At 46.0% G+C, this 72,089-nt stretch overlaps 1 protein-coding gene across 1 annotated transcript; it reads left to right on the top strand.

Annotated features, from left to right (window-relative positions):
• Positions 1–28,553: 28,553 nt before the first annotated feature.
• Positions 28,554–71,638, top strand: LOC119178662 (longicornsin). The gene is made up of 3 exons (XM_037429890.2): positions 28,554–28,717; positions 68,765–68,809; positions 71,432–71,638. Exons 1-3 carry the CDS (start codon positions 28,672–28,674, stop codon positions 71,578–71,580), a joined length of 240 nt encoding a protein of 79 aa, XP_037285787.1. The 5' UTR covers positions 28,554–28,671; the 3' UTR covers positions 71,581–71,638.
• The last annotated feature ends 451 nt before the right edge of the window (positions 71,639–72,089 follow it).

Here is a 72,089-nt window from a genome sequence, read left to right as displayed (position 1 = left end):
TTGCAGATACGCTGATCCCTTCCAAGTAATAAAAGTAGACGACAGGTAAAAACTAAGAGGCTCAATGAAGCTCTCTGCTGAAACACCTACTTCGTTCTGAAATTTGACAGTTCCAAATTTTTCAATGGATTCGTGAATGCACGTCATTACTTGGGTGTGGGGCAGTGAATAATAAAGGTCCTTTATATCTGCTGAGAAAGCTTGTATTCCTTTATCAGCATGCTGACCAACAAATTCTAATATCTGTTCAGAGTTTACAATAAGAAAACAGTCATTGATGGGAAGAATGTTAAGCTTACCCATTAAAAACGATGCCATGCACTTTTGCCAAGTACCCCTTTCTGATATGATAACCCTTAACGGGACGTCGACTTTATGTGTGTTCGCGCTAAAAAACACCGTCAAGGCTGAACTTCTTTGTCTCTTTAACGCTTTTTTGCAAGCCTGTTAGGTTCATCTGCTTGCATAACTTAATAGGCTTTGCTCGAACCTTATTGAGCGAAACACGAAAATGTTCACTGAAAACTGATTTGATGGCGTCACTTGCTTTTTGTCAAATGATTGGTGTGAAAGGATGGTAAGACCTCCATCCTTGTCGGCGGGAACGACACATAACGAATTATCACGTAAAAAACTGACAGTGCGATTCACAGGAAGTTTAGAACCAGAAGGTTTACAACGCGTTAAAATATCCATGCCCGCTGAATTCATTCTAGAAGCTTCGTCCTCAGGTGTTCGTTGAGAAACCTGACGTACAATAGATAACAGCTCACATTTGTTTTTCCTGGCATCCACGGCGAACTTTGGTCCTAATCCAAAGAGATGCATGCTATATAGGCCAAACCGGTAGATGCATCATTGATAGGCTGAACGAACACAAGAATAACGTGGCCAAGGCACAGCCTGAGGGTTTTCTTGCAATTCACTGCAAAAAAATGTGGATGCCAACCCCTCTTTAATCGCACCAGCATAATCGGAATAAGCACTAACCAAATGACAAGGCTCATTATAGAAGCGAAATTCATTGCTAAGTTTGGGGACGCCTGTATAAGCAAGCCATCTGTATCATTATCATTGAAAGAATTGCAATATTTGGATGTCGGATGAGTTGCAATAGATCACATTTTTTTCGTTCTAGCACGTGGTTGTTACGCGCCATGTTTGGGTATAAGTATTGCTGTTTCTCAGATTAAACCGCATTGTTGAAAGTTAACGCCGTGTATGTGTTCTGTGTCTTCTTCTCTGTCCCGTCCTGCATGCACTAAACCTCGAACATCACTGCTTACATTGTATTTACAAAAGAATTTCTTTAGTCTAACGTTCAAGGCACTCTCAAAGACTTTTGATAAGACAGGTAGAACAGAAATGGACCGGTATTTTGTCATAAGATGTTTATGCCCTCCTTTGTAGATTGGGCACACTCGTGCTATATTTAGTGGATCGGAAAATATGCCACTTGCGAACATCGTGTTTATGATATGAACTAAAACGGGTGCGATATTATCCGCAATATATTTAATTGGTGCTTGTTGAATGTCATCATGACCAGCAGATACATTGTTTTTCACTTTAAGGAGTAGTAGAGTAACTTCAGTATCTGTAACAGGCGTAAGTGTAATTGAGTTGGAAAGACCGGTACTGTTCACGATAGGTGGGGTCATATGTTCTTCCTTATCAGGATACTGCGCGCTAGAAACATAATATTCATTTAAAGTAGCTGATGCCTCCGTACCTGTCAAAACTTTAGTGGGTGCTGTTATGTCGAAGACAGTGCTCTTTGTCTTCATAGCATTGAGCTCTGTAACTTCATTCTAATTTAAAACATAAATAAAACGCTTCTACTAGCCCTGATGATCAATTGTGCAAAACAGTATACAACAAATAAAAGTGAGGAAAGAAGAGACGGCCGGGTATGGCACAATATAAAGGAAGGGTCACGAACTAACGAAAAGACAATTTCTAACTATTTTTCGGAGGTGGTATGTCGAATGATTAAACTGAATCATATCGGCAATTTCTCGCGATTGTAATTCAGAAAATGTAGTAGGCGAGAGCTCGAGTACCATATTAAGTGCGAAAAACACGCATTATGAGTCGATTGTGCCGAAGGTGACATTGAGAATAGACAGAGGGCAATGATGGGGACAGGATTTGGGGTCATTGCGAAATTTGCTTTTGTGAATCGGTAGCGAGCTTTAGTTTGAATAAACAATATATACTTTATTATATTAAGCTTGGAAAACGATGGCACTGTGTGGTCATTTCGTTTAAAATGTTCAATATCAGGCACAGATATTTTTTGAATATAATGATTTATCAAAATTTGAGTAGTGGTACCCCAGATTAGGAGACAGTATTACAGACGATAAAAAGGAAGGGCATAATAAAACTGCAGTTTCAACCATCTTGGTACCAAGGCACTAACATTATATAGTATTGAGATTGACCTGCCCATATTTGCATGATTCTTTTTTACATACTGTGTCCAGCTCATATTTTCTTCAACAAAGAAAACCTGCAAATTTAACACTACGAACGCGTTCAATAGCGCTGTTTCGAAATTTTATATAGGCTTCATGGTCGTCCGGCCTGAAGACCCCGCCTCCGCTCAAGGGGGTCAGTCAGCCAAAATTCCCAGGACACCAGCCAGCAACGCAAAGAAAAAGAACCGCCTTTAATTTACGACTCAAATAATCACAACCGGCCTTCCGGACTGGTACAACACAGCACTAGCGCGCACAGGAAAACTGAAAACCCGGGACTAACAATCCCCACAGACTGGTGGTATATGGAACGTAAGCAGCGAAACAACGGTAGGAAAGTCAGCGTGAAACGCAGGAAATCAAACTCACAGGCAACTCGCGGTAGGATACGAGCTGTAGACTCGCGTTAGCCGAAGCCCGCAACTAGCGTGGCCTCCCCTCTATAGCACGCTCGGAGAAAAGCCGCATCGCGCCTAGCCCGACCAACACGGCATCCCATCGCTGGCCTTTCACCGAAAAGCCCCCGGGCTCGTCCCACACCCCTTTTTATCTTCCAGCCGCTTTTTCGCCCTGCGACATTTTTGGATGCTGACGCTTGCCCCGCGCATGTGCTCTGCTCGCCCGGCTTCCACCGTGCGTGCTGTAGATAAGGGCCCATCGGTCCGACGCTCCCCCCCCCCTCACACACACACACAAGATTGTCGGACACTCCACTGAGTTTCATAGTCCGCAGACTACTAAAGGCCTAAGGTGAAATTTAGCCTAAGGTGATATGAACGATATATAAATACAAAAGAGTAAAAAGAAGTAGTCCCTGATTAGTGTTCACAGCTCCTCGGGCACCACAACACTTCATAATTATTCGCGTTTTTCTGGTGACGCAGATTTTCAGGCACCACAACACATCATCACTCGTCGCATGTCTTTGTCATGAGTTGCACCAAATGGAGCCTGCACACACATCCCACACCACATACATTCACGCATCACATACATTCATGACCTGCCTTAGTCAATCTGGTTGCACAGAGTGGAACGTGCTCGTAGCGTGTGTCGATGTTCTCCAGCTGCCTGGCGTTCCATGACGGGTGTCAGCCTTGTACTTTGTCACAAGCTTGTAGGAACTGAAGCAGCTGCGGGTGTTCTGCGAAAGCCATGATTTCTACAGCAGGACAAAAAAAGCACCGCATCCTGATCGACAACACCTCATATCCACGGCAGCAATGTTGACTATAGTGAGGGAATGAGTTTACGTGTCTAGTGGGCACTCTTAGTAGGATTTGAGGTTACACATGCTTACAGGGCCTATTACTCGACCACTGTGTTTGTTTTTAGAAGGTATTTGAACCAAGAAATTCGCTTTGAAGTCACGTAGGGACCATTCCATTGTGGTGCGAGGGAGGCAGCAAACTCTTTTGCTGCATCTCTGAGTGGATGCGTGCGATGGAGCACCTCATCACCGAGCGCGAACTCGAGAGGTCGCCCGCCCTTGTTATATTCTTTGTAATGTTTCAGGCGGGCTAGTTCTATATTTTCCCTGGCTTCCCACAAAGTTTCACTCTAGCGACTCAAAAGATTGTGCGCGAACGCCATGTAGCTGCAGCGCGGTGATTTGGAGTCATGGGTGAGCGCTCGTTCGATGCAAAGTTTTAACCCGCGACCTAAGAGAATGGCTGCCAGAGTAAAGCCAGTTAGACGATACACCGTTGTTCGTGTGGCGAATGTCATTGCCAGTACGCGGGTATTCCAGCCTCTGTGCCGATCAGTGAAAGCCACCAACAACGTAATAATGTTTCTGTTGGCGCGCTCCGTATTGTTAGCCTGAGAGTGGTAAGGTGTCGTTCTTTCGTGGTGTACACCAATGACTTCGCAAGTGTCCGCAAATATTCTGCCTGTGAAATAAGTGACATCGTCTGTTATTAGCCGCTTTTGAAAACCAAAGTGAGTGAACGTCTGCAGCAGACCATCCCAAATGACTTTTGAATCAAGGTGGCGTAGCGGGAACAGCTCTACCGATTGCGAAAAATGATCAGTGACTACTAACAAATACCTACACCCCTTAGCTGATCTCCGGTACGGGCCTATTGCGTCACAGGCAACGATTTCCCATGAGCACCTCCTTTCTACAGATTCATTAGGCCCAGTGGTATGCCTACCCTCAGTTTTGCGGTCTGGCTGATAGGGATGACGTCCTTTTTCATGTGCGGCCATGTGGCGACAAGAGACAAATTTTCAATAGTTTTCTTGCCATCAATGTGACCAGCGAGGCATGTGTCATGAAAGTACGCCAAGAAGTTTTGCATGGAGTCCGAGAAATGAAAATGCAAAACGGGGTTTTTAGGCCATCATCAGCTTGCAAGTAGCTGCCATGGGTGTTTGCGGACCGCGTGTTCCCTGTAGGGCTGAAAGCACCCAGGCCACTGCATATCTGCTTGCACTGGTTGTCGCTTCTCTGAGCTGCTGTCGTGAGAATAGTGTTTCCCAGGCATCTTCAGGCACTGTCACGACCGGGACCTCGGTGGCTGGTTTACCATCCCTGGACAGTGACGCTCGGAAAAGCACGTCAGCCACTTTGTGGCCGGTGCCTTTTTTGTGTTCTACTCTGTAATTATACTTCTGAAAAGAAAGAGGGCGCCGCGCTGGACGACTGGATTAATTTTGGAGTTTTAAAAGCCATGACAGCGCCTGGTGATCGGTTCGAATCGTAAATGCAGCTCCATCCAGATACATGTCGAATTTCTTCAGTGCGAATACGATTGCGAGACACTCTTTCTCTGTTACGCTTTAGTTCCTTTCTGCGCCCGAGCCCCGCCGCGGTGGTCTAGTGGCTAAGGTACTCGGCTGCTGATCCGCAGGGCGCGGGTTCAAATCCCGGCTGCGGCGGCTGCATTTCCGATGGAGGCGGAAATGTTGTAGGCCCGTGTGCTCAGATTTGGGTGCACGTTAAAGAACCCCAGGTGGTCTAAATTTCCGGAGCCCTCCACTACGGCGTCTCTCATAATCATATGGTGGTTTTGGGACGTTAAACCCCACATATCAATCAATTTCTGCGCCCGAGAGCGCGTGGCTCACAAATGCTAGGAGGTGAAGCATCATTTGGTATTCTTAGAGCAAAACTGCTCCGAGACCATAATTACTCGCGTTGGTCTGCACAGTCAATGGTAAGTTTAGGTCAGGGAAGCGTAGCTGCGCTGTATCAGCAATAGCCTCCGACAGAGCTTGAAATGCTGCCTGCTCCTTGTAAGTCATAGACTAATGTGTACCCTTGCGCAAGAGCTGGCGAAGTTGTCTTGCCAGATCGGCGCGGTGAGAAATTAAGTGGTGGTAGAAGCCCACCATACCCAAAAAGTGTTGCAGGCTCTTAACGCTCGTTGGTGCTGAAAACTGCATGATGGCCTGATGTTTTTGTTCATCTGGCCGTATTGTGCCTCCCTCGACAATAAAACCTTAGAGGTTGATTTTGTTCGAGATCACCTAAACTTTCCGCGGGTTGATGGTGATGCCTGCATCTTGCATTCATTGTATTACAGTGGTCGAGTGAGCCAGGTGTTCGTCGAAACTTTGTGAAAACACTACAGCGTCGTCCATGTAAACAATTGCATAACTGAACTTCGCATCTCGAAGCACAATGTCCATGACACGCTGAAATGTAGCCGGTGAATTGCAACACCCAAAAGGTAACCTCGAAAAGTCCAACGATCCCCTGTGGCAAGTAAATACCATTTTCTCGGCATGGCACTGTGCTAAAAGAGTTTGCAGAAAGCCTCTGCTACAGTAAAGGTTACTGAAAAATTTGGCAGCCCTAATGAATTACATAACGAAATCGATTGGTGGAAATGGGTACGAGTTTAACTGTGACAGAATTCTAGCGCCAGTAGTCAACGCACAGCCGCAAAGAGCTGTCCTTCTTTGGAGCTAAACAACTGGAAACGCCCAAGGACTGTTGGACGCTCTTACAGCACTGGTGGCGAGCTTTTAGTTGAATGCGATGTCGAGAAGTTCACGCTTGTGGACGCTCAGGGGACGCGGATTGAAATGGATAGGGCGGACGTCACCCGTGTCCATCCTGTGTTCATTAACCTTGCCAGGAGCCTCAGTGAACATGGCCGCAAAAGGCTTTAGGGCTGTTTCGATTCTGGCTTTCAGCTCTGATGGTGCTTTGAAGGATTTGATAACGGTCTAGAAGTCCTCTGTTGTTTCCAAAGTCGGATTCGCATTTCTTGCAAGCAGATCAGACGAGGGTTCTGGCGAAGTAGGCAAAAACGTGAGTAATTTTGCGTTGATGCCATGGCTGTTAGTGCGCGTGCGGATATCAAGCAGGATTGTTGACTTTGCTATAAAATAACGTCCCAAAAGTAGGTGTAGGAAACGTTGTCGAAGTTTTCGCCCTTCGATTGTAACCGCTAAACGACCTGCAAGTGTGGCAGAGACAACTTGAGCAAAGACCACGCGCACATTAGTGTTTATCCTTCGTAAAACCAAGCCTTTCTTCGCACAGGCGTTCTTGATTGGATCCCAGAAAACAGAAACCACTGAACCAGTATCTAAAAAGGCCGAGACTTTTACTCCACCCATAGAAACTATCACCAATGGTGTGCTTTATCCGCATGGTCAATGAGAAGAGTGAAAGAGGACGAAAGATCGTTCCCGTGTTGTCAAGTACACCGTGGCTGTTATGGGGCGGAGTGAACACTGCTGGGGCGTTGCTTGGTTGTTCCTCTGGTAGTTGTCTGAGTGGAAACAAATGTGGTTTTATCCGTTTAGGCGTGCGTGGCTTTGTCGACAGTTTGCCACGGCTGTTCTTCCTGTCGGCTGCATGATGTGAACACCAAAACACCCAGCATCAAGGCCTCCGCGACGCGCCTGGGTGCTCTTGAATACAATCCGTAGCCCTCAGGGGAGCCGCAGTAGGTTTTCCAGGACTTGCATAAAATAAGAGTACCCCGGAGGGCGGTAAAATGTTGGCCGGTGATTGGCGTGCGCTCACCATCGCCGGCCCTGCCCATTTCCCCGGCGGCCAGGACATGGTCTGCTTGGGCACTGGCTCCTGTAGTGGCCCCGACCTCCACATTGGAAGCATACCGAAGGGTTCCTGCCTGTGCCTCCTGTATCAGAATGGGTGGGGGCTGCTACGGGCTCATCTTGGGGAAGGCGCCGAGAGAGGGTGTCCCACGTTCGTGGGTCGTTAACACAAAGGCGGACGGAGCAGACAGGCGTTGGTTGCGGCCTGAATTCCCCCCCTGCTTCTAATAGGACGTCGAGCGATGGAAATGAATGACCCCTCAAGTACGCCTGGAAGCGTGGGTGCGACTGCTTCACTGCTCGAATCACTCTTTTCGCTTCAGATGCTGAAGGATCTTGTGGCTATAAAGCCCTTGTAAGGACCTTATGTATTTATGGAGGCTTTCATCCTCAGCCTGTGTATGCCTGCAAAGTTCGTTTTTCATGCGAATGACGTAGTCGGGGGGAAGAAATTCGGCACGAAATAGCTGCTCAAAGCTAGACCAGCTATGGAAAGACTGGCTACGACGCCAACGTGCAGCAGAGCCAGACAGGTGGACGGGCTGAACGCGTAGCAGAAGAGTTTCATTTGTGAGGGCTTGCGCGTCATAATATTATTGTGAATCTTGCAAAAAGTCTGCAACCGACTTCTTGTTCATGTGTCCCTCGTAAGAAAACACGGCCAGCGGTAAGCGAAAACTGTCGTCTGGTGTAGATTGGCAAGCTAGCAGAGCAGTCAGCTGCTCGATGATATGACACTGATCTGGTGCGAACGCGTTCTGTTGCACCTTGTTGGCTATAATATTAGCTTTCGTACTTAGGGTTATCACCTTCCCGAACTGTAATTGTACCGAAACGCAAGAGCATTGGAATATGCGCAAAGCATATAGCGTTTCAGACGGGCAACCTGGATGGGTGCCTTAGGCAAGCTCGCAAGAAAATAATAACAACTTTATGAGAAAACCACGTTGGAAGGAACGAAAGGAGGGTCAACTACATATATCTGGCACCCAACGTGTAGTTGGGTGCCAGATGAAGGCCACACCTTCGTTCAGGGCGGTCAGACAGCCAGAATTCGCAAGTCACGATCTAGCAACGCAGAGCAAAAGAACCGCCTTTAATTTACAACTTAGAAGAATCGCAACCACCTTTCCGGACTTGTATAACACAGCACTAGCGCACACAGGAAAACCAAAAACCCTGAACAAACTATCTCCGCAGACTGATGGTCGATGGAACATACGCAGCGAAACTATAGAGAGACTACTTACATAAAGAGCGAACACTCTCCGTAGGAACCTGCGGCCCAGCAATTGCGCTGCTTTCAGCGCCACGAGTGGTTGGTCAGACCCGATAATTTCTTCAGCATAAATAAAATAACATTTTTCTTTCTAACGCGAGTATTTGAACCCGTACCCTCAACTTCCGAAAGCGAGTGCCTTTACCACTAGGCTACACACCCACGCTTCTACGAAGGGTATACATATAAAGTGCATCAAAAACACATGAATGGGCCTCTTTGTGCAAAAAGGCAAAAAGACAACCATTTGAAGTCATACTTTAATGTTTTCTGTTGTAAGGCAATAAATGTCCTGAGCGAGACATGATGTAGAGCAGATATGAAAAATTGCACAAATCAATGAAATTTCTTCTTTGCGAAAAACTGATGTCAAACTTGGGCACTCATTGTCCTCTGAGGAGGCCATTACATGTCTTAACAAAGGAGTAAAAGTGACGTTGGGTACGGCATCTAGCGGTCAGTCGGACCATTTCTTGCTGAACCGGGAAAAGGCTCCAGTGGCCCCTCTTTACATAGTATATTTCTCTACGGTGAAACAAAGGCAAGAAAGCCAGTGCGAAACATAAAAGCAGGAAATCAAGCGCACACGCAACTCGCCGTTGAATACCAGTCATCGACTCACGTTAGTCGACGCCCCCAAGCCGGTGTGGCCTCCCCTCTGTGGCAAACGTGGAGGAATGCCTTATTGCACCTACCCCGACCGACACCGCATCCCATCGCTGGATTGCTACCGAAAAACCCCCGGGCTCGTCCCGCACCCCTTCTAATCTACCAGCCACTTTTCCGCCCCGTGTGGCTTTTTTTATGCTGACGCTCTGATAAATTACTGCGCATCAAATTTTACACGCTACCTCTAAGTAAGGAAGTTTGTAAAATAAAATGAAATGTTTAATGAAATCAAACGTCTTTTCAAAGTCTGGCAATATTTCGAGAGCATATTGCTTGTTATCAGGGTCACTAAGTATTCTTTGTTTATTATCCGAGAATTCCATTTGGGTTGATTTCTTCTCACGGAAACGAAAATATTTTCTATCGAGCATTTGATCGTCATTAAAAAACTTCGTTAGCCGTGATTTTAATGTGTATATTGAAGCTCTGGAAAAAAAGGTAGCACAGAAATAGACCGGTAGTTATTAAGGTCGTCGTGAGAGCCAGCTTGGCGGATGCCTTCTACCTTAGCTATCTTCAAACCAATGGGAAAAGTAGCTGTCGCGAAAGCTGTAATGCAGATATGTTGCAGTGAACCACAACAATAATTCGGCGACATGTTCAATTGGTTCTATTCCAATGTCATCATAATCAGCCGCAGTATTTTTATTGAATGACTTTAGGTACGGTAATATTTTTATTTGACTACAACTAGTCAGAGAAAGAGGGTTCACAGAGAAAAAAGAAATGTATTTTTTTAGCACTCATTTGTTGCATGACTTGTCTAATCTGCTGCACCTGAAGTTAAGAAAAGATTATGGAGTTTACCCACTACACTTGCTTCTTTGAACTCAACACCGTGGATTGTTAGTTGCGAAGTAAGGCAACCTTCTGTTGTTCCTTTGAATGAACGAAGCAAGTCTCATGCTTTTCTGGGATTGCAAGAGAGCTCTGCAAATTGTACCTGATAATATAAAATACCGGCTCTTTCCTAATCAAAGTTTAGTTTGCTGCGAACTTTTTCATATGCTTGTATAATAGGTATGTATCTAATGCTAATGCGGTTATGGCACAGCACATATCGTTCTCTGATTCTGCGGTAAAAGTCTCTGTTAATACAAGGTTTCCTCGACTTTCCCTGCCTTTTGTAATACTCTAGTGGAAAGGCAGCACCATAACAGCTCTTGAATGAGTGGCCTGGCAAGTACCCTTGACATAGTTCATTTTTCTCGCAACTGCCGCGCAAACGCTGCCTTCTTGGTCGACAACCATTTAGGAAGCGCTTAGACAGCAGTTGGGAGGAGGATGGAGGGTGAGCCGCATGGCAAAGGTACTTGCCAGGTCAAGCACAGGGCCAAAGAGATCGACTGAGCCGTCACTGTGGTGTAAGACACTCCGCTGTCACGTGGAAAGGTTTAGTTTGGACAGATGGAGCGTTGTATCAATAACAGAGCTATGAATCACAAAGCTTCTCGGAGGGGACCTCCTTGCTCTAACCTATCATCGCATTGTAGAGAGTGCGGCTGCACGCCATTGTTTGGTGGCACGGTAGTTAAAGCTAGATTCAGACATATGGTAGTGCGGGTAATTGAAGAGGAATATCTCATCAGCAAAGCTAGTATGTTAATTCAGTTATGTTAATTCCCGCTGAGGTAGTTTTTCTGGAAGCGCATCATTATTACAATCTGTCTGCTCATCTATTCATTTTCATTTAGTGCACGTATTCTCGTAACCACATATATATATGACGGTTTTCTCGAATAAATTTTCAGTTGTCAGTGTGCACTGTGTCAAGGTGCCTTCCCTTACTGCTTCAAATTTCTTCGTGCAATTCCTTAAGATGAATTATCGACTCACCCAGCAATCCGGGGTTCTCGGGAGTTGCCTGTTGATTTCAAAATCAGTGCTCCGTAAAACTGAAAAACTTATGACTACTTATATCCTCCCCCACCCAGTTAGTATCAAGTTAGTTTGCATATTAGTTCAATTGATTTCGCACGCCCACAGAACGAAGCAAGCTCTATATGCCCCGGTCCCATCCCTGTGGCCTTTTCAGCCAGCTACACAACAGCCATCCCGGCATACGAGCCTCTACAGGCCTCGTGCCTGATTATTAGTTCTGGCCCTCCATGCAGCAGAATTGTCGCACATGGGCGCGCTTCTTCATTCACTGCCAACGCTCTAAACTCACCAGGCACGTTACGTCACCATTCAGAACATTCCCTCAGCCCTCTGGTCACTTCGAACCCGTCAATTTTGATATCATAAGACCCTTTCCTCTGGCTGGGCCCTCCCGCTGCTGCCTCACCGACATTGACCGCTACACTCGGTGGCATGAAGCACGACTCCTCGAGCGAATTACCGCGGAAGACGTCGCCTTAATTTTCTTCACTGGCTAGACTTCTTGATTTGGCGCCGCTGCACTGTAACCACCCACTAAGAACGACAGTTCGAGTCGTACCAATTCCGCCTCTTCGGACTGACTATGGGCTTTGAACACTTCATCATCATCATCATCATCAGCAGCAGCAGCAGCAGCAGCATCATCATCAGCAGCAGCAGCCTGACTACGTCCACTGCAGGACAAAGGCATCTCCCATGTTCCGCCAGTTAAAGCGGTCCTGTGCTTGCTGCTGCCAATTTATACCCACAAACTTCTTATTCTCATCTGCCCACTTAACCTTCTGTCTCCCCCTTACCCTCTTTTCTTCTCTGGGAATCCAGTTAGTTGCCCTTAACGACCAGCGGTTATCCTGTCTACGCGCTACATGCCCGGCCCATGTCCATTTCTTCTTGATTTCAGCTATGATATACTTAACCCCATTTCGTTCCCTAATTCACTCTGCTCTCTTCTTCTTTCTTAAGGTTACACCTACCATTTTTCTTTCCATTGCTCGCTGCTTCGTCCTCAATTTCAGCTGAACCCTCTTTGTAAGTCTCCAGGTTTCGGCTCCGTAGCTAAGTACCGGCAAGATACCGCTGTTATATACCTTTCTTTTGAGGGATAGTGGCAATCTACCTGTCATAATTTGAGAGTGCTTGCCAAATGTGCTCCACCCTATTCTTATTCTTCTAGTTACTTCAATCTCATGGTTCAGCTCCGCGGTTATTACCTGCCATAAGTAGACATAGTCATTTACAACTTGAAGTGCCCTATTACCTATCTCGAAGCGCTGCTCTTTTTCGAGGTTGTTGAACATTACTTTCGTTTTCTGCAGATTCATTTTAAGACCTACCTTTCTGCTCTCCTTGTCTAAATGCGTAATCATGAGTTGCATTCGCCCCTGAGTTACTCAGCAATGCAATGTCATCAGCGAAGCGCAGGTAACTAAGGTGCTCTTCATTAACTCTTATCCCTAACTTTTCCCATTCTAGGCTTCTGAAAACCTCCTGTAAGCACGCGGTAAATAGCATTGAGGAGATTGTGTCCCCCTGCCTTACACCCTTCTTGATTGGTATTCTGTTGCTTTCTTAATGAAGCACTATTGTAGCAGTTGATCCCCTGTAGATTTCTTCCAGGATGTTTATATATATTTCATAGACGCCTTGATTCCGCAGTGTCTGCATGATGGCTGATATTTCTACTGAATCAAACGCCTTCTCGTAATCTATGAAGGCTATGTATAGTGGTTGGTTATATTCTGAGCATTTCCCTATTACCTGATTTATAGTATGAATGTGGTCGATTGTTGAGTAGCCCGTTCGAAATCCTGCTTGTTCCTTTGGTTGATTGAATTCTAATGTTTTCTTTACTCTGTTAGCAATTACTTTTGTAAATAGCTTGTATACTACAGAGAGCAAGCTAATCGGCCTGTAATTCTTCAAGTCCTTGTCATCTCCTTTCCTGTGTATTAAGATGATGTTAGCGTTCTTCCAAGACTCTGGTACTCTTCCCGTCAGGAGACACCTCGTAAACAGGGTTGCTAGTTTTTCTAACACAATCTGTCCTCCATCTTTCATTAGATTTGATGTTTTCTGATCCTCACCAGCAGCTTTGCCTCTTTGCATGCTCTCCGAAGCTTTTCTGACTTTTTCTACCATTACTGGTGGGGTGTCATCTGAGTTACTGCTAGTTCTTATAGTATTATAGTCGTGGTTGTCCCGGCTACTGTACAGATCTGTGTAAATCTCCTCCGCTATTTTAACTATCCTATCCATATTGGTAGTTATTTTGCCTTCTTTGTCCCTTAGTGCATACATCCGATTTTTGCCTATCCCAAGTTTCCTCTTCACTGCTTTGACGCTTCCTCCGTTTTTCAGAGCGTGTTCAATTCTCTTCATGTTATACCTTCTTACGTCGGATACCTTACACCTATTACTCAACTTCGAAAGCTCTGCCCGTTCTATTTTGTCTGTTGTACTTGACTTTCATGATTTGACGCTTCTTAATGAGATTCTTTGTTTCCTGGGAAAGCTTGCCAGTGTCCTGTCTAACTACCCTTCCTCCAACTTCCACTGCACACTCCATAATGATACTCGTCAGATTATCAGTCATTGCATCTATGCTAAGGTTGGTTTCCTCACTAAGAGCCGAGTACCTGTTCTGAAGCGAGACTCTGAATTCCTGTACTTTCCCTCTCAGTGATAGCTCATTGATTGGCTTCTTGCGTATCAGTGTCTGTCGTTCCTTTCACAAGTCTAGGTGAATTCGAGACCGTACCATTCTATGTTCACTGCATCGTACCTTGCCAACCATTTCCAAATCCTGCACGATGCCTGGGTGTGCACTCATTATAAAGTCTATTTCGTTGTTATTTTCACCATTAGGGCTCCTCCTTGTCCACTTGCGGTTTCCTCGTTTTCAGTAGAAGGTATTTAAAATCCGTAAATTATTGCGTTCTGCGAATTCCACTAGTAGCTCTCCTCTGGTGTTTCTAGTACCGATGCCATAATCTTCTACTGCCTGGTCTCCAGCCTGATTCTTCCCTACCTTTGCATTAAAATCTCCGATCAGTTTTGTATACTGTGCTTTTACCTTTCTCATTGCTGATTCCACGTCTTCGTAGAAGCTTTCACCTGAAGTGTCATCATGGCTGGATGTAGGCGCGTAAACCTGTACCACCTTCATCTTGTATCTCTTATTCAGTTTAACTACGATACCTACCACCCTTTCATTAATGCTATAGTATTCATCTATGTTGCCAGCTATGTTTCTTTGAATTAGAAACCCCACTCCCAGTTCTCTTCTGTCAGCTAAGCCTCGATAGCAAAGGACGTGCCCATTCTGTAGCACCGTATAAGCCTCATCTGTCCTCCTAACCTCACTGAGCCCTATTATATCCCATTTCACACCCTCTATCTCCTCGAATAGTACAGCGAGACTTCCCTCACTAGATAAGGTTCTAGCGTTAGACGTTGCCAAGTTAAGGTTCCAATAGCGGCCTGTCCGGAACCAGAGATTCTTAGCACCCTCTGCTGCGTTGCAGATCGGACCACCGCCATGGTCAGTTGCTTCGCAGCTGCTGGACACTGAGGGCCGTAAGATATTTGACGTATGCATGTGGGAGGTACAGTGAAATCTCGATACAACGAATTCGAAGGGACCGCGGAAAATAGTTCATTATTTTGAAATATCGTTATAGTGAAAACATCAAAAATTCGCATTAAACATCGTAAATGCAACAAAAGGAGTCGCCTACCTTTGCTGTGTACACATCCGCAAACGCTTGATTTTATGACGAGCATGAAAAGAAACAAAACGCGAAGTATTCCGGAATGAGCGCACGTTTATTTGAAAAAGTCGGTGATCTTGGCCTGGCGGGTGCCGCTCAACTGCCGCAGGACGAACGCTTCGAAGCTGTCCACATTCTTATGCTCTGCTTCGGTGGCATTGCTGCACCTGCCAAGGTAAGTGCGCATCTTTCGCACGCATTCCATGATGTCGGCGTTGGAAAGCGATTCTTCTGGTTGGCTAATGGGCGCGGTCTCAGCGTCGTCTTCGCCATTGGCGTCCTCGTCGCTGTTATCACCACGAACAACACTGACGATGTCATCGGTCGTCAGTTCGGCTGACGTGCATGCTTCGTCGTCGCACTGCACATAGTCCTCGAACGTCACCGACGCATCCATCGCGAGTCTTTCGACGACTTCTTGCCACATGCCACTCGCGTCGCTTTCTTAGCTGCCTTGTTCAGACTCAGATGGCATTACTACCAAGCCTGCCTGCCTCCAGCAGTTCTGGATGGTGGTTGATGTAACGCTCCACCAGGCCCCGGTAACCATATCTGTGGCCTGTCGCACATTGATGGAGGTAGGCAGCTTCATCCGAAGATTTATCAGCAATCGCTGAACCAGGCGTGTCCGGTAATGGGCCTTGACACTTTTTATGATGCCTTGGTCCAGTGGCTGGAGCAAGGAAGTACAGTTCGGAGGCAAGAATTCCAGCTGTACATTTGTCAGCCTGACATTAACAAGATGCGCCGAGCAGTTGTCGGCGATAATCAGGATTTTCCTACCTGCGCTCCTCATCTCATCGTCCACCTTTAGTAGCCACTCAGAGAATAACTCTCGTGTCATCCACGCGCGTGAATTAGCCCGATAATCGCACGGCAACGAAACAACGTTCCTCATGCAGCGAGGCTTTTTGTATTTGCCGATCACCAAGGGCTTCAGCTTCTTGGTGCCTGTGGAATTGCAGCATAACAATACCGTAATCCGGACTTTGGACTGCTTGCCGCCTTTGCAGCTGTTCCCTTTAAAATGCATGGTTTTATCAGGAAGCATTTGATAGAAGAACGCCATTTCGTCCGCATTGAATATATCATCTTCGAAGTATGAAGCGACGATTTCGCGGAACTTCTCGTCCCTCCATGCAGCAGCGCTTGCTGTGTCTGCCGCCTTCTCTTCACCAGACACCACTTGCCAGGTGATTCCATTCCTTTCACGGAAACGATGAAGCCACCCCGCGCTTGTTTCGAAGCCTGTGATGTCCAAAGCATCAGCGAATTGCCGGGCTTTTTCCTGCAGCATGGGTCCTGACACCGGCACATTTTGAGAACGCGCGCCCTTGAACCAAGTCAGTACTGCAGCATCCACTTCTTGGAAATTCCCAAGTCGGAGCCGTTTTCTTGACGGTGCGAGTTGGGACCCTCGGTGCAGCTCGAGGATCTTTTGTCGGTCCTTCAGGATGGTTGCGACAGTTGATGGTGCAACCCCCATCTCGTTCGCAATGTGGATTTGTTTTTTACCGGCGTCCACTTGAGAAAGAATATCCACTTTTTCTTTCAAAGAAAACTGCCTCCGTTTCTTTTTCGCGCTGCTTCCGGAGCTCATCGCGAACGCAGAGACGAATCACTCTAACCTTTAAAACGAGAAAGCCGTACGACAATCGTGCGACGTTGCCGGTCGACGTAACAAAACAAAGGCGGCGAGGTTAGGCTCAACCTGGCTCAACGAGCATGCAAAAAAAAAACATCGAAAACAAGGTACTGGTGATGGCGATAGGGCTAGCCAGGCTAGTGCGCATTTAGCATAAGGCAGCGCATGGAGAAATGAGCAGGAGCTCTGATGATGATGATAGTGCCACATATGGCGCTGGGCATTTAGACCGCCGCACGTAATTTTTACGATAGAAATTCGTTATTTTGAAGTGCTCTTAAGGTACCAGGGTGATAAAATTTGATACGTTATTCTGAAACATTCGTTATTCTGAAATTCGTAGTAGTGAAATATTTGTACATTGAACCAATGGACATTTGGAAGGGGATTTCCGAAATATTCGTTAATCTGAAAAAATTGTTAATCTGAGGTTCGTTATAACGGGATTTCACTGTAGTGGCCAGATACTGCACCAGGGTGGCCAATCCTTCTCTGGTGAGGTAGTGCGTTCCCGGCGGTGGTTACCAGTGAGGCCGCACCCCAGGCCTCCTCATGCAGTTCCATCACCACGCGGATTTTTTTTATCTAGTTCGGAAGTGCGCGGCACCGGGATTTTAACCGCGGACCTTTTGCATGCGAGGCGGATGCTCTAACCAATACGCCATCGCTGCTTCTCACTTTGAGAAGCAGCGATGAACACTTGAGGAACGCAAATAACCAGCCCTGCACCAACGAAATGATCAATAGTTTCCACCGACCGTTCGTGCCCCCTGGTCTCAACCTGGCTCGAGGCAATATCAGCTGTCATTCTTGGTCTTCGCGCCACCTTCAAACTGGACATCCACGCTACGCCAGCAGAGCTCCTTTACGGGGAACCACTTCCATCTCCAAGGTAAATTTCTAAGAGCTCAGCCATTCAAAACTACGACGTCAGACCCCACCGACTTGGTTGCCCGGCTCCAACACGCCGTTGCCACCTGTCACAAACGAGTGCTAAAAAAAGCACGCCGCCGAATTCCGGCCACCAAGTGCAAGCCCAAGAAAGATAACGAAGGAAAGGGGCGTGTGGATACAGAGTTGCGTCACGTGTCGCAGACGGCTCTCGAAACGTCTTGCCCTTTCCCCAGCCTTGGCTGGGCATCGCACCGACGAAACAATTTGAATTTTCTGGAATCTAGCGCGAAAGGCATTTAAGCGAGCATTGTAGAAGGAAGATCAGGAGAAGAAGAAAGTTTGCGCCAGTGTGCGTAGCGTGTTTCCGCCATGTCAGCGAAGGGTTTGTCCTCAGTGACAAACCAGAAGATGAATACAGTTTACGCCCATGTTCCGCTGGCGCGCTAAATAGGACCACTTCTAAATTGTCCACGCTTTCGTGGTGCAGTTCGGGGGGCCAATACTTGAGCCCTTGGAATTAGCTCGGCGATCGCCTCCCGAATAAACGGGACCTGTGACACACCTAACGCCCGTCACCTGCAGCCCACGCCTTTCATGTTCAATAGCATCATGCACGCCCGCTGTCCTTCGGGACGACACCGTTCACCGGCCTTTCCTGCCACTCTACAGCGTACGCTACCTAGTTGTCCAACACAATAGCAACAACTTGAGTTGATGCTCGAACGGGGACGACGCTTGTGTCTAGACTGACTAACTTCAGTTCAGACACATCGCTGTGAACGAACCAGGCCGCACAACTTCTTCAACTAGCGTACTTTCCCAGCCGCCGACATCGCTGCCCGCTTCTTTCATGACACGGTCTAGTAGTCTCGTACGCCACCAAAACTTTTACAGACCCCGAGCGGGGGTTCGTACTCGGCTGCTGACCCGCAGGGCGCGGGTTCGAATCCCGGCTGCGGCGGCTGCATTTCCGATGGAGGCGGAAATGTTGTAGGCCCGTGTACTCAGATTTGGGTGCACGTTAAGGAACCCCAGGTGGTCTAAATTTCCGGAGCCCTCCACTACGGCGTCTCTCATAATCATATAGTGGTTTTGGGACGTTAAACCCCACATATCAATCAATCAGACCCCGAGGGCCCTGCACTTCCCCGTGGGGGAGGGTAATGTGGCAACCATTGCACACCAAGCTGTGCAGGCTCCCGATAAGAGACAGCGCCAGTCGGTGCAGTTTCCCCAAAGGCTTACCACAAAACTGGTGGCTATCAAACCCAAGCTGCCAAGCTCGGTTTCATTATTTTTTTCTAACTGTTCGTGCACAGCATCGGCATGCTCGCCTTGCTGTTGCTACCACGTTAATAAAAAATGTGGCAGATCCCACGTACAGTGAAAATCGATGATTTCGATGAATCGATGAAATCGATGAATCGAAGCACGAAGGAGGAAGGTTGATATGTCACTTCATGATCAGCACAAGGTTACGAGGTGGAGGTAACTGATGCCGTACATGACTTCCGTGTAATCATTATCATGTTTGAATGTGTCGTTTACCTTCGTCAGCCATTCACGTCACGTGATTTCAAATTTAGTACATGTGTATGTACTTCGCTATCCATTGAGATCACGTAACACCAAATTCGTTATATGTGGAGCTAGCGAAATAGCTGTGAGCGCATCATGAAGGGTCCAATATACTCAAACGTAACGTTGACGCGCGCGCACACTGAGCACAGCAACGCTACGTTGGAAAAACTTTAGCATTCTATAGCCTGACGCCAGGTGCGACCGGCGCGACCAGCGCACGTCGGCGCGGCGTCACCATAGCGTGGCAGGATGGCGACTGGTGCCAAATGCGACATGCTGAATTTAGCGTCGATGCGTTACCCGGACAGCACTGCGTCTGCCTCTTTTTGTGACGGAGGGACGCCAGTCGCGCTGAAACGCGCATGCGTCGAAGCAACGCAGAGCGGCTCGCGCCTGCGAGTATATGGCTGCGTTTGAAAAACAACGATGTCCCAAAGAAAATACAGCAGGACTAGCGACCACAATAGCAAAAGGTGTCGATGACTAGCACGCCACTTCTGCTCAGGTACAGGTAGTGATAAGCATGATACTGGCGGTACCGTTGCTTGACGGCAACCTCCAAAGTGTGGTTGTCAACGTAAATAAAGAGATGTGGTGGATGAGTCGAGAGAAAGGCTTTGAGGTAGTGGAAATAAAAGAGAGGTGCATAGGTGGGGTGGTTTTAAACGAGACAGAATTCACTTCGATGGGTGGCTAGGTCGTGAGGTGGGTTGGCTACTTGCAGGACGCGCAGTAGCTTTTTTGGGGGAACGTGGGCCCTTCGGGGTGCAGGATTGCTAGTAACGAGGAAAACAACCAGGGAGACCCTTTGACAGGTGGTATTGACAGATACGATACCAAAGTGACACAAGAATCTAAAATAGGTACAGTCCATGGCAGAAACAGATGTAGCCACGAAGGCCGAGCCAATTTAAACATAGGGTATATTAACATGCAGAGTGGCAGGAACAAGCTGAAGTGGGAAGAGATAGAAGAACAGCTAACGGAGGAGAGGCCGATGGTATACGGTTTTGTAAAAACACATCTCAGGGACAAGGAACAACTTTCTAACAGTTCGAGTTGAAAATATTGCAATAGAACAAAAGGCGGCAGAGAAGGGGGTGTTGTTGGTGCATCAATTCTTAAAAGTACAGACTGGGAGAGGGTCAAGCAGGAGTGCAAGGATCATTTACGGCTAAGAGGGAAAGTGGCAGGGCAAATGACACTCCTTGGTTTTGTGTACTTGTCGACGGGTGCAAAGGCCAGAGAAGAAAACCAGGCATTAGTGGAGTGTATATCAAAAGACATTGAGGAATTAGGAGGAGAGTGCGAGGTATTATACTAGGAGATATAAATGCACACATAAAAGATATAGATGGTATACCGACCCAACAAGCAATATAATCATAGATATATGTGAAAGGCATGATTCCATCATTTGCAACAGTACTGAGAAGTGTGAAGGGCAAATAACATAGAAGGTAGGAAAGCTGCAGTCGATTATAGTTTGCGCACTGATGTCACATAGGATGCATGATAGGCTCAGGGGATTGCACAAAGATGAATGTGGCTCCACACGTCTGGGTAGTGATCACAAACGTATCAAGCTCAATTTTGGAACAGCAGTGAAAGTGGGAAGGCCAAAAGATGAGCAACTACAGGGAATTTTAATTCAGAAAGGCAAACAGAAATCGCTAACAAACAAATATAGAAAGTAATCACTGAGGATAAGAAAACAGTATGGATATACACGGATATAATTAGACTGTTTGAGCTTCAGCTTGCTAAAACACATGACAAGTCACCCAGGAAAAGAAGACACAAACCCAAGAGTTGGTGGGATGAGGTCGTTAAGATAGCCATAGCAAAACGTCAGGAAGCCTCTAGAGAACACAGACATGCTAAGCAGTGGGGTGAACCAACAGATGATGTTGAAAGAAAATGGGACATCTTTCTAGGCTGCAAAAAGGAAGCATCCCTTCATTTCAAGGAAAATATTAGAAGTAAGGTGGCTCATTGGCTGGCAGAAGAACATAAAAAGGATAGAAAGGCAGCTTCGAAATTCTGGAACCATCTAAACTCCCTCAGAAATGAGACGAGTCTAAAGCAGAGGTTGATAACTACAATTCAAGGTGTTACGCTAGAAGGGGACGAAGCCATTGAATATATAAGAACAAGGGTGACAGAAAAAATTCAACTGAGAAGTGCCTTACGCACCACAATAGACAAAGATGAATCAAGTGACGTAATGGCTCCATTTTCACAACTAGAACTGGAAAGGGCTGAGAAGAGAATTCCCAGTTGTTCATCAAAAGCCAAGATGGCATTCCAAATACGCAGATAAAGACACTGGGCCCGAAGTCTAAGCAGACTTTGCGAGAGGCAGTGAGAAAAATAATAGTCGATGGTGAAGTTCCCTATGGATGAAAACTTAGCAGGATGAGCATGATCTATAAAGGAAAGGGGGACAAAGCTGACATAAACAACTACCGTCCTCAAACAGCGACATCAGTGGTCTACAGGCTGGCGATGCAGATTATAAAGGAAAGACTACAGGCATGGATAGATGATGAGGGGGTGCGGGGGGAACTGCAGAATGGGTTTCGGCAACACAGGAGGTTGGAAGATTATCTGTTCTCACTGACGCAGTGTATCGAAATAGCAGAAAAGGAACACAGGCCCCTGTGGCTAGCATTTTTGGATATCAATGGAGCGTACGATAGCGAGGTTCAAGAGGAATTGTGGTTAATACTGGACACACTAGGCGTGGAAGATGTAGTCACTAATCTTTTATAGGATATCTATAAAAGTAAAAAATTAGTTATAAAGTGAAAAAAAAGGTATCCAAGCCTGCAGAGGTAGACGGAGGCTTAGGCAGGGGTGTCCTGTGTCACCCTTGTTATTCATGATGTACCTATAAGAATTAGGGGCCAAGTTACAGGCAAGTGGACTTGGTTTCAACCTCTCTTTCGTAAAACAAGGAAAACTCATTGAACAGGCACTACAAGCATTGATTTACGCAGATGATATAGTGCTAATGGCCTGCCCCGCCGCGGTGGTCTAGTGGCTAAGGTACTCGGCTGCTGACCCGCAGGGCGCGGGTTCGAATCCCGGCTGCGGCGGCTGCATTTCCGATGGAGGCGGAAATGTTGTAGGCCCGTGTGCTCAGATTTGGGTGCACGGTAAAGATCCCCAGGTGGTCTAAATTTCCGGAGCCCTCTACTACGGCGTCTCTCATAATCATATAGTGGTTTTGGGACGTTAAACCCCACATATCAATCAATCAAGCAATCAGTGCTAATGGCCGACAACAAGAAAGATTTGCAGAGATATGGACACCTGTGATAATGGGGCAGATAGGTTATATTTCAGATTCAGTAAGAAAATATCAGAAGTAATGATATTTAATGTTAATGAAGGTAGTGAACTTAGAAATCAGGAGGTCGCGCTAGAGATAACAAATAAATACAAATATCTGGGCGTATAGATAAGCAATGGGACCGAGCACCTAAGTGAACACGAAATATACAAGACGACTAAGTGCAGCAAGAATGCAGCAGTGATGAAAAATAGGACACTGTGAAATTACAATAGGTATGATGTTGTGAGAGGAATAAGGAAAGGGTTATGGTTGTTGGTCTGACGTTCAGCAGAGCGGTCCTCTGCATGAGATCAGAAGTTCAAGCAAGATTAGAAATTAAGCAGTGTGAAATAGGTAAGCTTGCCTTAGGAGCTCACGGGAATACACCAAATCCGGGAGTACTACATGCCATGAGATGGACATCATTTGAGGGCAGGGAGGCTAGCAGCAAGACAAAATTTGAAAAGCGATTGAGAGATATGAAGGATCGTTGGGTTAGCAAGTTTTTGAGCTAGTTGAACATGAACAATGTCAATACAAAATGGAGGATGCAAACCAGAAAATTGACGGGTAAATACTTAGAAAATAACAGGGGACCAAACCAAAAAGAATTATTGGTTAGGAAGAAGATGAAGGAAGCTGAGACCAATATTTGGAGAATTGGCATGATTAAGAAGTCCGCACTACAGATCTATCAAACTTTAAAGCAGGAAATAGCCAAGGAAAGGATCTATGACAATACTCGGGGTAGTTCTCTACTGTTTGAGGTCAGGACAGGAGTATTGCGAACCGAGATATATCGGGCCAAATACGAAGGAGTAGACACGGTATGCAGTGCGTGTGGAGAAGGGGAGGAGACTGCCGAACATCTAAGAATGTTCTGTAAAGGGGTTCACCGTATTGTTCAAGATGATCGTGCAGAATTTTTCAAAATACTGGTGGTTACGGACAGAGATGGCAAAAGAGACTTTCAGCGGGAAAAATCACCTAGAAGTAGGTTATGTGACTGGTGGCTAAAGTCAAGGCACGAGAGAAAACTAAACACTTCACTGCAAACTACCAGCTCTCAACCTCATTATTTAAAGGGAATAAATTAGTTTTTGGTTCACTACGTATTACGGCTTGGTGGTGTCAGCCATCGCCCACTCTAAAGGGTTCAGCCATATCAATCCATCCATCCGTCCATAGCAGGACCGGTGCCTGGCGTGGCAACGCTGGTGTGATGCGATGAAACGTACGCGCGCCGGGTCATGTCGAAGTGTGTTGGCGCCTTGATTGTGGCATGTAGCCATGTTCTCACATGACACGCATCTCATGATTATCATGTTTGCACCAGTTACATACCTTCGTCATCCATTTACGTCACGTAATATTGAATTTAGTATACGTTAAGCTAGCGAAACGGCTGCCAGCGCATCATGAGCGTGGCATGTAGTCATGCTGCTACATGACACGCACGTCTTGATTTTCATGTTAGGGTCTGTCGCTTGTGTTCGCCATGCAATTATGTCATACCATACCAGTTCTGAAACATGTTGTGCGAACAAAACCACCGCAAGAGCAACAGGACCATGAAATGTAAATCATGATGTTCATGGTACACATTCCATGATTTTCATGTTATGACTAGTCAATTATGTTTGTCATACAGTCATGTTGTGCCATAATAAGTTTGGTATCAATACCATGATCGTAATGGCCAAGAGAGTTAAAAGTTGTTGCCGGCTAGCTAGCTAGCTAGCTAGATAGATAGATAGATAGATAGATAGATAGATAGATAGATAGATAGATAGATAGATAGATAGATAGATAGATAGATAGATAGATAGATAGATATCTTTAATGTTCATGTGTATTTCTCAGTTCGTTTATCTGATTTTACACCTAATCATCAAGTGGAACTGCTTGCAACGGTTTTAGAACTTAGCAATCGCGTTCATCTATAACACACGCTGTCATTTTAGGGACTGCCTGTCTGGGTGTTTTAATGAACTGCACCTAATATGTCGAATGCTTTGAAAATGTTTCTTCGCCTTGCCCCAAGACAATTACGACTCATTCGCGCGGTATGGGTCATCATCATCATCATTATCGTCAACCTGGCTACGTTCACTGCACGACAAAGGCCTCTCCCATGTTCTTTCAGTCATCTCAGTTCTGTGATTGCTGCTGCCATTTTATACCAACAAACTTCTTCATCTCATCTGACCATCTAACCTTCTGTCTCTTCCTAACCCGCTTGCCTTCTCCAAAAATCCAGTTATTTACATTTAATGACCAGTATTATCCTGTCTACGCAGTAAATGCCCAGCCCATTTCCATTTACTCTTCTTGATTTCAACTATGATATCCTTAACCTTGGTTTGTTCCCTGATCCACTCTGCTATTTTCTTGAGTTTTAAGGTTGCACATACTCTTTTCCTTTCCATTTCTCACTGCATGGTCCCTAATTTGAACCGAACCCTCTTTGTAATTAGTCTTCCGGTCTCTCCTGCGTAGCTAAGTACCGGCAAGATGCAGTTGTTATATACCTTCCTCTTGAGGGATAGTGGCAATCTACCTGACAAGATTTAAAAGTGATTGCCAAATGTGCTCCACTTCATTCTTATTCTTCTAGTTACTTTATTCTCGTGGTCAGGCTCCGCGGTTATTACCTGTCCTAGGTAGACATAGTCTTTTACATTTTCTAGTGCATTATTACCTATCTCGAAGCACTGTTCTCTTTCGAAGTTATTGTACAACACTTATGTTTTCTACAAGTTAAGGTATTGGTACCAAATCATAAAGGTTGAACCATCAAGGAATGTTTAGATGCACTTGAAGTGGTCTCAAATAATGGTGCGATAGTTTTTATATTGCCCAAGCTAACATTTATTGCCGTGGCACGACATGAAAATTTTTCCACGTCAGATAACTTTGGAAAATCTCGCTTGGCAACAGCTCAGTTCCCTGAACCTAGGTATTCTCGGAAAAAATTATTGTGCTCCTCTGAAGGATGGAAATCTCAATTAAAACCTGCAATGCTGAGTCCTCCCCACCCCCAAAGTTTTCCTACACAAGTCTGGTCAAATACCGCCCCCCTAATGCTCCCACTCCAACGACAATGAATGTCGCCATCAATAACTCTTAACATGTAGGTTATTTGCGAACTAAAGCAAACGACTCTTGGCACAACCTCACCGTACAATGGCTTTAAATGTATCCCTTCTGGTGGTCTTTTTCATTGGATCAACAAAAAGGACTTTAGCCACAGGAACATTTGCAAAGCCGTACGTGATTTGCGAAGGAAAACAAAATGAAGCGAAGAGGGAACATAGAGATGAGTTTATTTCATTTTCGACTCGATTAACTTGTTGTGTTTTCTTTTGTTTTCTTTCCTTTAATAATTCTATTTTTTCATTCTGCTTTATTTTGTCCAATAATGTATTCCTTTTCAGAAGATAAATATCAAAACGTAATGAGATCACAAAACAATTTTACTTCTAAGATAAGGTATCCATTTCGCGGCCAATCACCCGTCGTGGGCTGCCCCAAGAGTTCAACCTTTTTAGACGCTAAGTACCCATTTGCGTGCATCACTCATTTTTGGTATTTGCATCAAGTAAAGGCTAAGAAAGAGCAAGATATATCGTACAAATAAGTGAATTGAACCTCCTGCATGGTTATTTGTCTTCGTCTAACCTCATTTTGTGGTGCACTGACGCATATGATCACTTTCCTGAAGGCACTGAGTCACACTTTTCTGAGTCTTCTACCTGCCGTTTCCTTCAAGCAATGTGAAAAGCAAAAAAAATTTTGTTGCTCACAATTGACACAACCAAGAATGAATTAGCACTGTAATTTTATACGGAGATTTCATTCTAATTAAATTAAAAGTAAGCATCAATTACTTCAGGATACAAAGATATTTAGTTGCAACCTAATAATAACGAGTTACGCTACTATAACACACATAGTTTCAAAAATTATCTTGTTATTTTTGTTGCAATACAATATTGAGTGGCTTGAAGTAACGTTGGAATGATCTCACACATTTACAGGCAGTTCTTAATAGTTGGAGTCTGAAATGTTTATGGACCAATGAACCAATCAACCCTCTGAAGCGGAGTGCTTCGCTTAGCAGTTGTGAGCTACCCTCCCATGCGAAGATCTCAAGGACTGGGCCGTCAAGTGGGCCAAAGCCACTGCTGAGAACCTCGAAAGATGTTGCTCAAGCGATTGATTCCTGGTCGCCTAGTTTTGGGCACAAGCCACAATAACCATGAGACAATGTTCTATCCATTCAACCTAATCAGGACTCCCTTAACAATTCCCCTTTAGCGAATAAAAATTATGTCCTCTTGATGTGACACTCAGGACACTCAGGATGTGACACTCAGTCAGGCACTTGTGCCTTTTTGTCACACCTCCTAGACAGGACAAATGGACACATTATTTGTGTTTGTCTGAAATAAAACGTTCGTTCTTTTGTTCCCTCCGTATTGGTAGGGGGGGACGGACACAACTTGCTTATAGGGCATGTCACGAAAAAAGCTTTAGGGCATCATGAAAACCTAAGTGGTAGAAGTGCCGATTTCTCCGGTAAATAACGCATTCGGAGTCGTGTCTGTCTGTCTGTCTGTCTGTCTGTCTGTCTGTCTGTCCGTCTGTCTGTATGTCTGTCGGTTCGTCTGTCTGTCTGAATGTTTATAAAATGAATGTCACTGTGCGCGAGGGCAGTGGCAGTAAGCTTCCTCTTCCCTTCTTCTGCCGCACTTACATGAGCGAAGGAGATGTTTTAACGCAACAGCGTTAATCAAATCGTTTTGTGGGATTTCCGCCGTACGCGTCCGCCTTGTTTGCTGTGATTGAAAAATTATCATCGTGTCCGGCGAAACAATCAAGAAAGCTGTAAATAAAATACATAATAAAAGTTTTCGGGTTTGAGTGAGCATTGAACTTGGGCCGCTTACGTAGCAAGGAGGTTTCTTACCACGCAACCACGTGTCTGCTTCCAAATACACTGACACTAATTTCCTCTGTTTGGAAATGCATTGAAAGTAACATCCATACTTTACAAGCACACGCGCGTTGTATACGGGCTGCCGAATACAACATGTGATGTCACAGTTATATTGCGTGGTAAGAGCATGCATTGTCATGGGGCGTCAGAACACGTGATTACCATAACAATCTCGTGGCTTAAAGCCGGACAGCCATTACAAAAGGCAGACCCGTTACTACGCGTATAGCCTTAAAATCATGTAGTCAGTACAGAGCAATTTTGAAAGCATTTCACACGCATCAATGCTTGTGGTTGAAAGCATGCTACCTATTACACATAAGGTAGCCATTTGCGAAAGCTTCACTGAAGCTACTTTCCCCTCTATCGATTACATTGTATAGTAATCCACAATTTAAACTTCTCGAGTAATTTCATACGATAAAAAAGCATACACTGAAATGTTAAAGTGCACAATACGAACAGTATATCGAGTTCAACACTTAAAGCCGAAATTTAAAGATCTCACTCTCTTCTTATACTTTACTCTTAACACCTTAACGGGAATAGCTGACCCCAATGACCTTGTCGTTCAAGTGGCAGTATCAAAAGCTACCAAGCATTTAAAGATGTTTGTGGAGTCCACGGAGTCATGTTTCAATGAAAGGCAGCAAAATATAGCTGTTGTTCACTGTCGTTGGGGCTGAAAACGAAGGTTAGATGCTTAATATTTCTTTGCGTGTGTAACTATGATATATAGCACACGTCGAGGGGCGAAACACTAAAGCACTTATTCGAATGCTTACGAAATCGCAGCAGTCGTAAAATCTGCTTTCACACTGTGTAAGTATCTCCACACCTCTTTAGTTTTACTCAACTCCGTTGGTTCGTCTCCCGCAGCAAGTGTGAAGGCGCGCTGACACTGATGAGTCCTTTCGGAAGCGTGACAGGCATCCCGCTTTAGCGGCCATAAAGAGGCGCACTTAGAAAACACATGCGTGACGGCCAAGACGTTCGGGTTATTGCGTTTCTCTCGGAGTCGCTCCCAAAGCGCAGCTGAACACGGCTACAGAAAAATAAGACATCGAGGCGGCAGGTGCGACGCTGCTACTGAACTGAACGCATCATGGTCGGCCAAGCGATGACATTGTGCTTTCTTCTGCTCGTTGCAGGTAAGTGCGCTGGCTGCGTTGCGTTAACGCTACCTTCTTGGAGAAGTTCAAAAAGAAGATTTTAGCCGCCGACGTTCTGACCCAACTACAAGCACATTAGAACCCCACAAAAAGTGTTCACCCTGAGGCAACGTCTGCTATCCTTGCTACTGTGTGGGCAGAGAACTCGTGTTTTCAACGTCGATCGCGAAGCACTGAAGAGTCTTGACAGAAATTGTTGCATGCAAAGTTTTAAAACAGGTTGGAGTGCTAGTGATTCACAGCGTGAAATAGGCATACGTGGACTCCAGAAGCAGCTGCCTGTCTTTTAGTGAACAATTAGCGCCAGCCTAGACTACAAAGCTCGGCTCGTATTGAGAAGACACTCTTACGCATAATATATTCGCAACTTACGAGCCAGTGGTGATGTCATGAAAGGGTAGAGGCCCGTGGACTGTGCGATGTCAGCAGCCGTTAGAGAACGCATGAAGGTCGAAATTTCCGGAGTCCTCCACTATGGAGTCTCCAAATTATATCGTGGTTCTGGGTTTTCATATGCAAGATGTTATTAATAATGGGAACGCCATATCTTTTTGCTTTACTCAGGCACATTTGACCATTGGTGTGTCAGCAATAGTGAGGAAGTAAAATACGGGCTGAGAAACAGTGTTAAATAAATGATACGCCACTTTGCACGTTTTTTCTTCTAATTCAAGAAAGGATTTTGTGTGTGTGTGTCATGTTCTAGAATTAACTCAATACAACCTCATCGCTCTTGTAGTTGCATGACGCCTGTCGTTGTATTTCTGGCTCTGAGAACACTTCGGGATTTTCGCTAAGTATGCATGTATTGAAGCTCAGAAATCGCCAAGGTATTACCATTCGAACACGGTCAAAGTTGATCATTCATGATGAAACCTCAGGTACAGGTTTCACGTGTGTAAAGGTTGGGTGTACAAGACACAGCAGGCTCTTCACCTGCTGCAGCAAAGAATAAAAGAGCTTATACCTCATAATCATTACTACCACTAGTAATGACCGTTACTGCCACCACATAAATGGTATACCGCCCATGTGTGTTTTTCATGACCTATGGAAGTTATGAATGGCCGTGTCTAAACGGAGTCATCAGAGCACTGCCACACGACCTGTCAAGTTTTCTTTCACGTCGTGTACAGGAGCCAATATGATGTATGATGTTGGTGAATTCGTCTCGCCGCTGTTGTTCGAGGGAATAAAAATATTAGAAACTCAGGAGCCCTTCTGTCGCAAAATCTCTCTATGAGGTTGAGATAGTGTCCGCGTGACTCTGCGTGAAGCTCTACAACTCTGTCGTCTCATCGCATTTTGAAGCGTATCTTGCCTTTTTTTTTCCTTTTTCCATACGGCAAGTAAGACTATTATCCACATGCTATGCAGAATGACATTTCAGTTGTTACAGATTTGATTTATATGTGGGGTTGAACGTCCCAAATCCACCATATGATTACGAGAGACGCCGTAGTGGAGGGCTCCGGAAATATCGTCCACCTGGGGTTCTTTAACGTGCACCCGAATCTGAGCGCACGAGCCTAACACATTTCCGCCTCCATCGAAAATGCAGCCGCCGCAGCCGAGATTCAAACCCGCGACATGCGGGTCAGCAGCCGAGTACCTTAGCCACTATACCGCCGCAGCGGGGCAGTTGTTACAGACAACAACGATGGCCGCCAGTCCAGGCAACAAGTAGATGTCGCAACTTAAATTGTCAAGTAACCTTGAAAATAGATAACATTACTGTATCAGAAGCGCCTTCTCACTGACAAGCCCTCGACCGAGGGATCATCATGGATGCAATAGGACTATACAAACGACCTCGTTACCGGCGTGCCTTGTAGGGCCATAAAACTTCACGCTCTCGAGCCCCGTTCTATAGTATCGCATATTTTTTATCATATCCATCTTTAATGCAAACAAAAAGAAATGAAAATTGCGAGTGAACGCAATCTTTACTTGAAATCGACAAGTACTGGTGACTGGGTGAGTTCGTGCATGATAAAATGATATTGCTTTAGCGCAGCTCAGTTTGAGCGTGAAGGAAAGAAACTGTGCAGTCAAGAAGGGGAAAAAACAGACGACAGTGTGAACGCTCACACTGCCGTCTGTTTTTCTTCTTTCTGACTGCATAGTATCTTTCCTTAACGCTCAAACTGAGCTGCGCAAAAGCAATATCACTTTAGTTGACAGGAAGTTTGGCACGCACTCTGCATATTCTCGCTACAGGTCATTTAGTATAAGCAGCGACATTTATGTAAACTCTAAAATTTTCGACCGTTCAGACGTAATTTACTGCAGGCCGATGAACAGTTAAGTTTGTTGTATGCCCTCTCCTGTCTAGCGAGATCTTTGTTTTACATGCGGGTGAGCACTAACACCAATCTCAAGCCTACTAGCAAGGACGATTGCGACTGAAGGCATATGTTTGCACCAGTTGATTTATGCGTGACACTAAACAAAGCAGGACACGTTAGACTTTTGTGTTATACCGATTCCTAAGAAAAGGATCAACCCTGTTTTCATTGTATTTATTGCCACACGTGCTTCTGAATATGCGAAGTGAGTTAAAATACGTTATTGCGCCCATTACATAAAATAAAAAAATAAAAATATACATGGTATATACATAATGCCCCTTGCTTCTCGTAATGACTGCTTTAGGTTCAGTTACTTTCCCCGCACTATCGGAAAATGAAGAGTGTTACTGAAATCCATAATCAGGTGTTACTCGTAACGTCATTTGGAGAAATTCTAAAACTGCTTTTTTATACATAGGTTTGTGGCTACATATAGTTTTTATTTGCATTATTGCTTTAAACCGTCTCGTGATGCTGTCTACGCATTTTCTGTGTTTTGAACACGATACACTTCATTCTTCTCTCTGTTCTCTTTCGTATACCTTTTTTGTATATTTTTGCTGCTGTTTGTAATGAATCCTGCAAAGTGACCTTGGATTTTCGTAGCGAATTTGGCCCTAAAGACGATACTTTACACGCTGTAACGACCGTCATGACGGCTAGCAGTATGAATAAACGAATGAAAAAAGACCAAGCGACTCTTTAATGCACCCTTCTTTCTTTAGCGCTTCCTTGCTCCGCAAATCTTTTTACGTTTTCTGGCAGTCAGGATTTACGACGGTGTTAGCTCCAGCTGTACTGCCAAATACGCTAGGTGAACTCTGTGTTCTCCGCTCTAGAACCGTATCTGGGGACCCTTAAGCTTCACCTTTAGGAGTTGAACACGATAGCAATTTCCGATCCCTATGCGTAATTCAACTGCTTAGTGTATACGTTTTATTGAAGATGTCACTCGAGAGGCATAAGCTGGGAATTACTACAATATACGGTAATCGAAAAAATTCAAAGTGACTTCTGTAAGTGAAGCTTTCGCACATGGTTACACTTTGGGTAATAGGTAGCATACTGTAAACCACGAGTAATCAGGCGCGGGAAATTTTGCCGAACTTGCTATGCAGCCACCACGTAATCTTGTGGGAATACGTGCCATAACGTGAATGCTTTTTGTAATGTGTGGCCGCATTTAAACCATGAATTTGTTGTGATAATCGCTTGTTTTGACGCTCAAGGGGAATGTACGCTTGCACCACGCAATATAACTGCTTTTGTATTGTGAAGTTCCACACAGAACGCGTATGTTCGTCAACCATGAAACTTAATTTTCCTGCATTTACAAGCAAATGGAATTCTTTTCATGATATTGCCAACTTTTTTTAATGCTTGTTGTACGCTTGTTGCAGTGGCCTTAATTATTTCGTGAACTATGTATATAAATGAATCAAATTTGCAATAAATACAATCAGCAACCTCACAAAACTGAAGGAGATCCAAAAAAAATTACGAGAAAGAGAACATGCTCGCGCTTTTGTAATTCTACGTGTGACGCAGTGCACACAACTACAATTACTGAAAAGCTCGGTGTAATAAAGTAACAGTTGAAAAAAAATCACAATAAAAAGTTCCATACGGAGCAGGCCAGCTCGTGGTACACGTAGGGAAGCTGACGGAGTGCCGCTGAAGATCTTGACAGCTTAGTAGACGACGAGGGTGCCCGATATTGCAGCCGTCTCGATACGTTGTGCGGGAACTCTATGCTCGCCGCCTACGCGAGACTCGCGATACCGACAACCGCGCTCCTCGCTGGTTGCACGTCAACTGCCGATTCCGAAAAAGTGAAAGGATTTTCGTGGCGTACGCGTGCTCCCGTACCCTCTCGAGGTCATTTGTTTCTCCTGGGAACACATGTGTGCCCCTTTCGGTACAGGTGTAGAGAAGACGCGGTGGTGCTTTGCTGGGTCGTTAGTCGCCGAATATCGTCTTTCTAATACAAAGGCGCCCTTCCTTGGACGATGAGGCGCGTGGGTGAGAGAAAAATTTCAGTCGTTTTTGACAGTTATTACGACCAGTTAGTGTAATAATGCAAAGGAGAACTATAGGACTATCTCCCTCACTTGCTTTTAAATGCGAAGCATTTTTTAGAGAACTTCGGCGACTTTGAGTGTGTCTCTATCTATCTATCTATCTATCTATCTATCTATCTATCTATCTATCTATCTATCTATCTATCTATCTATCTATCCATCTATCTATCTATCTATCCATCTATCTATCTATCTATCTATCTATCTATCTGTCTGTCTTTCTATCTATCTTGTATCTACCTATCTATCTATCTGTTCGTCTATCTACCTATCTATCTATCTATCTATCTATCTTTCTATCCGCCTACGACTTTTAGCTCTCCCAGCCGTTTCTGAAATGCTAATGATACCCAAATGGGTATGGCATAGCATGACTGTACGACAAACTTAACCGACTAGTCATAACATGAAAGTCGTAACATGCATGTCTTGAATATCATAATTTACATTTCATGGTCATTCTGCGCTTTCTGTCTTTTCGTTCACATGACATAATGTAAAACTGGTATGGTATGACATGACTGCATGGAAACATAAGAAGCAGACACTAACCTTGAGATCATGACATACATGTCAAGTAATTCATGACTAGACGCCACGCTTATGGTGCGCTCGTGGTCGTTTCGCTAGCTTCACATGCACCCGATTTGGTATTACGGAACGTGAATGGATGACGGAGGTATACGGCTGGTGCAAACATGATGATCATGAGATACGTGTCATGTCAGAACATGACTACATGCCACGCTAGTGGTGTGCTCATGGCCGTTTCGCTATCTTCAAATAAACCAAACTTGGTATTACGTGACACGTACGGACGACGAAGGTAAATGACACGTCACAACATGATAATCATGACAAGCGTGTCATGAGAAACATGACTACATGCTACGCTCATACCGCGCTCAAGGTCGTTTCACTAGCTTGACATGTACCGAATTTGGTGTTACGTGGATGACTAAGGTATATATTTGGTGCAAACGTGATACTCATGACATGCGTGTCATATAAAACTTGACAACATACCACGCTCATGATGCGTTCGTGGTCATTTCGCTAGCTTCACATATACCAAGTTTGGTATTATATGACGTCAATGGACGATGAAGATAAATGACACGTCCAAACATGATCCTCATGACATGCAGGTAACGTAAAACATGACTACATGCTAAGCTCATAGTGTGCTCACGGCCGTTTCTCCAGACGATTCATATCTGGTATCACATGACGTGAATAGACGACGAAGGTAAATGACATGTCCAATAATAATAATCATGACAAGCATGTCACGTAAAACATGACTATATGCTACGCTCATAGTGTGCTGATGGTCGTTTCGCTACATCCACATATACCAAATCCAGTATCACGTGATGTTATTAGACAGCGAAGGTAAATGGCACGTCCACAAATCATAATCATGCATTGGAAGTCATGTACAGCATAATTTACGTCTGCCTCGTAACATTGTGCTAATTGTAAAGTTACATATTAACCTGATTCATTCGTGCTTCGCATATCCTTGATTTCCACTGTACGCAGGATCTGGCTATCTTTTACGTTGTATTTACACGGCAAATGATATATTACCGATCTGTTTCAAACTACATCCGCAAATGTCTGCCATAACACATAAATGAAAGAAGTAGAAGTTTTAGGTACTCGCTTCTCTTTGTTGGACAAAATGTTATTCAGAACTAACAGACAAAACAGACAAGGGAGGTGCAGATGACGGAGTGAGATGTAAATGTAATGAAAATGTGAAGAAAGAAAAGTGGACAACGAGATAACTTAGATGGGTCCGCTCATGCTTCCACGTTTAAATGCACATATGTACCTTATAAAAAGGACGTAGAAATAGTCGCTGTGGTAGCACAGTCGGTAAATAAGCATCACACGCGTTATTGGAAGTGCGCGGGTTCGGTACCTGCCAATTCAAAGTTATCTCTCCGTCCACTTTTCTTTCCCTAACATCACCATCTATACAAATGTCCTTGGCGCTATTATGTGGTAGTTTTCTGTAATATTGTCTCGGGTCGTGACGCGGATGAATGGAGCACACTGGAAGTTCAGATTATACTTGTAATTTGGTGAACTTGAGGCCTCGTGGGAAGGTCAGATTACAGCAAGACATTGATAGCGGTGAGCAGAGCGTCAACAGTCTATCAAAAACATAATTGGTGATCTCTGTAGGCATCTATGCAAATGCCGTCGAAAATTTTAGCGGTATTGCTGGCGGCCACATATATTCCAGAATATTCTGTAATTTTTGCGAAGTGGGCGTTATCTTATTCAAAAGATCTACTACAGTCCCGACGCTTCTCGAACAATGCAGGCACGTTTTACGCTCAGAATCACGTACAGCGTAACGGGTTGATAAGAAAACTTGAGAAAGAAACGTTGATATGTGGGGTTTAACTTCCCAAACTTTTCATATGATTATGAGAGACGCCGTAATGGAGGGCTCTTGAAATTTCGACCACCTGGGGTTTTTTAACGTGCACCAAAATCTGAGCACATGGGCCTACAACATTTTCGCTTCCATCGGAAATGCAGGCGCCGCAACCGGGATTCGATCCCGCGACCTGCAGGTCAACAGCCGAGTACCTTAGGCACTGGACCACTGCGGTGGGGCAGGGAGGAACGTGGCAATATTATACAGTCACATGAAAGGTGGATCGTGCGAATGAGAATAAAATGTGCTTAAAATAGGTCAAGCAAATGGGGTGGGCATTCTCAGTTTACCAGTGACCCATTTGATCCTATATTTTTTTTACATAAAGTGCCTTCAGGACCCAAGCCACCAGCACGAGAAGTGATTACACGAGAAAAAGAATTTGTGAAACATAAAATACACATACAAAAATATACTGATTATAAAATGTTACCTAAGACATTCTTGAACTACTAGTGGCTTTACGCAAAAGTTACAAGAAGTAATGAAGGTGATTCGAGCCCCCTGGTGTGCATGGAAAGCAATACTAAAAAAAAACAGCAGCTTTGCCGGAGGTGTCTATACATACTTTCTATACTTGAGCTAAGATGCATGAAACAATATAACGCGTGGCAATATAACCTTGTTGCCCATCTCAGGATGATGAAATATGCCGTGAGAGATGCTCAAATGAAATAACTGACGATGACATGCAAGTGATCATATGGTAACGCTTGATTTCTTCAAAGATGCTCATGCTGTCTTGTATAACCAGGAAAAGTGAATTCAGTTATGTATATCGAGCTACTTCTAGGGAATTAATTTTGTTTTCTTGGTCTGGATCCTAGAAAAACGCATCATATGCCAGCTTTGAGAAAATCAATGTTTTGTACATGACTAAGCTTAATAATAAGTTGCTTTTGCGAAATTATGACGAACGATTGAGAACATTCAGCTTGCCATTTCCAATGCGTATGAATTGCGATATTCTCCAAGAGCAGTTTTACGTAACATGAATGTCGAAATAGTTGTGTGACAAGCTAGCCCAATAGGAAGTTATATTTTCAGACAAGTACTGCGGATTAGTACATACAGGACATACATGATCGTCCAAACGTGCGCATTCCTTGGCACTTCGTTATGTTAAGTTATATGACCTGTGTGGTACACCATCCATCAATTGCACAAAGAGGTAAAGTGAGTGCAGGCTATTCCAAGGTAAGCATCGTCAGCGAAGGGAGCACCCAATGGTGTTCTGTTTATGCAAATAAGAATGCGTAAAGATCCGGGTACCATCCGTTGGGCGACGCAAATTGTGATGGCAGTTTTCTGTAAACTAACGTTATTGAGCGATAAAAATAAAGAGAGAATAATAAGGAATACATCTGGCGAAGAGAGCACTTGATGGTCCAAGGTAAACAGGTGCACTTTCCAGAGAAGCAGCTAATGGAATGCCCAATAGTCGAGTGCTTCTGAGAAGCTCTAAAAACGCAATTTGTTATAAACAGGGATTAGAAATGACATCAAGTTCGGGAGCAAACAACCAGTTCAGCTTCACATAAGTATGATTCGCGAATAGCTTGTAGTGATGGCTCAAAGCAATAATTTGAAATCAGAACCATACAAAAGAATGAAAACAAAATGTTTTTTCATAGTTTAGAAGGAACGCGTCTGAGTGAAATTAAACGGTAGTTTGAAAGGTATTACCTGAATGAAAGAGAGCAATATGCTGAAAAATCAAACAGTGTCAAAACGCGTATTCTAATTCTATCAATGGTGGGTTCTATCTTCGTGCCTACAAGAGAGAGCCAAACACAGCCAATGAAAAAACAGGAAGATCAACCAGATTGAAATACATGGTATTTTACGTTTACCTGGAATATGAACCGAGGGCTAATAAAGGAACGCCTGGCCTGCGCGGAACACGAAGAAAATTGAAAGCGTGTGGTAGAGCAGTGGCGCATCTGAAGACACTTGTAAACGCTCTTAGAGCAACAACTGCAAGTACAGTTGCAAAGTGTCCAGTGCTAGTAGAACACCCCACCACAGAGTTTCCAATAGATGCACTAGAGGGAAGTCTGACACTAGTGTCTGTGGGATCTGCAACACAGGGTGCTTCAGTCAGCGTAGGAACGATGGGTAATACATGAATTTGTCTAAACTTCGTTCTTTCAGCCCCATGTAGCCTGCATTCGCTTTATCGCAAGATCAAGTTCAGCAAATGATCAGGCATTCTAGAATATCACCTCTACATTTTTAGGCTCACCACATAAAATGGGGTCTCGTACTTAACAAAGATTTTTTTTCTTTTTTCCGAAATAATCGTGGTTAAACACTACAATAAAAAGATTGACGAGCGTATTCGAAGCCATCAGAACGAAGACTGGACAAATCCGTGTACGACCCAGCATTCCTATGGGCGCTGAACGATCACCGTGCCAGTGTGCCCTGTAGTCGATAATTGTGAACTCTATGCACCCAACAGCCACCCGACGGCCACGCAGGACAAGTGGATCAACAAGTGTCCACAAGTGATCTAAACAAACAAACAAACAAACAAGAAACAAACAAACAAAAACACGTGGGACTTATAAACACGTGGACCTATATAATAAACTTGTGGGACTTATATTCGAAAGCAGGTCAGGAACAATTCAATTACTAAAAGACGTAATGATAGTATTTTGGGGAGCAATATTCCTTTATGTATGTGTGCCAACTATGCACAAAATGAATTCATCACTTAAGCCACAATTCGTGCTGATGTGATTTGCTGCTGGTTTCCTACTGCGTTGAAGAGGCTGATAACCAGCAATAAACTGTTATACATAATAGCGTTAATGAAAAGACATTGAAGAATTATGACAGACCCCTGCAATCTCCATGTGGTTTGAAAAGTGTGTATACTAAACAATATATAGAATATTTGAGATTATAGAACACGTGGAAGTGCTTGTGTGCGTGATGGTATAACAAAAATTTGTAGGTAAAGTAGCTTGCTGTTTAACATTCTAAGTGCTTTGCTGTATTATTGGTACGTATTCGCTTAAAAGAAAAACTTGCGTGAGATTGTTTCCCGGTTGTATCTCGGCAACGAAGTTGACGACAATTTTCTTGACTTTCGTGAAATAACTTATGTGGTCTTTCCGACTTTCGTGGAAACCTGTTTTCACTTATTAGGAATACTCGTTTACGTCCAGCTTGCTTTCTTTATAGATATATTAGCAAAACCGTGCAAGCACCGAATGGTTCTCAGTTTAACTACGCAGTATGTGGACTTGAATATTCCAGGCATCAGGAGTTTACGACCAATCAGATAAAGTGACCTGTTTATAATGCACGAAGGTTGGTCTCGTGGTCGGATTGCGACTGCTCGTTCGTCTCTGTTCTTGCCTTTTCGCGGAGTTCGTTGCCGCCAGGCTCACTAGCGAAAAACAAGTTTAAGTTTCAGAACAGCTTTCACAGTTGCGTATGCGGAAGCCATGCAGGCATGGTATGACAAGTGCCGCGCGCAAACCCCATGGAAGATGTCTCTTGGTTTTTACGGCGCAGGTGTTCAGCTTCGTTAATATGCCAGTCCGCGTTACTCACGTGAGAGGCTTCAGAAGTTACAAAGAGCAAAAGCAGCGCCCACAGATCTCCCGCAGCGCAGAAAGAGGAGCCCTAAATCAGCTCGCTGCGTCTCATGATCTGCTGTTCTTCCCCCTTTTTTTAACGCGAGAGCGTTATAAAGCTCATTTCCGAGAAATTCCGGCTTTGGTGTCGGTGTTGACGTTGTTGGTGGTGAGTGAAAAATTGTTATTTTGTGCGTGACCAAAAAATTGAGAATTAGGCAAATAAAACCATCATTACCATTATCAGCTTGACAACGACCGCTCCAGGGAAAAGGCCAATCCCATAATCCACCAATCAACCCGGTGTTAGGCTCTCCATCACCACGTCCTGCGAAGTTTTTAATCTCATCGCCCCACCCACTTTCTGTCTCCCCTTCGTGCGCTTGCCTTTTCTTGGAACCCCTAATAAGCAGCGGTTATCCTGCCTACGTGCTATGTGCCCGGCCCATGTCCATTTCTTCTTCTCGATTTCAACTATGATGTCTTTCATTCCGGTTTGTTTTCTGATCCTCTCTGCTCGCTTCTTGTTTGTTTCATTTCCTTTCATTTTTATTTCCTTAAAGACCCCCGAGAGGGTATTACATAAGGGGTGGGTAACGTACAATCAATATTTTTGTCACAATGATAAGTGTGAAGTCACATTTGAAATATTGTGCATGCAGCTTGATACAGAGGTGATTGTGGTGATATCGTGGAAAAGGCCATTCCTGTCTTTTGCTGCTCTGAGAAAAAAAGAAGCAGAAAATGTTTCAGTATGGGCACGTGGGCGAAAAACTTGAGGCACATGGCCGGAGCGACGAGATATGTAAGCTGCAGGGATAATGTAAGGAGTGCGGTTAAGTGGAGAGTGAAAAACTTGTGAAATAATAAGAGGGTTGCGATGCGTCGGCGACATGATAAAGGGGATAAGTTACACGCGGCTTTGAGGGATGAAACACTGATGTCGTATGAGTACGAAGCATGAATAAATCTAGCCGCACAATTTTGAATGGATTCAAGGGAATTCGCAAGACCAATTTCAGGCGGGTTCCGAATGGGAGATGCATAGTCTAACTTAGATCTAACTAATGATGTATAAGCAAGCAGTTTTACATGACATGGAGCGCTGCGTAAGTGATGCTTTAAGAAGCCCAGGGTTCTGTTAGATGTTGATGCGATTTTATTAATGCGAGTGTTCCATGACAAATTGTAGGATAGAGTGACTCCAATGTATTTGTAAGTGGTTACTGATTCGACAGGGACGTTAGCTATGTTATAGGAAAAGCGAAGAGGGTTTAGACGGCGAGTGAATGAAATTAGTTTGCATTTATAGGGTTTATGGTCACTAACCAGTCATCACACCACTGTAGGATATGGTTGAGGTGTTCTTGTAAAAACAATTGATCAGAAGGGTCAGTGACGGTACGATAATTGACACAGTCGTCAGCAAACATGCGGCAGTTTGAAGAGACGTGCATCGGAAGGTCAATATTGTAAATTAGAAATAAAAGAGGACCAAGGACAGAGCCCTGCGGTACACCCGATGCTACCGGAAGAGGGACAGACAAGCTATCATTTGGAAACGCTGATTGCATGTGGCTAGTGAGGAATTCTTTTATTCAGTTAGGTACATATGGGTGCAAATTTAACGAAGACAGTTTTATTATTAAGCGTTTAGGGTACTTTATCAAAAGCTTTCGCAAAAGCAAAGCATATAAATTCGGTTACACCTATCATTTTCTTTTCCGTCACTCGCCGCGTGGCCCTCAATTTGAGCTGAACCATATTTGTAAGCCTCCAGGTTTCTTCTCCATAGGTAAATACTCGCAAGATGCAGCCATTATATACCTTCTTTTTGAGGGTTAGTGGCAAATACCATTCATGATTTTCTGAACGTGATCTTGCTGCTGAACGTGATCCACCCCATCTTTTATCTTGTGGTTATTTCACTCTCGTGGTGCGGCTCTGCGGTTACTACTTCTCCTAAGTAGACCTAATCCTTTACAACTTCCAGTGCCTCTTCACCTATCGCAACGTGCTGTTTTGTGTCGAGACTATTGCACAATATTTTAGTTTTGTGCATATTACTTTTACACCTACTTTTATGCTTTCCGTGTCTCACTCAGTAATCATGAGTCATAATTTGCCCCCTGAGTTACTCATCAAAGTAATGTCATCAGAATATTGCAAGTTACTAAGACTCTCTCCATTAACTCTTATTTCTAACTGTTCCCAGTCCGGAGCCCTGAAAACCTCCTGTAAACACGTGGTGGATAGCATTGGAGAGATCTTGTCTCACTGCCTTACACTCATGTTTATTGGTAATCCGTTACTTTCGTTATAGAGAACTATAGTGTCTGTGGATTCATTGTTGATTTCTTTCAGTATGATTATGTACGGTGATTTGATGTCCTGATTGATGATTGATTTGTAAGTTTAGCGTCCCAAAACAACCATAATAGTATGAGAGACACCGTAGTGGAGGGCTCCGGAACTTTCGACCACCTGGGCTTCCTTGACGTTCACCCAAATCTGAGCACATGGACCCTACAACATTTCCGCCTCCATCGGAAATGCAGCCGCCGCAGCCGCGATTCGATTCCGCGACCTGCTGGTCAGCAGCCGAGTATCTTAGCCACTAGACCATCATGGCGGGGCAGCGGAATAGAGAATGATCACCAACTTAAGAAAGAATCCAGCGCTGATTCCTGCCCTGAGTCAGACTGAGATAATATATCCGATAGGCCTGCTGTTTTCGCGGCTGCCATGTTGGCCTTCATTCCTAACCGGTGGTGTAATCATTTGGTTGTGATCATCTTGATGGAGCGTGGCGTGATGACGTGTCGAGGCCGGCTCCAGACTTCATGGGTGCGGGGAAACGTAAAAGCAGCAGCGCGCGCTCACCCAAGCGTACACACAAAACCCAAGACGGCGTGATTCCTAGATTTTCGAGCTCTTCGAGTGTGACGCAACGCCGACCGCCACCAGCGAAATTCGGGGGAAGACTGAGCCAGGAGAGAGGAGGAAGGCTAATGCCTCTGAAAACACTGCGCATGGCCCGCGTCTCCCGGGCGGTTCATTCCTTTGGAGACTAAGTGATTTGCACGCGGCACACAACTTTTTGTGGTTACCCCTCGAAGGTCTATTCGTTCATAGCATGCGCCTATTGGGCTCCATTACTCTTTTTTTAGGTAATATTACCTTAGAGTGTAGGCTGAGAAGGGGAGAAGGACGAAGTTCGAAAACAGCCTGTCTGCCGCAGGGGTGCTGTATCATGTTTGTCTTTCTTCATAACAATGGCGCAGTCGTCGAAATGCATTGGCGACGCAACTGTAAGCGTGAGGTCACGCGTCCGACCGAGGAACACCATCAAGTTTCCTTGCTTATGGATCCCGCAAGGCGACCGTCACGGCAAGTGCATTCCACCGCGAGCGCACGTCGTCCAGGGCTCCATTGTGGTTCTGGAAAACCTGTCCGCCAACGCGATACTTCGCGCCATTCTGACGCACGGGCTCCTCTCACCTAGGGACGGCAACATGCCTCCTCTATAGCTGGTAACCTGTCGGCGCTTCAAGCACCGTGATCGGACGGCGTCCAGGCCTGCTCGGTAGCTCAGCATCGCTTCATTAACGCCACAGTACTAGCTCACGACACGAGATTACACGGGGTTCGCTTGCCTGGGAACACCATTGGCAGTTCCATTGGTATGAATCCAGTTGGCCCGATTCTGTCCAATGTTGGATCTCCAAGGAACACCATCCATTCATCCTTGTTCCGTCATTCTACCATCACGATGACCGGAGTCACTGCATCCTCCGCGGATTCCGGCTCTGTCTCTCCAACCGAACCAGCCGACAGCACCGCGGAGCGGCTGCGCGCCATTGCCTAACTCCGCGTCACGACTGACGCCTTGCTAGCGTCCAATTCCTTGCTGCCACCAGCCACAACTTTGTGCATGCTTAAGTCCATGTTGGCTGCAGCCACGTCGCAAAAACTTGAAGCCATTCTACCCGAAAACAATCGCAAGCTCCATGTGTTCCTTCACGGAGCTCTCGGAGCAACTGGGCTGCTTGGAGTAGGCCCACTCAGGGTTCTCGCCACGCGCTTCACCATTGATACCTTTATGGGTGGTACCGGAGCTCCGCGGCAATCAAGACGACGTCTTGAGATGGATTAAGGCCGTCAACTCGCTGGGCACTGTGCATGCCTGGCTGGAAGCCCGGAAATAGATAATTACCATCGATCGCCTTCGTGGTGCCGCCAAAGAATGGTGCAGTTACGAAGGTGTGCAACAGCTATCTTGGTCACATTGGTTTGAAGGGCTTACTATGGCTTTTCGTCGACTTTCAGACACTTTCGACCTCCTTCCGGCCGACCAATGTCCTACCGCGGATGGCAGATGTGAGGCTCGCCACCTCATGAGTGCACCTCAGCCACCTACAACCTCGACATCTCTCGTCGACTGAGACAGGAAGGGTACAACGTTACTGAGCCATTTACCAACGTGCTATTCACCCACTATAAGCCCACGAGGGGCACCAGCTCAATGCCTCATTGCAGTCTTGCAGCCCGAAAACAAATAAGATCGCCCTCGAGCCTTATCAGTTGGTGATGCCACCTCCAAGCTCGGCACCATCTGGATACGTGGCCCCTGTCCTGCCGGATGAGCCACGACACAACGCATCCTCCCTCTCTACACTCTAAAGCAAAATAGTGTTAAAAGGGTGTGTAGTTCGTCCTTTTGGGCACTAATAGGGCTGCCACAACCATTCATTCTTTTCAGGACTAACGGCACCGGGTCTAACACTTAGTCCCCACAGACGAGCTCAAGGGACAAACAATAAATCCTCACATTTACACCTTAGTGAGTAACTGTTTGTCCCACAATTCATCTCAAAGGACTAAAATTTAGTCCTCACATTGGCACCTTATCGGGCAACTGTTAATCCCCACATTTACACCTTACTGGGCAACCGCTAGTACTCACAGTTGCACCTTGCCAAACGAATGGTTGATACACTCAAATACTCCAATCGAATTAACTTTTGTCCACAGTTCAAACATTGTTTTTTGTTTATTTTCCGCCAGGTCTAATACTTTTCTCGCCCTTTTTTCTGCGCAGTGAGCACCAAATTGCGCAGAAAAGAACACGCAAAAAGTAGTTAGCCGCCTATGTGTAACTGCTTTCCCAGTCACAGCAACATAAAAGACAAAAGTAAGACATCGAAATCTTTTATTTTTCTGCATACACATGAATATTTTCCATTCTTTTTAAGAGAATTCATGGTGAAGTGTACGAGTCCAGCCTTGTTGTCAAATCTTGTTCACTACTTGTGGAGCTCCTCCGACGGAAGCGATAGATGACAGGCATTGCAGACGCTAGTGCGCGCAGCCTTCTGCCTTTTGTGTTCCCACGGCTTCACGTGCATTAATATAGTAAAAATAGTTAGACACACGTGACAGAAGATGAAGATGCACGCATTTGACAAGTACGTACACGTTAATATAACAACAAGCGTTAAAATATCACGCACAATTAACTTTACCTTCACATCTCGCACAGTCCTTCTGAAGCTGCTCTGACGAAAGAGATGGATGACAGGCATCGCAGACGCCAGCGCTCACAGTCTTCAGCACGGTGTGTGCCCACGGCTGCACAATAAGTATGCAAACTAGTGCCACACGTGACAGAGGATGAATACAAATGCATATGAGAAACACGTGGGAGGTAAAATGAAAACATACGTGAGATATGACTTGCTAATAATTTCACGGTGATGTCACACATCGTCAAAGACTCATTTCGATCCCCGTAGCGCAACAGCTTAGGAGCGGCGGCCACAGCCAGAACTCCTCGAACCACCGTGCCGCTAACAGGTCGGCGAGTCCTAAGCCAGCGACGTCGTTCAGCTCGAGCAGGCGAACGCGACACCAAACACGGCGCTGCACGCGGAGTGTCTCCCGCCAGCGAACTTCGAGCAGGAGAGCGAGCGTACGCTTGGCCGCCGCCACCAACAACGCCGCGCTGGTTTGGAACTAGCGCCGAAGAAATAGACGGTAATGCGTCCCTTTTCCACAAACTCGAGCGAGTGCAGCGCGCAAACGCGAGTCCACCACCGCGGCCAATGGATGGCGCCGAGCTGCTTGCGACCAACTGACGGGAAAGCCAACTGTAATGGCGACCAATTTTCAGTGAGTTCCGACGCTAGCGGAAGCCCCGACAGCCCGTGTCGGTGCACTTACAGCGCGCGACATACTACAATCTAGCTCTTTACGATAGCCCGCAACGTGTTTTCGATGACTCCCAGCACAGCGACAAGGTTTCAGCACAATATCGCCATCCCGGAGCTCATAACGGCGGTGAAGACAGGTGAGCACTCAATGAACGAGCGTACGGGAGGCCGACGGTAATGGCTGCCAATTTCCAAGTGGTCGCAAAGCACAGGCGAACTGCAGACGGCGAAGCTAGCCTTCGCGATGCATTTCGTGCGTTCTATATACAACAAGACTAGCCCGTTGCCGGCAAGCGTGATCCGTATCGTACACGCGAAAAGTAGAGTAGAATAAATAATGATAACCTACTTGCTTAAGAATCCAGCGCAGACTTCTGCCCTGAGTCAGGCTGAAGTATATATCCGATAGGCCTGTTTTTCTCGGCCGCCATATTGGCTTTCCCAACTGTTGCTGTCGTGTGTTTGTCGTGACTATCTTGAAGCCAGATATATACAGCGCGGCGCAGCGACGTGTCGAGATTTGCTCCAGACTTCATGGGTGCAGCGAAACGTAAAAGCAGCAGCCCACGCTCATCTAAGCGTACACACAAGGACCACGTCGTAATTCCTAGATCGTCAAATCCAGGCGGTTGTGGTCGAGCCCTCCGAGCGAGACGCAACGCGAACCATCGCCAGCAAAATACGGGGAAAGACTGAGCCAGCAGAGGAGGAGAAGGACGGCTAGTCACCTTGGCAATGCTTTTCGCGCTGCCTGCATTCCCCGGGCGTTTCATTTGTTTAGAGCGTGTTTGGAGACTAGGTGGTTTCGCACGGCACTCTTCCCTCTGTGGTTGCTCTTTAATGGTCTATCTGTTCATCGCGCGCGCCTAATGGGCTCCGTTACTTCCTTTTCGTGTAATTTTGCCTTAGAGTGTAGGAATGCCTATAACACCATGGCTTACTGTCTACCTCTACAGAAAGTAGTAATGTCTAGCCATAACGAGACCAGCGCTGACCAGTCTCAGCCATTGTTCTGGGCACCGCAGTCAGTAAACGCCTGCGCGTGTGCTCGCTATTCCAAAAGAGACGTCTGTCGTGAATCTCCGATGGCGTGCACAGTGCGACGAAGGAGACACCGATGGCTACAACCTTCCCGCAACAAACAATGCCATCCACATGCAATACCTGCAGCAATGCGCCCAATGCCAGCGGCCGAGTATCAAAACCTGCAATGACCACATCTACATGGCCAGTCACGTACACTGGAGTGTGAGGCGAATTCCCGCAGCCAGTAGCAGCGCGGCAGATACCGACCTCCGCGAGGCAGCCAAAGTCGGCCGCCTGAGTCTTCGGCACCTCGTCAAGACGTGTCGTGGCGTAAAAAATACAGACCACCACGGCACACTCAGTGCCACCCACCAGAGACGATTCCAGCTGCTGGTCATACTACGTCGCAGTCATGGCCGAGTGTAAGAATGATAGTGCCTCTGGGGCGCAGGAGCGCGCGATAGACTAGGCTGTGAAGTAGAGGATACGAAGCACAATAAGAACAGTCAGCCTGCAGCAAGACGGCTGTCTCTTGTGTGTCTTTCTTGTTTGAATTTCAGGTCGTCTGTTACACTTTGTTCGTGATTTTCTGCCTGAGCGCAGAATGAAAGTGAGCATTAGAGAAGTACAGAGTGAACCTCGCGCTGTTAAACGTGACATCGCGCAAGGCAGCGTCTTGTCATCGCTTCTCTCAACAGCACAGTTGCTGGACTTCTATGCCGATTACCTCAAAAATGTGACTTTTCTATAGTCATAGCAATTTATGCTGGTGAAATCGCATTCTGGGTCAGCGGTTCGTCACACCATGGTCCACAACTTCTTGGTATAATGCAGCGAGCTCTAAATGCAACTTCAGAATACTTGGTAGAAGTTGGCCTCCAGATTTCACCCACGAAGCCAGCCGCGGTTGTGTATCAGCCTAGGCAACGCACTCGTCGAAGCCTTAGCAGGCTTTCCCTTGGAGACACACCGATACACTGGGTACACGAACATCGCTAACTGGGTGCAATCATCGAAGATGGCCTTTCTTGGCGCCCTGCTATTAAAACTGTGAAGCGAAAGTCGCTGTCCCGGTTCAAGTATTTAGCCGCCTTGATTGCTAGGCGTGATACCATTGATCAGAAGACGGCTCTACAGGATTATCAATAATCTGTAATCGCTTGCATAATTTATGCTTTGCCAGCCTTGAATGAAATGTACCGCCTGCTTTAATGTCTCAGCTTGTACGGGATCATTGTGTTTCCCTGCGAGTGCTGTTTGGCTTACCTTGTGAAGCACAATCCATCCCCCTATACTGACTGAAACACACCAGTTGCCGCTAAGGCTGCAAGCTGACCAGAGAGTGCTACATCATATTGAGCGTATGAACAAAGCCCCAAATAGCAAGACACTCGTTAACAGGCTGTTCCAGCGCCCATTTTCTCGGATGGTTAAAATGGCACCTTTCTTCAATGGCATTGCTGGCAATTCCGGCAAAACGATTACTGGCCAACATCGAGAGAGCACAGCTCATGTGCGTTCCCTGCGCATCTGTCAATTTCAGTAATACGCAAAAAGTGTGACCAACCTGTTTCGGAACTCTATTAATTAGCCCATTCACCCTTATTTGAAAGCGAAAATTATGCAAAAGTATTTAAGAACACTTCTTTACGCAGCGATCGCCTGAGCGCTTCTGCAGCTTTCTTCTGCCCTTCAACCGATATCAAGCGGTTGTTTAGTATACCACACCCCTCATCGTAGGTGTCAGACGAGCTATCAGCGATTGATGTCGCCCTTAAGTACGTACAAGAAGTAGAAGAAGGGTTACCAGCATCGAAGGTTGTAAAACTCACCAACTCTCGTGGTGCCCTTTGCAGGCTCACCAGCAAGGAGATCGACAGCCCTATTCTATGCAGCTTCATAGAATTAGTCAACAATATTCTGTCACCTGAAGTATGTCTAGCTGCACAGTGGGTACCTTTGCACGTGGGCATTGCGGGCGATGAAGAAGCGGATCGCTTTGACTTGTCATGCAACCATGATGACTGTGACTGTCCAGGATTTCCATGTACGTTGGACAACACTCGTCTGCTTATACGCCAACACATCCTGAAGCAGCACCCAGGCCAGCGTGTGGCAAACGCATCATTCCCTCTGCGTATTAGTGGCCGTGGCTTATCTCCTCGTTCCAGAGCACTGTTGTACAAACTGCAAGTGGGCACTGTGCTGGTGCGTTAACGATTACACCGTCAAGGGTGTGTTGACAGTCCGTTGTGCGCATCATGTGGCTCCTGGGAAACACTTGAGCATCTCGTAGTGCACTGTCCCGCATTTCTTACGCAGTGGGCTTTGCTGATTAAGGAATATAAATTCCTAGGACTTTATGCACGACCCTGTATGATTACCTCTTTCCGAGAGGTTGTGATTCCCGACAAGACCAGACCCACTGAGCTCTCCTTAGAATTTTAAACCGAACAGACCTGGCCACCCGTTTATAGACGTTTTTTTATTATTTCTTTACTCACACCCGCTTAGGTCTTCGTCATTTTTATATCCTTCTCTTTTTTTTCTTTTTCTCCCCTCTTATCTATCTTTTCTCTGTATCTTACCTCGTTCCGAAAGAGTCAGCAGGCATTGTGCCCCTCCAGGTGGCAGTAGACAGCTTGCTCTCTCTCTGTTTGTTCTTTGTCCTTGTGTATCTGCGTATGCAAATTAAAATAAATAAGTGAAAATTTCATCAGACAGCTTCCACCGCTTTTTGTTGAATACGTGCGTACGTACACTAAATACACGCTCGACGGATGCGCTCTAAAGTGCTCCTGTATTTACTCTCACGAAGAACTGCTGAGCACACGCAAGGTTTTTCTTGAGCCCATTCAGCGCCATGTCATGCATCACCAAAGGTAGCTAGACAGCTGCTCACCTTCTGTCAGCGATGATGTTAGCAAGGCATTTCCGAAGAAGTACGTTGTGTGGGAGCTCAGTAGGGCTGATGCACACCGAGTTTTTATGTCGGCAAGCCACGCAAACCTCAACAGCTCGCTTTTTGACGGGTTTGAGGGCAAGTTCATCGACAATATACGAAAACTTTAAATTGCTTAGCAAATGAGGTGCTACAGGCACGTTCTTTGAAGAAATTTCGGCGATTTGCCCCCGTGTATCAAAGGAAGCCCAGGTGGGGCCGCTTCTAAATTATTGGTGGGTTAAGAGCATGAGCCGCAGCGTCGAGAAAACGTCGAGGCGGACTTTGACAATGTAGAACTTAAGTAAGGAAGGAGTATTGTGTAACGCAACAGTAATGATTTAAACAAAAAGTATATAGTAAGTTACATTTCACGTCACCAAAAAATAGGAACTTCAGCACGTTTTTGGTTGTAAGCAGTTCCTAAATGGTAATCAGAACGTTACTAAGTTGCTGAAAAAAACTAACGCGTTATCGGTAAAGTGCGGTTACTTGTAACGTATTGAAACTGGTTGGATCTAAAGATAAGGGACAGGGATTCGAACCATCGCATACGAGCCTAATCACCAAGCAATGATGCAGCACGATTCTACGTTCATCGTCTAATGAATTTCGGCAACTCCCATCAAGTTATGTTGTCAAAATATAAATATTGCTACGTGCCAGTGCATGGAGCTGAGGAAGACGAAGGAGATAGACTGGCGCGAGCTAATCTGTGTGGCTGGTGCTGCTCGCCTAACCGGCTGAAGATACATCGGTGACTACCCCTCTGAGTCAGTCTCCTTTCCGTAACATATTTGGTGGAGGTGCTGGGTCCTCGCCCGTCCTCGCCACGGAACTCCGAAGCGGACGCTCCCTCGCGGCTTACAACATGACCACCCAAGACTCGGCTACATCCTCTCCGGTTGCTCCCCCTTCTGCCCAACCTGTCAACCCAGCGCCCGCAACAACTTTCGTGACGCTTCCCGCACTCAAAGACCCCGGCGTGTTCTCGGGCAGCGAGGGTTCCGACGTCGACCAGTGGCTACGCCTCTACGAACGCGTCAGCGCCACTTACAGGTCTGATCCCACTCTTATGTTCGCAAACGTCATTTTTTTATCTCGACGGAACCCCTCGTGTTTGGTTTGATAACCACGAGCATGACATAACAAGCTGGGACAGCTTCAAGGCAAAGATCCGTGAGCTTTTTGGCAACATCTCTGGTCGTCGTGAAGCTGCGAAACATGAGTTGTCGACTCGCGCACAATCCTTCACGGCGCCCTACATCGGTTATATTCAGGCTGTCCTTTCACTATGCCGCCAAGCTGACGAAAATATGTCTGAACCTGAAAAAGTTGCGCATATCCTAAAGGGTATCGCCGACGATGCGTTCAACTTGTTGGTATTCAACAATGTGTCATCTGTTGATGCAATCATTCAAGAATGCCGCCGGTTCCAACAAGCTAAAAGCAGACGCATCTCCCATCAGTTCCAGCGCCTCCCGAACACCACTGCGACGTCCTCATGTCTCGACACATATCATCCACGAGACACCTGTGACAACTTGACGCGAATCGTCAGGCGCGAGCTTGAAGCGGCTGCTCCAGCAAAGGTGGGACCAACGTCCCCCGACCCCTCTCCGCCAATTACGTTGCCTCTCATTCAAGCAGTCGTCCGGCAGGAAATCGGCAGCTTGGGAATTCGCTCTATCTCACCGCATCTCCGCACGGACTACCAGCCCCGATACACGCCTGCACGTCCCTTCCCTACCGGCTCTAACTCAACGTTCCGTAATCCGTCCGCATGGCGAACACACGATGACAAGCCGATATGCTTCTCATGTCACAGAATCGGGCACATTTCTCGCCATTGCAGAAGTCGCTGGGGTCCTCATGCACAACCGTCCTCTCGTCCCTTCTATGCACGTCCTGCCTATCGCCATGAGACCAGCCGCGACCATTTTGCCCAGGAACCTGCTTCTGAATAACGCTACTCCTGCTCTCCATCCCCCCAACGTCGCCAGTCTCGTTCTCCACAGCCCCATCGACCATCTTCCCCCACTTTCCCACGAGGTTCCCCGACAGAAAACTAAGCGTTGCAGCCCCCTGAGGTGGCGCTGCATCGCTCGGACTGACCGAAAATCCTCTTTTGACGATACCGACAAAACGGAACCTCATAGACGTACAAGTAGACGGCGCATATGTCACTGCTCTTGTCGACACCGGCGCCCAACTTTCCGTCATGACGAGTGATTTTCGCCGCAAGCTCAAGAAGGTTCTCACACCTGCGACCACTCAGTTCGTCCGTGTTGCGGATGGTGGAATAGCATCTATCGTTGGAATGTGCTCCGCTCGTGTGAGCATTGCCAATCGACACACAGTTGTTCTTTTCACCGTCCTTGATAAATGCCCCACGACGTAATCTTAGGCCTCGACTTCCTGTCCGCGCATTCTGCGCTCATAGACTGTTCGACCAGTACGCTCCGTCTACACTTGCCCGCCACAGAACCTCTTACACAACGGCCGAGTCGCCTCTGCACAACGGGACACGCGCGCCTCCCTCTACAGACACTGACCTGCATAGAGCTCGTCTCAATACAACCAGTTCCCGACGGTGACTATGTTCTGACGCCTATCACCAATGCCCTCATAAGCCGTGGCATTACATTACTGCACACCATTCTGTCCGTCGCAGGAAGTTCTACGTGCCTCCCAGTTGTCAACTTTAGCTTGTCACCTCAAGTTTTGCCACAAGGGATCTCTTTGGCGTTGCTGTGCACCTTAGAAGACAATGCGGTAGATGTTTTCGCGATGGCCGCCCCTTCTGACCCCCCCGCTCAACATCAATCTGCCACTTGCCCCGACAGCGCTATTACTTCGATGACCGCTTCCAACTTAACGCCGCAGCAGACTAATGAGCTCCACCGGGTTCTGCTGTCCTACAACGACGTTTGTGACATCAGCGGCCGTCTGTTGGGGAAAGCTACCGGTATGAGCCACCGCATAAACACTGGTAATGAGCATCCTATTCATAGGCGTCCATATCGGGTGTCGGCAGCCGAGCGTCACATCATCCAAAGTGAGGTCGACAAAATGCTCGCCAAGGACATCATTGAGCCATCCTGCAGGCCTTGGGCTTCTCCTGTACTTACTGTACGGAAGAAGCCCAAGGACTGCTTATTACTCTACTTATTGTACGGAAGAGAGCCGACTTTACCACTGGACACAGTCATCTCAGCTCACACCTCGTCTACCAGCGAGTATGCCCGCGACGCGATTGCGCGAGCCGATCATGCCCGTCAGCTCGCTCGCGCTCGGCTGATGGCGTCGCAAACGAACCAATGCCGTCGGTACGATGCGGAACATAGAGACGTACATTTCGCTCCCGGTACCCTCGTTTTAATCTGGTCCCCTCATCGTCGGCTGGACCTATCCGAAAAACTTCTGTCTCATTACACGGGACCCTACCGTATATTGCGTCAAGTAACACCTGTCACCTACGAGATCAGCCCCATCTGTCCATCATCATCTACTATGCGGCCCAGTGATATCGTACACGTCTCGCGGATCAAGCCCTACAATAATGCGTCAGATAACGACCTTTAAAGCAACGAGATGGTGCCTCCGCCGCCGGGGGTCATGCTACGTGCCAGTGCATGGAGCTGAAGAAGACGAAGGAGATAGACTGGCGCGAGCTAGTCTGTGTGGCAGGCGCTGCTCGCCTAACTGGCTGAAAATACATCGGTGACTACCCTTCTGAGTCAGTCTCCTTCCCGTAACAATATTATTGCAAACTTCTTCCTATCTTCGAAGGGGCACTACAACGCTGTTTCGGCATGATCAGAAAGCGCAGCCAATTCATAGTAGGGCCTTTTCAGAGCTCATAAGCCAAACATAGTGCAGCACGTGGCCTGCAGTTTACGAAAAATACTCAGTCAGCTAGAAATCGCTTGTTCTCCTCTCGATCAATGATGTCATAAATACAAAGAATTTCAGCCGTACATCCGAAGAAAAAAAGAAAATAGGGCTTAAAGTCTTCACCTGCGCTGATGAACGGACGTAGCATTCTTGTCATACCCCTATAAGTAGCCTTCAGAGCACCCGCTGATTTGAAAACAGAGAGGAAACGCATAATGAATGTAAGTGCCTGCCACTTTGATCGTACATGATGGATTTCGAAGAAATTTGAGGGACTCGATTCATGAGGCAATAAAGTCCTTTAATGAGCCCTTCGAAGACTACTTAGGTGCTGCAGGGCCCTATACAAATAGTGCGCTTTAAGTAGTTACAATACATTAAAGCTGACGCTGACTGGGAATAAATTTTCTCTGTTTTTTCTTTTCTTTTCTTTGGACGTACGGCCGAAATTTTTTGTATTTATGACATCATTTATCAAAAGGCGAACGAGCGATTTTTAGCTGACTGAGTATTTTTTGCAAATTGCAGGCCACATGCTGCACTATGTTTGGCTTATGGGCTCTGAAAAGGCCCTACTATGAATTAGCTGCGCTTTCTGATCATGCCGAAACATTGTTGCAGTGCCCCTTCAAAGACAGAAAGAAGTTTGCAACAATATTTATATTTTGACAACATAATCATAATAAGGTAATTACTGTGCAACATAAACAGCACTTTTTAAAGGTTAAATACTAAACTCTACCACCACACGGTGACAAATACTCTTTGTATTTGATTCAAATGTCCAAGACGTGAACTTTCGTCTTGAAAGTTGTACTTGCCGTTAGGAAAGAATTATAAATGATAGAGCTCGTTTCAATAATGAAAGCTAACAAACATTGGAGCCAAAGAATGTACTGGAATGTTATTACTAGTATTTGTAATGGAAATGTAAAGAAAGTAATGTGAATGAAAAGGTAACAGGCATGAAGGCACCCAACCTGTCACCTTCGCATTACATTTATTAGTGAAAATATTTTCCATACTTTGCTTACCTCTACTGTTTGTTAGTTCTTTTTTGTATTCTTCCTGCGGTAGTCATGAAGGATAGTTTGAAACAGCCAATGTTACGGGCGCCATTTACGGATCGGGTGAGGGATTCACCAACAACAGAAGCGAGACTTTTAGTTCACAAGGCGATATGCAATGGGCCTGATTACGCTTTCGTGGTTCTACTCTTGATCGCAATGATCTAGTGTTTGCAAAGTTTCTTTCATTGTGATAGCATTATATTGAACTTTCAACTGCTTCTTGGTGACGCTGTCATGCCCTCTATATTGCCACCAGCACGTAGTGGGTTGACAGCAAGAGCGGCTCTCAATCTGGAGAAAAAAAGAAGATCGCGTGCTTCTTCTCTGCTTGAGAGCCAGCCATGACTGACGCATCGTCCTAGTACTAGCTACCTGGTGGTTTAATAAATCCCCCAGTACTTGTGACTCATCGTGACAAACTGGTGGAGGTGCTGGGTAGTCTCACGGATGCTGCAGACCCCCCCCCCCCCCCAGGAAGCCGCGATACGAGTCCAGTGCCAGTGAATACTCCCGTGCATCGGACCAGCCGCCGAATCAGGGGATTGCCTCCGGAAGCCGACGATACTGCTCCCACCACGTCGACAAACATGACCAGCGCTTCGGTGCAAACATCGACAACCGGCATGGGAAGCACGACGTCGAACCGCTACACGTTGGAAAGCCCACGCGCACCGGCGACGTTCCATGGCTCGGAGCATGAGGACGTTGAGGACTGGTTGGCGGATTTCGAGCGCGTAGCCACCTTGAATCAGTGGGACGACGCGGCGAAACTGGGTCGTGTCTACTTCTATCTCGAAGACGGGGCACGTACATGGTATCAAAACCGAGAGGAACCGCTGACGACGTGGCCCGAATTCTTTTGTAGACTTCTGCAGACCTATGCCAGTGCTGATCGCCAAGAACGAGCTGAACGAGCTATTCCGGCCCGCGTCCAGCTGCCAAACGAAACTGTGACCACGTTCGTCGAAGACATGACGCGCCTCTTCCGACGGGCTGATTCAAGAATGACGGAGGACAAGAAGTTGCGTCACTTGATGCGCGGTGTCAAGGACCAGCTTTTTGCCGGCCTCGTGCGCAGCCCTCCGAAGACGGTCGCGGAGTTCTTGTCCGAGGCCGTGACAATGGAAAAAATGCTGCAGCAGCGATCCAACCAATACAACAGGCAAGTCAATGGCATGTCTACAGCCGACATTTTCACCGCCACTAGAACCAACAACGACTGTCTACGTGAACTCATCCGTGGTATAATACGTGAAGAGTTACAAGAGGCTGGTGTAACACCTCATCCTACAGTAAACTCTATTGCAACTGTGATCAAGGATGAGCTGCACCAGGCCCTCCGGGACACCTTGCCTCATGATACAGCTGTGCCAGCTCCTGCTGAATACCGCCGTGAGACAACCTACGCGGAAGCTTTGAAACGCCCTGCTGCATCGCCGCCATTATTCGTCCATCCTGTTCCTGCTGTTTCACTACAGTCAGCGCAGCACATACCGTACTACGAAGGCACGTACACGCCACCACCGTTGGCCTTTGTCCCTGGTGCTTCTGTCGCCCATCGTTCAGTGCAACCAATTCAGTACATCGACGATCGGCGCACGTCTCCTCGAAAGTCTGATGTTTGGCGCACACCTGATCGCCGGCCTCTGTGCTTTCACTGTGGAGAAGCTGATCACTTGTACCGCCAGTGCCCATATCGCCGTCTTGGGCTTCGCGGCTTCTCTGCGTACTCAACGCTAACCCGTTACGGCCAGAGACCGCGCGACATCGAAAACTACCTCTCCCAGCAGCATGCACCACCATCTGCCGGGCGCCAGTCGCGCTCGCCATCACCGAGGCGATTTTCATCAACGCCCCAGCGGTATTCTACCACACGGTCTCCCAGCCCCCGTCGGGAAAACTAGACCAAGCGACCTCTTGGGGCGGGGTCACTGAACGTTGAAGCGCTGAAGACCTCCCATTGACGCAGAACTGTACAGAAACCGGTCTGACATCGCATACTGCTGCAAAGGATGGCCGACTTTCACTCGACATAGCAGTGACAATTGATGGTTGTGCAGTTAATGCGTTAGTGGACACCGGCGCAGACTATTCCATACTGAGCGGGAAACTGACAACGCAGCTGAAGAAAGTCATCACGCCGTGGCATAACTCGCAGATTCGGACAGCTGGTGGCCACGTTGTAACTCCACTGGGTGCCTGCACAACTAGAGTACAAATTCAAGGGTACACATTCGTAGCAAGCTGCCTTGTTCTACGCGAATGTTCCCGTGACGTCATTCTGGGGGTTGACTTTCTACAAGAAAATGGAGCTATCATTGATCTGCAAGAGCGCCGCGTCACGTTCTCAGCCCAGCGAGCAATCAACGTGCAGGATGACGGAAGGCGTGCAGACGTACTCCGTATTTCTGAACAGAGTGTGACGCTTCCTCCACGAACAAGTGTTCTAGTCGACGTAACATGCTGTGGTTTGGGCGATGGCGATGTGGTGGCTGAGACAAATTTAGAACAACTCCTGCAGCAAGGCATTTGTGTAGCTAGAAGTGTAATACACCTTCGTGATGGCCGATCTGAATTGCTCGTAACCAACTTCAGCAACGAGCATCGACATCTTTTCCGTGGCACTTCGATAGCGTTTGCCCACGAAGTAGCAAACGTCACCAACTGTCTCACGTCGGAAACCGCAGACACGTCACTGAGTAATATTGACATCAATCCTCATCTGTCCACCGTTAACCAGACTGCGCTACGAGCGCTCTTGTTCGAGTTCAGGTCTTGCTTCCCAACTTGCTCAAAGATCCGCCAGACGTCCATCACTCAACACAGGATCATCACGTACGAGGACGCACGTCCGATACACCAGAACCCCTACCGCGTGTCAGCCCAAGAACGTGAAGCGATACGTACGCAAGTCACCGAGATGCTTGACGATGGCGTTATTGAACCATCTAACAGCCCATGGTCATCTCCAGTCGTACTTGTCAAAAAGAAGGACGGGTTGCTACGCTTCTGCGTCGACTACCGGAAGCTTAACAACGTGACGAAAAAGGATGTGTATCCGCTGCCACGTATCGACGATTCGCTGGATAGACTTCGTCGTGCCCATTATTTCACTTCTCTCGATCTCAAAAGCGGGTATTGGCAAATCGAGGTAGATCAGCGAGACCGTGAGAAAACAGCCTTTGTGACTCCAGACGGCCTATACAAATTTCGAGTGCTCCCTTTTGGCTTGTGTTCAGCACCGGCAACTTTCCAGCGAATGATGGACACTGTCCTCACAGGGCTCAAGTGGCAGACTTGTCTTGTCTACCTTGATGATGTGGTGGTGTTCTCTACCACGTTCGAGCAGCACCTTCACCGCCTGCGCAGCGTGCTGGAGGCTATCCGATCGGCGGACCTCACATTAAAGCCACAGAAGTGCCACTTCGGCTATAAAGAACTGAAATTTCTTGGACATGTAGTTAGCGCCGAAGGAATCCGTCCCGATCCGGACAAGCTTGCCGCTGTTGCCGAATTACCAGCTCCTGTCGATAAGAAAGCCGTCCGGCGCTTCCTTGGTTTGTGCGCCTTTTATCGCCGATTCATTCATGGCTTTTCACAGATAGCAGAACTTCTGACTCGTCTCACAAGGGACGACACGTCGTTTGTCTGGGAAAACGAGCAACAAGCAGCTTTTGATGAGCTGCGACAGCGCATGCAATCAGCGCCCGTTCTCGCTCATTTCGACGATGATGCTGACACGGAGGTCCATACCGACGCTAGTAACATTGGGCTCGGTGCAGTGCTCGTTCAGCGTCAAGAGGACATCGAAAGAGTGATAGCCTATGCCAGTCGCTCTCTATCCCGTGCTGAGGCGAATTATTCCACTACGGAGAAAGAGTGCCTCGCAGTCGTGTGGGCAATCACCAAGTTCCGCCCGTACCTTTATGGTCGTCCCTTCAAGATAGTGACGGACCATCACGCGCTCTGTTGGTTGGCAAGCCTGCGCGACCCTTCAGGTCGGCTAGCACGGTGGAGCTTGCGGCTGCAGGAATTTGATGTCACCATCGTCCATAAGTCCGGCCGTAAGCATGAAGACGATGACACTTTGTCACGCGCACCCCTTCATGTCGTCAGTCAGGAAGCAGAGGAAGACGAAGGCTTTCTGGGCGCCGTTAGTGCATCAGACTTGAGCAAACGACAGCGAGATGATGCAGAGATTCGTCCAATCATTGATCATTTAGAGGGCCAGGGCGCAATCATACCACGTCATTTATCCCGCTCGTTGACGTCGTTCTGCCTGCGAGGCGGTGTGCTGTACAAGAAGAACGCTCGTTCGAACAACCATGCTTACCTCCTGGTGGTTCCTCGAGACATGCGAGACGACGTCCTCTTCGCTTGCCATGACGAACCCACATCCGGTCATCTGGGCTACTCAAGGACACTTGCCAGAGTGAGCGAGAGGTGCTATTGGCCAGGACTTTCAGCAAGCTTAAAGAAGTACGTCAAGAGCTGTCGGGAATGTCAGCGCCGAAAGCAACCATCTGTTAAGCCAGCTGGTTTGCTTCAGCCCATTGAAGCACCCTGCACGCCGTTCGACCAAGTCGGCATGGACATTCTCGGGCCATTTCCTATGTCTGTGGACAGCAACAAATGGGTGATCGTCGCGACCGACTATTTGACACGCTACGCTGAAACCCAGGCGATCCCACGAGCCACGGCTTCTGAGGTAGCACAATTTTTCATGCGCCACATCGTGTTACGACACGGTGCTCCTTTCAGTATAATAACGGACAGAGGGATGGCATTCACGGCGCAGCTTACGGACGAAGTTTTCAAACTGAGCAACACCAGACACCGAAGGACAACTGCGTACCACCCGCAAACCAACGGACTTACCGAACGACTGAATAAGACCCTCGCAGACATGATCTCAATGTACATCGACGTACAACACAAAACATGGGACCGGATCTTACCTTACGTGACCTTCGCGTATAATACCGCCGTGCAAGAGACCACGTGATTCACGCCATTTCGGCTTCTCTACGGCCGCGAAGTGCAGACCATGCTAGACTCAATGCTACCGTGTCAGGACGAAGACGAGTTTGCAACAGACGCCAAAGAATTCGCAGAGCGTGCTGAGGAATCTCGGCAACTCGCGCGACTTTACATGGGCCAGCAACAGCAGGCAGACGCACGACGCTATAATACCCGCCACAGAGAAGTGTTTTACAGCCCCGGAGATCAAGTTTGGGTGTGGACGCCCGTCCACCGCCGTGGCCTTAGTGAAAAGTTGCTGAGCCGCTACTTTGGCCCATATAAAGTGTTACGCCGCGTCAGTGACGTGAACTACGAAGTGGTTCCGGACTCAACACCCCATGCACGGAGCAGGACACGGCTGAGGCCGGACGTCGTTCATGTGTTGCGCATGAAACCATTTATTGCGCGTTGTTCGTAACTTTTCCTTTACCGTACAGCGTTCTTTGTGTTTTTGTTTATTTTGTGAACTTACTTTCTCGTTCATTGACGTTTCCTATATTGGCACGCTCTTCAATTTTCACTTTCACTTTATCCGAATTTTCTATTTTTTTTTCACGTGCCTATGTAGTGGCATCGCGGTGCTGCTATGTACTTTCCTTTCCTCTTTTTGGTACTTGTTTTTTTTTCTTTTCGGAAGGGGGGATAATGCCACCAGCACGTAGTGGGTTGACAGCAAGAGCGGCTCTCAATCTGGAGAAAAAAAGAAGATCGCGTGCTTCTTTTCTGCTTGAGAGCCAGCCACGACTGACGCATCGTCCTAGTACTAGCTACCTGGTGGTTTAATAAATCCCCCAGTACTTGTGACTCATCGTGACAATATGTATATTTATTATTATTTTGTTTGAATACATAGAGAACACGATGACAGAGGAAACAGGGAGGGAACAGGCTGAAAACTGCCTCCTATAGAGGCACAACTCCTATCTGCTTCTTCGGGAAGAGTAGGCATAGAGGGAATAAGGCAAGAAAGAAGGAGAGATAAGAGTTAAGTTTAAAAAAGAGGAAATAACACACACACACATACAAAAATATATATCCACGTGGAAATCTATATAAACGTAATGATCGGATATCCCACTGCAGCACGAAGGGGCGGGGCTTTCGACTGTTCATACTGATTTAGTGAACGCCATCGAGAACTGCGACGAGCGCCTCCAAAAGCTGTTCTGCGGCTAGTGCTGCTGGTGTCTGTCGACCGGCCATCAATGATCTAATGACATTGGCGATCATCTCAAGTAGGTTGATGAGCTGAGCATTGTCTTCGACAGAGGGAACCCTGATGAGCGTGCGAACGAGCTAGGATTGAAGGGGGGCTCCAGCAAGCGCGTTTCACTTGGTGCCCCACGCTTATTGGTAGTTCCTGGTTAAATTGTAGTTGTTTCTTGTTCTTAGTGATGAGACGTCACCCCCGCTTTTCTTTTTTCACATTATGCTGAAGCCGCGCGAGCCTTCGTCTCCTGAAAAGTGGCGTGGCGGCGTTTTCGTCGAGCGAGCTTCAGCTACCCTTGCACGAACTTGAGGGTCAACTCGACGCCACTGCCATTTTGCGGCAATGGCTCAAGCCCGCCAAGCAGCCGCTACAGATGAGTCAGACAGCTGTTCAGCAATCATACCGATGTACTCCCATCGAGTGTCACCAAACGAAGGCGCTCAACTACAGCGCGCCACCTGGCTTTATGGCGCGTGAACCATGGCAGTGCCTCCTAGTGAATTCTTCAAAACATTTCGTAAGAATTGCCTCTAGCGGGAGGAGCGGTAACTACAGGTGACGGCGTCTCACACGGGAGGTGGGATTGAGCATTGCTGCTTCACACCTAAAATATCTTTCGACGCCCGGAATCGAATGGGCGGCCTCTTGGTTCGCAGTGCAAAGCGCTAACTATTCGGCCACAGCAGCGCACGGCGAGCTATTCACACAAACCAGTTAGAGCTGGCCATACACCTATTTCGGGGCAATATCAGCGGGAATTCTGCGAACCAGCAAGACAGCGCGAAGTTCGCGCATGGCACCCCACTCTTCGCGATGCGTTCCCTCGTAACCTACACTTTGCCCTGCGGGGGGCGTTGTCACTGGCGCACATTAAACTTTTGACGGTGCCAGTTTGTACATCGGATGCATTTGCTAGAAAGATAGCGTTATCGTTACCTAAATTTCACGTATTCCATTTGTGCATATTTTCCCACCTACTGTGGTCCCAGCAAAAGATTTCTGGGTGGGACCATATTGTCTACGGGAAGAAAATTAGTTCTCATACTTTATGATCACCTGAAGCTTTTGCTCACAGAACCACCTTTTGTCATGTGTGCGAGAAATAACAAGTGACACGCTATCCTAGCCAAGTCAATTTTAGAACTGAGACATAGAGCTGGCAGCAGGCAGTGCAGTAAAGTGAATTGCCATAGTGTTTTTTTACACGATATCAGCAAATGAAGCTATAACTGCAATGATCGTTCTATCGGTCTGTCAGAGACACTTTCTCGTACGATATTCAACAACCACAGGTCACATACGAAAAGTTATATTGCACCTTCGCCTATTTGAACATGTCCACCAATCTTGTATTTCTTTCACAGACCTAGAAGCCCCTCTACTTCAACAAGGTTTTGGAACAAAACAGGACCGCGAACTTAGTGACATGTATCTCACTTACAATCGGTATACCGCCCTATGAAATCCCAGTGAAAGCATTGGAAATATATATGCTTGCCTATTAATTTGTGCAATGGCGTTAGGAAAAAAATCCTTTTGGATTGCATGACACCGCAATGGGTCAATCCCGGCTGACTCGTACATGATTTATTTTTATTATATACTTATTTACTTACTGTTTTAATTCGTCAATGTATCATTCATTCTGAAGAGGTTTTTTTATATACATATTTACTTACTGCTCTAATTTATTCATGTATCATTTATGCTGAAGCGTTCTACCTCGTGAAGCATGTTATATAAATCGACCAGTTCACCACAGCGCTCCGCAAAGTGGCAATCGCACCATACGTTATAACGGGAACATAAAGTGACTTTTGCAAACAATTATGCCTCCTTCGTGGATGAGAGTGGCGCTGGCCTTCTTGACATAATGAGAGGCTAAACTACCATGCCTTGAGCTATGAGGGGTCGTTCCCCTGGTGTCCTGATGCCTCTGTTCATGTACGCTGCGTATTTTTGTCAATGTAGCAAGGGCACAAGGTTTTCACTCATGGGAGACCAGTCCCACCTCACCCGAGAGCATTTGTGCGTAAGCCCAGAAATGCATCTTTTCCCAGTTGTATGCAATGTTGAAAAATGGTTCCTAAAGCTACGTTAACTCTGATGAAGGCTGCTGCACCATGCCGTACATAATAGCAAATAAATTATTCATTTATTTCTGTCAGTAATAAATTCTTCACGTCTCGTCCGCAGTGCCGAGTAGACGTGGGGAAATAGCATAACAACTTTCAGAGATATCAGTCAACACTGCAGTTTCAGCAGATGCAAATATCCACCACCCCACGAAAAACTAAACAAGAAACAGGAAGTTGCGTGAAGACAATTACAGACTCACACGTACCCGAACCCAGTGATCCTACGCCTCTGTTACCCAGACATTTATACATCCAACGACTATAAAGTGTGTGGAGCAAGGGCGACACTGCAGCAGATGTTGTGGGAGCGCACCGGTAGCATGCACCAGTCTCTCATGAACCGGGTAGACATGGCAGTCTCGAACCGCAAGGCGCGATGAGAGGCGGCTCTGCTCAGCCGCGACCACGCCGATCAACTGTGGGCAGTCCGGCACGCCCAGGAAGGTGCCCATGTCTAAGGACTCAAGGCCATCACCTAGGCTGGGGTGCTTGTAGCCCCACCCCACTAAATAGCACCGGACATTCTCAGTAAAGTTTTTACTCACTCACTCGTCTTCTTTCTTAACTTTGTCGAAAGTAGAATAACAAACTTTACATGAAATGACCAATTCACATTGAATCGCTAGTTTTGTAATACACGCCTTACACATTCATGCCGGAAATGGGGAAACCCAACAAAGAATCGTCGTGTTTAAAGTTTTTAGAGTACTGAGAACGCCTTATCAAGCATTCTGTATAGATGTAGCGGACATTGAAGCAGTATGACGACATCAGTGATGGTTTCTACCAGGTCTTGCTTCGTCTTATAAAAAAAATGAAGCTTTCAAGGACATCCTGTTTTTTCTCTCGAAAATCCCACATTCAACGTTTAGGTACAAATGTGAAGTCTACACAACTTAGCTACAAGTAGCTACGCTCTGGCTGGGTAGGCGCCGAAAGTAATTCTTGTCGTAGTGTGAAGCTGCCTTATTGTCTTTTTTTTTAATATTCGTGATAAGACGCTTGAGCATCGCCTTTCAGTCCAATGCATCGTTAAAATAAGCCATTTATTGTGAATAGAACAGGAGCTACATGACGCCTCGTTGAGTTTTATTTCACAGTATACCCTGGCCATTGTTTTAGCGATTGCGTAATACACATGTCGCTAGCATAACATAACTTTATTGTAATCATTGGTATTGTTTTATCTGTTCATCTACTTCCTTGTTTACTTATCCTGAACTTTAAAGTACCTAAAATCGATGACTAATTATGAGGTTTTATTTTTATTGCAGCCTGCTTATTTTTGTGTACAATTAAACATTCTAAATTCAACAGCGAAGGAATCGGTCCTAACTTAAGTGTAACGGTTTCTTAGAAGTTTATCTATTCGTTGAAGTGATGGAAAGCAACATGACGAACTGCCTTTTCAAGTACAAAAAGGGTGTATAATATCTACCATGGTATTCCCACCCAAAATGCGAGAAGTGTTCCAGTGGGGCAGATACCATCCCAAAACAATGCATCAATGCCACTTCTTTTCTCTGGACAAGATGAAAATTGTAAACCTCCATCACAAGGAGCGAAGCAGGACCTCATATACGCAAACCCAAAGTCTTCAAGTCTTCCTTCTCCGTCCCTTCATGTTTATAGAAAGGCGTAGTAAAAGGTCTGTTTAACATGCATGTTTCACAGCGAAAGCTGTTATGAGATCACAACTCGGGTCACGCGCAGTGCTGTAGTTGTCCTCCGCAGCCGCCGCCAGTGTCCATAACAACATCACTCGAAATTGAAAAAGAAAACGTGGTATCAATGACACGGTGGGGCTCGAACCCGGGTCTGCTGCGTGCCCGCTCCGTATTCTACCACTTCGCCACGCCGGTTTCTTCATTTACATGGTATTTAATACAAATGTAGCTTACGTATATACATAGCGTACAACATACATAACGTCAAGTCGAAAAGTGTGCAATGGACGTTACAAAGTAAATCTCATACAACACAATGTCTAAATGGGCATTTGAGTAGCACACTTCATGAACTCGGTATACTAGTCTGACTGAAATGGCAGTTGGTCATAAAATTCCCTTAGCTACACAGTCATTTCCACAAAGTGACATAGTGAAGACACCATTGGTTCCGCAAGCCTGTCCAGCTTGCGAGTTTTTCACAAACTATGCATGCCCATAAACAACAACATGTCAACTGGCATGTCATTGCGTTTGGGTGGGAGAAGATAACGGATGGTATAAGAATTTAAATGCAGTCGTTGTTTAAAAGCCCTCTGCCGGACGTCCCAAAAAGGACGGCGTCCTTACAACTGAAAAAGCAGTGTTCTATTGTTTCCGGAACTTCACAGAAACGGAAGTTCATTGAAGATACAAGTATGCCTTTGGTGTTTAACCAGGTATTTGCAGGTATTGTTTCTGTATGCACTTCTTAAAGAAATGTCTTGGTTATTGCTGAAATAGGCATCATTGTTACACGTAATAGCACATCATGACCAGAAAATCCAAAATATAGTGAGTGGTAAAGTGGGGCCGGTAATAGCACATCCATTACACCATAATATAGGGCTTTTATTGAGTCTTAAAAAAGTATTTATTGGAAAATTTGGCTGTCAGCAAACGCACTGATTCGCATATACTTCACGCAAGAACCCTTGCAGATAGGCAGGCGATGCGAAATTTGAAATTAGGACTACGTTTGGTAAAACATGTGCAAAATTCACTTGCAATAATAATTGAAGCAGTGGATGAGTATAGTCACGAAAATACGAAAAGCGCCACACCAGTTGTCTAATAAAGAGGTGTACCAACCCAAGACCACCCTACACAGACAGGTCTAAAACTATTGTCTCGTCTCATTGGTTCATAGGTTCATGACCAAATAAAGGTTGCAAATATACGTTTAAATTTTGTATATAAACCCTCGAACAACATAGCATTTGCAGAACATAGGATATTTTTTTGCGAGAAACAGGTTGCATGCTTTAGCTCTGCCAAAGAAAGAAAGGTTATGAGGATTAAACGTCTGGGCATAGCGTTTTAGGGCAGGTACTCACACTTTTAAATAATGTGCACTTGATCAATATGCACCTAGTAAAACGCTTAGGTATTTAGGCGGAACATAACATCATTATATACCCTGGAAATGGGTTGGTTTATATGTCCATGGGCCAAACCACAGTCCCGAGCTTTTAGCAAAGTTCATTCGTGCCTCTGAAACTTTTCCGAATTCTCTGATTGTTGACACCATTATTTGCATACTGGAGAGATCTGTAAAAAGGAACGCTAGGTCATCCGCATACGCCAATACCTTTACCTCATTCCCATAAGCACTTAAACCGCGGACGTTACTAGATCGAATTTCACTTCAGCAGAGTGATAACAAGTAAAGAACAAAAAGCATTGGCGACAACGGACAGCCCTGTTTCACGGACGAGTTAAGAAACACGGGCTTTGAAAGATAGCCGTTAACTATTAAACGGGTTGAGCGTTCATTTTAGCATAGTTTCACACCTTTAAATATAGTGGAGCCAGCGTTGGTATATTTGGGCAGAGAAAACAGAAAAGAATAGCGAACCCGATCAAATGTTTTCGCTAAGTCTACTTGTAGTAATGCCAGTTGTTCATATGAGTGTGAACAACGTTTCAATACTGTGCGAGCAACGTCTGTGTTAGTCTGTATTGAGTGACCTTTTAGACCACAAGTCTGATGGATACCAATGAGTATCGACATTGCAAATTGAAGTCTGTTTGAAAGTACCTTTGTAAAAATTTATAGTGAACGTTGCGCAATGTAATTGGTCGGTAGCCGTCAATGAAAAGAAGTTTTTTTCTCTGAGTATTTTGGGATGAAAACAGTGTTGCTTTTAGTAAAAGAGCGAGGAAGCGTCTCTAGATTAAAACTCCACGTGAAAATGTCGAGTAGTACAGATACAGTAATGATTTAAATGTCTTGTAAAACTCGCCGGATATTCCATCGGGTCCTGGCGTTTTTGACAATGGTAACTGTTCAATGGCAAGCTCTAATAATTGTATAGTGAATGGCCCACTAATAGATTCACATTCCTCGTCAGTTAGAGGAGTCACAAATGATAGAAACTGCGTCACCAGATGTTGATTTTCATTTTCCGAAGAGGCGTTGAACAATTCTTTGTAATTATAAGCTTTATATGCTGACATAATTTCACTACAATAATGACCAATAATCCTCCCGAGTAACAGCCTGGTATAAGTTTGATATATCAATGAGATATTCATAGAGTAAGGCTTGACATATGGGCTCCTATGAATGCGAAATACGGGTATTGCGGGATCGTACACGGGAACCTCTGTAACGTAAAGCGTCATACCTCTTGAGTGCGTTTTTGGCATTAATGATTTCTGCTGTATAGCAACCAGGAGCCTCACGCTCGATTTCATATAGGCTTTGAAGATTTTGATTTAGCATTTTTAGTCCTACATTTCTGTAAAGGCCCCTCACAGATCCAATTTTTATTGCTATCGCCCGAACTTTTTGTTTGAATAATTGCCAAGAGGCGAGTATAAAAGCATTTTTGCCAGAGTACAGTTCCTCTGTGCTATGCGGATGCGTGCAGTAAACTCCTGGCGGCTTACAAATGAACATTTAGGTTTCCAAAGTGCCAGTGAGGTATCAAGTTACATCGAATGTTGCCCTATCAAATGTTGTCCTATCTGCCCCACAACGATGGTGTGATCTGAAAAGGGAAATGGGCTCCGTTTTACATGACACGTCGCGGGAAATAAGTGGTGCTGAAACGTACATGCGATCAAGGCGCATATGGGTACTGCCTTGGGCGTGATTATACCAAGGCAGGTTATTCAGCAATCTTATATGAACTAGTCCCGCATTCCTTTGGCGATGCACCACGGCGCACCAGCTTCTTTGAAAGCTTGGCTACCTTGCTAGATCCTGACCGTAATATTGTGCACATGGGTGATTTCAAGTGTGTCTGTAATTCATGCGATCGTACCGGGCTTAGTCGCGATGACAGGAGTGCCGGAGCACGTCGGTGCTTGTGACTTGTTGGCAAACTTGCCGTAGGCAGGCTTGATTTCAGGAAAGCAATCGCTTTAATACCACTTATAAAGCGTTTTAAAACAGCGAAAGAACAACAAGTCGTGGCGAATTGCGAATAGCATAACGAGTGGGTCGTCCAATGCTCCAACCCTTTACAAAAGCTTGTTCTTGTTCACCTATTAACTGTGGCACATACCCAGTTGAGGCATAATTCCTCATCGTCGTTACCCACTGCATGAACAATTGGCACAAAATTCCTTGCAAGTGTTAAGCGGATACCACACTTTTGAGAAGAATGACGAGAAATAGCATATAGAATGCCAGCCTCTTACACGAAAAAATTATTATTATTGCCGTAGTTGGTGTCAAGCGAGTGTTGATGCAGCAGTTAGCCAGAAAGACAGCTCTTTTAGCTTTCGCTGTGACTGTGCTGTGCCTTCCACACAAGCCTGGCCTTTTTTTTTTTTGATGATGCACTTCTACGAAAGGTTCTGAAGTTTGAAGTTTATTGTAACATCATGAAAATACAAGTAACATGGTTAATAAGTATTACAGGAGGTTGTCCTGAAGTGACGCTGTCAGGGGGACCTTCCTATCAATATTGTATTGATTGAATACAAGGCAGGCAAGTGGTGATGAAAAAGCATATTGGAAACACTAAACTAGAATGATTGAACGAATAAAAGTATGAAAAAGTAATAAAGAACTTTTCAACTCAATTTGAAAACAATAATATACCAACTGTACGGAAAGCTAAAGAATAATACGTAATAAAACATTTTGACGCAAGTTTTATGTAGGAAAGGCAAGAAACAAAATACAGAGCACAAAAAGAAAGAAAATAAAATGCACTTGCTATAAAAATGGTCAAAAACTAAAAGAAAAAAGAAAATATCAATGTGAAGGTGAAACGAGAACTTGTTAGAAAAGCTATTTCATTTCTTCAGCATGCGTTGTTATAATTCAGTGAAAGTATATATTCAAAACAAAATTTTATTTCAGGATGGGTAACAGCCGTCGAGAGTGAGGAAGCCCACCAGCGTCAACGTGAGTCTCTGCCTGGAACGGCACTATGCCACTTTCATGAGCACGCTGCCCTCACGCCGTTTTGGGCATGCTTTGTTATTTACTTTCCATGAATCCATCTCATATCTTCCACGTAACGTAGCAGGGCAACAAGCATGGAAGTAGTGCCACGTCCATAGGGACGGACGGCTTACCGCGTGGGCAAACGGCTTTAAAAGGGTACCGACACCTTTGTTCGGAGGTGTGTTTACGTTTTCACACAAATATCTTGTATACATAGCGAGTTCTGAGCAAGTGTGTACCTCAGCAAATGATGATAAGACATTTTATCTTGATATTAGAGCGAACCCTCCTGAGCCCTCTACCAACATCAACACTAGCTTGACGTCAGACTGGAGTACTAATTCTGGTGACCTAACACAGCCCTCTGGCTAGTTGTAATGGCGTCAAGCATCAAAACTTCCAAACTGCTGCTTGTGCGTCGTGAATAGAGTCACGCTACGCAACGGCCGTGGAAACGTACCAATGTCTTACGCGAGCACGTGACGAGGAACTCATACCCCTTTGTGACGTAGGGTACAGGAGCAACCGAAAATTAAAAGGAGAAGAAAAGTGGTGATGGCTCCAAGTTCTCCTCTCACTGTCAGACTATCCTGCTTTGCCATCACGTCTTCGTGGTTTGGCCTTTACTGGTTCATCGGCATTGTAAAGGGATACTGACACAAATATGTTGCCCTCGCGTTTTTTTTTGTTCCAATGTGTTCCTGGGGGCCTGTTAATCATAACACGACACAACAATTTCTGCAGTGCGTGATCGATAATTCATTATAGGCTCGTTAATACCAACCAGTGTCAATTTCGGTGTCCAAAACGACAAGATACAGGGTGCAGCTATCACCGCCTAGCGAGTGCAATGCTCGACTATGTCCGTATACAGAAGTGTGATGCTCTTTCGCGTGCTTCACACTTGGAAGTTTATTCGAACAATGCATGGGCCAGAATTGTCATCAAACACAACACTCGTGCGCTGCGGCTAAGGATTCACGAGCAGCCGCTGCGTGATAATCTGCTGGGAGCAAACGCGACCAAAGAAAAATGGTGGCTATATGGCCATTTCAACTTGCTGTAGCGGGGTCACGTGAGGGAAGCAGAAGGTCTGCAAGGGTCCCTTTGAGGAGGTCGATAGTGTGAAGTAGTCGATCACTCACTAAAAGTTCAGAAATAATTTAAAGTACCCTCGAAGCTACATTCGCTGTTGATATTTCGCAGATGGTATACGCGTCTTGACGAGGAATTAATTACTCAGGCCATCTCGGCCACGAAATTTTGTGACAGTGCCCCATAAACAACCGGACTCGGAGAGAACTATAATTTACGCAAAATCGACATATTGCACTCATTAGGCTACGCCTTAAAGCTAAGCATAGAATTTTTTCTCCAAAATTTACTAGACGGAACTTTGGTGCTAGTGCCTCTGGAAGATGCAACGCATGGCGGTTCAGCCGGTGCAAGAAATATGAGTAGTACACGACCTTGTTTATACATCGTCCGTATGTCGATGTTTGGTTCCGTGCGGCCAGCATAAGCTTCGTCCTAACACGATTTTGAGCAAACGTTGAGCAGTTGCACTTCACCACTTTAACCCTTCAGGAGGTCCAGTACGCAATAACTATTCTGCTCTTCGGGCCGCCTCCTCACCAATTGCAAATTTTCAAGAAAGCGCGCGAGTATTAGTGGCCGAGCCAAGTGATATACTGCCCTTTGGCGATCGCAGTCGCGCCTACTCAGACAGGATGTTTCATATGGACGGAATTACGAGAACTAACACACAATATTGCCAATGAAGATATCAAGGACGTCATAGTATTGAAACTGGGCAAGTTGGTAACGATACATAGCTGGTCGATGTAAGCATCCCTAAAACAAAGACAGAGCAAAAAAAGGCACAAGGCGAGCCATAGCGATCGGCTTGTGTCCTCCCTTTACTCTGTCCTCGTTTTTCGCGCCGTTTACTTTGATAAAAGATGTCATTTGTAGCAAGTGTACACGCGACATATGTGTGAAGAAAGTAAAGCGAACGAAAAGAAAGTTCGCGGCTGGCAGGGACCGAAACTGCTACTTTCGAATTCGGAGGTCGCAGGTTTGGTCCCTGGCAGCGGCAAGCTGTCTTTTCGTCCACTTTATTTGCTTGACGTTTATATTACAATTGCTACAAGGGACACCCCGTAAACTTCCTCTGGCAATAATGTCACAAATATAATTTAAATATTGGGTCCAAGAAAAAGAAAAGAGGCCTTAAGATGCTCTTTCTTTCATATACATATAGACTGATTGGAGGTGAAGACTTCTTGCCTTTGTATCTATGGCGCGATGAATGCGTGTGTTGTGGGTGTGTGTGTGTGTGTATGTGATGCCGTATCAGTGATTCAGTGCCTGCTGTCACTTGTCGAATATGATAGTAACGGTGACGGAAATTATCAACTTAAGGACATACGAAGTGACCTGACAAGATGCATAATCGGCAATTTCCTGGGCCTCGAATTGCGTTCTTCATGCACAGGGGTCTTGCTTTGCTCTGACTGACAACTTGTGATGGCAAAACATGGTGTCACTATGTTAAGTCAGTTCTGCCACTTGCCGCAGGTCGTGACTTTGGTTGTGCGCGGGGAATGATTTTCGTCTGCCAAAGGAGGTGCATGCGGCTCTACCCTGGAAGCACGGGCTACTGCCAGGGATTCCGCTGCATGTGCGACACTCACATTCCCGTCCGGCCACCGTTCATGATGGGCTGAAGGTGCTCGACTATACGTGCCGAAAGGGCGTCTTTCAAATAAAATGAGGCCCTCTCTAGCCTTGTCCTGTCATGCTGGAGATCTTTCAACAGTCTGTAAGCTTCGATAGAGTGCTGTGCGTCGTGGTTAGTATCTTGAGCCAAGGGTGGATCCAGTTAAAACTGGAGCACGGGTAAGGGTGTGTGTACTCAGCCTTTTCTATTTAGCAGTTACTATCATAGAGGGATTCCCATCACAGCAGGAATACTGTTAAATGTGTTCACAGTGGTCCGCACATACATCCCAATGTGCAATAGGAGGTGGTTGACGTAAGCTTCGGGGAAGCGGAGGAGGTTGACGTGGAAGCGGAGGAGGTTGACGTAAGCTTCGGGGAAAAGATGATTGCCCCGGTCTCGATCTACCACTGCCTTCAGCTAATAGGGCAACTCTATACCATCTCTCAGTGTAGGAAGCTATGTTTTATTAGGAGAGCTATTCAAGCTTTTTGTAGCGGCGGTAGTAGTGGAAAC

The sequence above is a fragment of the Rhipicephalus microplus genome, chromosome 1 (genome assembly GCF_043290135.1).
Source record: "Rhipicephalus microplus isolate Deutch F79 chromosome 1, USDA_Rmic, whole genome shotgun sequence".
Lineage (NCBI taxonomy): Eukaryota > Metazoa > Arthropoda > Arachnida > Ixodida > Ixodidae > Rhipicephalus > Rhipicephalus microplus.
This window is presented reverse-complemented; position numbering and strand designations above follow the sequence as displayed.

What these genes read in the sequence shown, in the direction of transcription:
- LOC119178662 (XM_037429890.2), top strand. Translation starts at nt 28,672, where the DNA reads ATGGTCGGCCAAGCGATGACATTGTGCTTTCTTCTGCTCGTTGCAG. An exon ending in CTTTCTTCTGCTCGTTGCAG is followed by an intron (nt 28,718 to 68,764) that starts GTAAGTGCGCTG and finishes ATTTTATTTCAG; the next exon opens with GATGGGTAACAGCCGTCGAG. An exon ending in GGAAGCCCACCAGCGTCAAC is followed by an intron (nt 68,810 to 71,431) that starts GTGAGTCTCTGC and finishes CACTTGCCGCAG; the next exon opens with GTCGTGACTTTGGTTGTGCG.